General features: G+C 39.3%; 4 protein-coding genes across 4 annotated transcripts; 2 read left to right on the forward strand and 2 right to left on the reverse strand.

Annotated features, from left to right (window-relative positions):
* Positions 1–16,830: 16,830 nt before the first annotated feature.
* Positions 16,831–18,648, reverse strand: LOC121998518 (UPF0481 protein At3g47200-like). Its single transcript, XM_042553470.1, has 2 exons — positions 18,519–18,648; positions 16,831–18,404 (listed from the first exon to the last, which is right to left on the reverse strand). The coding sequence occupies exon 2, from the start codon at positions 18,380–18,382 to the stop codon at positions 16,961–16,963; it is 1,422 nt and encodes a 473-aa protein (XP_042409404.1). The 5' UTR covers positions 18,383–18,404; positions 18,519–18,648; the 3' UTR covers positions 16,831–16,960.
* Positions 18,649–19,260: 612 nt separating this feature from the next.
* LOC121998519 (protein transport protein SFT2-like) lies at positions 19,261–30,552 on the forward strand. Its single transcript, XM_042553471.1, has 4 exons — positions 19,261–19,603; positions 20,783–21,050; positions 30,058–30,162; positions 30,234–30,552. Exons 1-4 carry the CDS (start codon positions 19,398–19,400, stop codon positions 30,342–30,344), a joined length of 690 nt encoding a protein of 229 aa, XP_042409405.1. The 5' UTR covers positions 19,261–19,397; the 3' UTR covers positions 30,345–30,552.
* A 900-nt stretch (positions 30,553–31,452) lies between these two features.
* On the forward strand, positions 31,453–34,663 carry LOC121998520 (ras-related protein RABB1c-like). The gene is made up of 6 exons (XM_042553472.1): positions 31,453–31,695; positions 32,108–32,247; positions 33,367–33,449; positions 33,524–33,728; positions 33,833–33,901; positions 34,376–34,663. The coding sequence occupies exons 1-6, from the start codon at positions 31,650–31,652 to the stop codon at positions 34,466–34,468; spliced, it is 636 nt and encodes a 211-aa protein (XP_042409406.1). The 5' UTR covers positions 31,453–31,649; the 3' UTR covers positions 34,469–34,663.
* A 66-nt stretch (positions 34,664–34,729) lies between these two features.
* Positions 34,730–35,158, reverse strand: LOC121995447 (chaperone protein dnaJ 11, chloroplastic-like). Its single transcript, XM_042549184.1, has one exon. It carries the CDS (start codon positions 35,156–35,158, stop codon positions 34,730–34,732), a length of 429 nt encoding a protein of 142 aa, XP_042405118.1.
* Between the last annotated feature and the right edge of the window lie 36,931 nt (positions 35,159–72,089).

The raw sequence follows: 72,089 nt of genomic DNA on the forward strand, positions 1-72,089 counted from the left end.
GGTTGAGTGGTACTACTCTTGGACTTAGATATTAATTAAATGAGTTGTCAGTAACTCACTTAATTAGTGGACATTCGATATCTTAAACACAGGGAGACTAACACACTCATAATAAGAAGGAGCCCAAAATGTAATTTGGGATTGGTGCGTAGTTCAATGATAGTTCTCTAGTGGAATGAATTATCATTGATAAAATTAAGTTGTGTGTTCAAGGATGCTTAATTTTATCGGGAGACCAAAATCAATTCCTCCTCTCGGTCCCTATCGTAGCCTCTTATTTATAGAGTTCTATACCCACCTATACCCACCTTCTATACCCACCAATGGGGGTAGGCCAAGCTAGCTTGGGAACCAAGCTAGGGCCGACCTAGGTATAAGCTTGAACCCAAGCTAGTAGGGCCGCCAAATAAAATTAAAAAGAAATTTAATTTTAAATTTTATTATTATGTGGAAGATATATTTTAAAGAGAATTAAAATTAAAATATCTCTCTTGTAAAAGATCTACAAAGATTAAAGAAAGAGATTAGATCTCTTTCCTTATTTGTAGATTGGAGAGATGTTTTATTTTTTCTTTAAAAATTATTCACATGTTGATAAAATTAAAATTATAGAAATTTCCTTTTATCAACCATGAAGAGATTTTAAAGAGAAATTTTATTTTTTAAAATTTCCGGAAACAAATTAGGAAGTTTTAATTGTTGATTAAAACTTGTCCTCTTTTGTTTCCAATGATGTGGCCGGCCATCTCAAGTTAATTGGGAAATTTTGTTTTATTTTTCTCAATTAATTCATGTCAAGAAAAATTAAGAAAATTTTATTATAATTAAATTTCCTAATTTGCCTAGGCCAAGGAATATAAAAGAAGGGTAGAGGGTGCCTTCATGAGACACAACCTCTATTGTTTTCTCTCCTTTTTCCTTGGTGTGGCCGGCCATCCTCTCCCTCTCTTCCTCTTGTGGTGGCCGAACCTCTCTCCCTTCCTTGGAGCTCTTGTGGTGGCCGGATACTACTTGGAGAAGAAGAAGGAGAGAAAGCTAGTATCTCTTGGAGCTTGGTTAGTATTTTGGTTTTTCTCCTTGGTGAAGCTTTTCTTTTGTGGCCGAACCTTGCTTGGAGGAGAAGAAGGTGGTTGGTGGTTTCTCATCTCGGTAGATCGTTGCCCACACAACGTCCGAGGTTAGAAGAGGAATACGGTAGAAGATCAAGAGGTTTTTCTACAAGGTATAACTAGTAATTTCTATTTCCGCATCATGCTAGTTATTTATGGAAATAATACCAAATACAAGAGGCTTACGTTCTAGAATTTCGAATATGTTTTTTCGAAGTTGTGTTCTTTTGTTTTTTTTTCTTTTCCTTGTGATTTGATTGTTCTCTTTGGTTAACCTAAAGTTATTTTAGGAAATTAAATATTAGCTTTCTATTAAAGGTTTTGTCTAGTCGGTGGTGGTTGCTCCCATATCCAAGAAGGCCATGTGCCTCGCCACGTCAGTACTGGGAACCTTTTATGGAAATTAATATTTAATGAAATTAATAACTTAAGGAGACTTGGGTTGAACGTGTTAAGTTCCGCAGGAGATCCAAGTCAAAACCTAAAAGAACAAATAGATTAAGTTTTGGATCAAACGTGTTAAGTTCCGCAGGCGATCCAAAATTTAATTTAAAAGAACACATGGTAGCTAGGAAAAGGTTCAGACCTTTGTACAAAATTTTTGTACAGTGGAACCTATAGGTTTTCCGAGTAGCAACCAACAAGGGAAACTTGGGCATCGCATGTCTAGGAAGATATGGCTTCGACCTTGTGCATTTGGCCAAGTGGAACTGACCGAAGCTACCCATAAATGAATCCTAACTAGTTAGACCAAGGTTTAGTATTAAGCTCAATGGGTAGGACTATTTGGAAACTTCGAAGGCATGATTACTTTAATGAGCTCCTTGTGACTCACCACAGCCCAGAAGGTTATCCAAAGAATGCTTACTTGTTGTACCCAAAACTAAACCTGAATCTAACACAAAGTTAAATCAGATTCCTGAATTCAACAATAAATCATCTCACATCAATTATAGGATTCCCGGATTGAAAATTTAGATCTGGTGAGATGAATAAGTAATAAAATTATTTTCAAAATTATTTAAAAATCTTTTCAAAATTATTTTCAAAATTATTTAAAATTATTTTCAAAATTATTTTAAAAATCTTTTCAAAATTATTTAAAAATCTTTTCAAAATTATTTAAAAATCTTTTCAAAAATATTTTCAAAATTATTTAAAAATCTTTTCAAAATTATTTAAAAATCTTTTCAAAATTATTTAAAAATCTTTTCAAAACTATTCTCAAAATTATTTAAAAATCTTTTCAAAATTATTTAAAAATCTTTTCAAAATTATTTAAAAATCTTTTCAAAACTATTTTCAGAATTATTTAAAAATCTTTTCAAAATTATTTAAAAATCTTTTCAAAACTATTTTCAAAATTATTCAAAAATCTTTTCAAAATTATTTAAAAAACTTTTCAAAATTATCTTTTCAAAATTATTTAAAAATCTTTTCAAAACTATTTTCAAAATTATTCAAAAATCTTTTCAAAATTATTTAAAAATCTTTTCAAAATTATTTAAAATTATTTTCAAAATTATTTAAAAATCTTTTCAAAATTATTTAAAAATCTTTTCAAAACTATTTTCAAAATTATTCAAAAATCTTTTCAAAATTATTTAAAAATCTTTTCAAAATTATTTAAAATTATTTTCAAAATTATTTAAAAATCTTTTCAAAATTATTTAAAAATATTTTCAAAACTCAATTTCTAAATTAATTTTAAAACTCAATTTCAAAATTATTTAAAAATCTTTTCAAAACTATTTTCAAAATTATTCAAAAAACTTTTCAAAATTATTTAAAATTATTTTCAAAATTATTTAAAATTATTTTCAAAATTAGTTAAAAATCTTTTCAAAATTATTTAAAAAAAAATCTCAAAATTCTTTAATCTTTTAATTATTTAAAAAACCTTTTCAAAATTTCAAAATTACCTCTGTCAAACTATCTCTTTTCAATTAACAAAGAACCGACTCATTTACTTTATGTGTAGGAGTTGGATTAATGGGTGTTGGATAGTGGATGCTCCAGACATATGACTGGAGATAAATTGAAGTTTTCAAAGCTCAAACTAAAAAATTTAGGATCAGTTGCATTCGGCAACAATGGTTTACTTAAAGTAATCGGAAGAGGTAATATCGAACTCAGCTCCAATTTTGTTATCAAAAAGGCTCTGTTAGTTGAAAATTTCAATTTCAACTTACTAAGTATAAGTCAATTGTGTGATAGTGGATACTTAGTTACTTTTGACAATGCTAGGTGTTTAGTCAAAAATATTGAAAATCCTAAAATCACACTTAAGGGACTTAGGAAAAATAATATGTACTCAATTAATCTACCCACATCCTCAATAAAGTGTTTAATAACACAGGAAGAGGAAACTGACTTGTGGCACAGAAGATTGGGTCACACTCATACAAGACTCATTTCAAGAATGAGTCATAATGGTCTAGTTAGAGGTTTGCCCAAACTAAAATTCATTGAAAACTCAATCTGTAATGCTTGTCAACAAGGTAAACAAACTAAGTCTACACACAAATCAACAAATGTAGAAAGAACCAACTCGGTACTTGAGCTCCTTCACCTTGACCTATTTGATTCACATGGAGCCAAGTCACTAAGCAAGAACCAGTATTGCTTAGTAATAATTGATGACTACTCTAAGTTTACTTGGGTAAAATTTCTAAAAACAAAAGATGAAACCTATGAAATATTTAGGAATTTTTGCAACTTAATTGAAAATGAAAAAGATACTAAAATTAAAAGAATAAGAAGTGATCACGGTGGAGAATTTGATAATCAGAAGTTCACCCAATTTTGTAAAATAAATGGATATCAACATGAATATTCATGCCCTAGAACTCCCCAACAAAATGGACTAGTAGAACGTAAAAATAGAACACTACAAGAAGCCGCTAGGACAATGTTAAACGAATATAAGTTAAGTCACCAATTTTGGGCTGAAGCGATAAATACGGCAAATCATATTCAAAACAGAATCTTAATAAACAAATATCACAACAAAACACCGTATGAACTCTACTATCATAAAATTCCCAATCTAAACTATTTAAAAGTATTTGGTTGTAAAGTTCACATTTTAAATACTAAAGATTACTTAGGAAAATTTACACCAAAATCTAACCAAGGAATATTCTTAGGATACTCCTCTACCAGTAGAGCCTTTAGAGTATATAATCAAAATACATTAAAAGTTGAAGAAACAACTAATGTAATATTTGATGAAGAAAATAACCTACCTAATATAAATGAAAATATTAGTCCAAGAAATGTAGATGATGATGAAATCCAACCTAATGTTAATGAGTCTGAAGAACCAGGTTCTGACTCACAAATAAGACCAACTAGAATAAGCACCTCTCACCCACCTGACCAAATTTTGGGTGACCCAAACCTAGGAGTCAGAACTAGATCATCCTATAGAAACCTTAGTCAGATCGCTCTAATTTCTAAAATTGAACCTAAAACTATAGAAGAAGCCCTTCCTGATCCAGACTGGATCATTGCGATGCAGGAAGAATTAGCCCAATTTGAGAGAAACCAAGTCTGGGACCTTGTACCTAAACCCATAGATAAATCAATAATAGATACTAAATGGGTCTTTAAGAACAAGTTAGATGATCACGGTGATATTGTAAGAAACAAGGCAAGGTTAGTAGCCAAAGGGTTTAGTCAAGTCGAAGGCCTAGACTATGATGAAACCTATGCTCCAGTAGCTAGACTTGAGTCCATTAGGATGTTATTAGCCTATGCAGCCAATAAAGGATTCAAATTGTACCAAATGGACGTCAAGTCAACCTTTCTAAATGGTTTTATCAAGGAAGAAGTCTACGTAAGTCAACCTCCAGGGTTTGAAGACATAGACTACCCTAATCACGTTTTTAAATTAAAAAAGGCACTATATGGACTAAAACAAGCCCCTAGAGCATGGTATGAAAGATTATCTAATCACTTAATATCCAAAGAATTTAACCAAGGACAAATCGATCCTACTTTGTTCGTAAAAACTATAGGTAAAGACATTTTTATAGCCCAAATCTATGTTGATGACATAATTTTTGGCTCAACTAACTCAAAATTTCTAAAAGAATTTATTAAGTTAATGGAAAGTGAATTTGAAATGAGCATGGTTGGAGAACTCAATTTTTTCTTAGGTTTACAAATAAAACAAACCAAAGATGGAATCTACATATATCAAACTAAATATGCTAAAGAGTTAATTAAAAAATTCAGCATGGAAAATTCTAAAATTATAAATACACCAATGGCAACCAACATAAACATTGATTCTGACCCCGAAGGGAAACCTGTAGACCCAAAATACTATAGGAGTGCCATAGGTAGTCTATTGTATCTAACTGCAAGTCGACCTGACATACTGTTTGCAGTAGGTATGTGTGCTAGATACCAATCATGCGCAAAAGAGTCACACCTAACATATGTTAAAAGAGTACTTAGATATATTAAAGGAACTCTAAATGTAGGACTTTGGTACCCAAGAACTTGCACCTTTGACCTTTATGGCTATTCTGATTCAGACTATGCTGGGTGCAAGTTAGATAGGAAAAGTACAAGTGGAAGCTGCCAGATTCTAGGTCAAGTTGGTCAAGCGAGAAAGCAACATTGTGTTGCTCTATCCACTACAGAAGCTGAATATATAGCTCTAGGAGAATGTGCATCTCAATTGTTATGGATGATGCATACACTAAAAGACTATCAACTAGACTATAAAAATACTAAAATCTTTATTGATAACATTAGCTCAATTAATCTGACAAAAAATCCTATACATCACTCTAGGACCAAACACATAGAGGTAAAACACCACTTTGTAAGGGATCATGTAGCTAAAGGTGAAATTGCACTCAACCATGTTGAGTCCAAATCAAACTTAGCTGACATCTTCACAAAACCCTTACCTGAACTTGAGTTCAGTGGACTAAGAAGGCAAATAGGAATGTGCTGGGTAGAGTAGACATCTTACCATAATTATTTTTTTCTTTTCTCTTTTCAAATTTTAGGAAAAACAGATTTCAAAATTCCAATTTCTTAGAATTTTCAACATTTGGATTTAGCCTAAGTTTTCCCCTAGAAATCATGTTCCCCTAGAATTAAGCCAGAGCATCTCACAAACACCTAGGTTTATCTTGATTGTGATTGACACACATAGAACGGCGTGAGATGCATAGGGTATTGCCTGGACTCAAGAATGCTTAAATCTGTGCATCAATATGAGTCTGGGCGTTAAATATGCAATAAACATTAATCAAGTTAAGTTCTCCAGCTCTAGTTAAATCTACCTGGTTCAAGATAAATCAACTTGACTAACCAAGTGAAAGCTAGTGTCCTATAGACAATCAGCAAGTAACTCAAAGTTAGACAGTTGGTAAAGGATACTTAATCTTTTAGTTAAGAATATTCTGTTCCTTATGGCTCTGATACCTAATCAACACCAATTTACTTGACTCATGTTTGGACTTAAGGACCAACTGAATAAATTACCTAAATTAAGATTCTAGCTACTCTCTCTCTTCAACTTAAAAATTAACAAGGTTTTGTATTCAAAATTAAGCTAAGTCTCTTTCACTTAAGCTATATTCTTCAAAGTTCAATGTTTACAAAAGGCTTAGCTAAATGATTCTTATAGCAACTTTCAGTTTTTTTTCAAACTTAGCCACCTTTTTCAAATTTTTTTTAAGCTAAGTTACCTTTCAGATAGTTTTGCAAACCTTAACTCAGTGTCTTCAAAATTTTAGGTGAAGATTTAGTTTTTAACTTAGCACTAATCTTGTTTTTTGAAAAAAAAAATTGAAAACTGGCTTATCTTTTTTGATAAATGGCAAAGGGGGAGAGTAGGAAATTCAAAAGTAAAAATTTAAAAAGGGAACCCTGTATTAAGGGGGAGCATCACAAAAGTTTAAGTGTTAGCTTAAGTTAGGCGTTCATTTGAAAATATATACTTAAGCTTGCTCAATTACATTTTTTTTGCTACCTGTGCATCTGTTTTTACTTAACTTTGAATTTGGGTTGCCATAATCAAAAAGGGGGAGATTGTTGGTGCGGGAAGCATCTAACGATCGAACCTAAGTTTTGATAATGGCAAAGGATTCAAAGTTAAGGTGAGTTGTGATCTAACATGTTAAATGAGTGTCTCAGGAAAAGTCCTAACTGCGGTTAGGCAGAGGAAAAACCCTAGGGGGTGGTAACCCTAGGTCATAGGGGGTGGTAACCCTATGCGGAAAGTCTTGGCAGGTCGATGGCTTCAGGCAAAAGTCCTAGGGGGTGGTAACCCTAGGTGAAAAGTCCTGGTGTCCCGAACCAGGTGAAAGTCTGGACTAGCCGGGAAGCGGATGTCCAGAAAGTCCGGAGCGCCGAGTGCCGAGCAAAGTCCATCGATCCGAGGATCGTACTAGCAATGTAAATCTCCGAGTGGTGCGTTCCCCGTAGAGGGAACAGTAGGCGTCGGGTCGACCTAGGGTTTCCGGTTGGAAACCTGAAGTCAGACTCGGACAATCCGGAGACTGTTAATACTTCATTTATAATATCTGTTGTATTATGTGCTAACTTTGTGCTGCAGGGTAGTGTTTGGGACTAACGTATCTTGCAGGTGCAAAGGAGGAACTTAAAGCCTCGGATGCTGGCTGCGAGAAGCTGCTCAAGGCGCCTTGATGAACAGTGGAAGGCGCCCTGTGAACAATGGAAGGCGCCTTGAGTCTGTGATAAGATTCGACCAGTTCGCTCCTCATCTCCCCGGCTGACTCGGCTGTTCAAGGCGCCTTGGTGAACAGTAGAAGGCGCCTTGAACACCCTTTATAAGGGGTTTCGACCAGCAGCTCCTGACAAGAACTTCCAAGCAATCTTTCTGCTACAAGCTGCTCACGAGACGATCCCGAAGTGCTGCTACGAGACACCGACGACCCGGAGCTCCGAAATCTTCAGATTACGATATTGTCGTCGGTATAACTGTACTTTTTCATTATACTTAACTGTAATACTTGTACTCTTGTCGAACTTATAGTTGTTGCCCACGGAAAGCGATCAAGGATCGCGGGCCTTCGAGTAGAGTCGTCACAGGCTCCGAACGAAGTAAATTCTCTTGTCTTTCTGTGTGGTTGTTTACTTTCCGCTGCGTTACTTCTCCGATAGATTTTACGATTCCGATAATCGAACGATTTTAGCCATGAGCGCTATTCACCCCCCCTCTAGCGCGTCTCGATCCAACATATTGTCCCTATCTGATTGGAAATCTGAATCCGTGTAACCCACAGGGATCAAATCGTCTGCTTGGTAAAGTAGCATATAATCTCTAGTCCTTCTCAGGTACTTTAATATATGCTTTACTGCAGTCTAATGTCCTTGTCCAGGGTTACTCTGATATCTGCTGACCATGCCCACGGCAAAACAAATATCAGGTCTCGTACATAGCATTGCATACATAAGGCTTCCTACAGCCGAAGCATAAGGAACTACTTTCATGTCTTCTATCTCCTTTGATGTCTTCGGAGACATCTCTTTAGATAGAGTTATTCCATGTCTAAAAGGTAAGAAACCTTTCTTGGAATCCTGCATACTAAAACGAGCAAGGATTGTATCTATATATGAAGCTTGGGACAGACACAACATTCTTTTCTTGCGATCCCTTATCACTTTGATCCCAAGAATGTGTGCACACTCTCCTAAGTCCTTCATATCAAATTGTTTCGACAACCATACCCTTACGTCTGATAATACCTTGACATTGTTGTCAATTAACAAAATATCATCTACGTATAGTACAAGAAATACCACCACGTTTCCGTTACACTTCTTGTATACACAAGACTCATCCGGACACTGAATAAATCCATACGACTGGATTACTTCATTAAACTGGATGTTCCAAGACCTTGAAGCTTGCTTCAGTCCATAAATGGACCGATTGAGCTTGCACACTAGATGCTCTTTGCCTTTTTCAATGAACCCTTCTGGTTGCTTCATATGAATGTTCTCTTCAAGACTTCCATTAAGGAAAGCTGTCTTGACATCCATTTGCCAAATCTCATAATCCATATGAGCAGCAATGGATAAGAGTATCCGGATAGACTTAAGCATGGCTACCGGTGAAAAGGTCTCCTCATAATCGATTCCCTCTTTCTGAGTGTATCCTTTCGCAACAAGCCTAGCTTTGAAGGTCTCTACTTTCCCATCTGTCCTTCTTTTCCTTTTGTAGATCCACTTGCATCCAACGGCTTTTACACCATCAGGTGGTTCTACAAGCTCCCAGACTTTATTAGAGTACATAGACTCTATTTTAGAATTCATTGCCTTTTGCCAAGATGCTGCATCTATATCTTGGAGTGCTTCGTCATATGTTCAGGTTCATGTTTACCCGGATCAAGTCCAAGACTCTCCCAAAACATGAATCTTTCAGTCGCCTTACAACCCTCCCACTACGACGAGGCACCGGTGGTTGTGTATCATGTGTGACACGTGTTGCAGTCTCTTGTGGTACTTCATCTTGTCGGTACTGAAGTAGACATGTCCTCTAAGTTCTTCTAAAACAACTTTGCATCGGGCTTGTGATCCATTATATAGTCTTCTTCTAAAACTGGCATTGGTGCTAACAATGACCTTCCGTCTTTAGGACTATAAAATAAATCACCTTCGTTCCTTTGGGATATCCTACAAACACGCAAACTTCATACGGGATTCTAACTTATCAATATTTGGTTTCAGACATGTGCTGGACTACCCCAACCGAATATGTTTTGACTGGCTTTCGCCCATTCCACAATTCTATGGGAGTAGAAGAAACTGATTTAGAAGGTACTAAGTTCGGAACATATGTTTCCAGAGCATATCCCAAAACGAATTTGGTAATTCAATAACTCATCATTGATCTAACCATCTCCATAAGAGTCCTATTCCTTCGCTCTGCTAGACCATTCTGGGTGTTCAGTGCAATTGGGATTGAATCCTGCCTCGATAAGTAATTCCTAAACTCTCCTAAGAGGTATTCGCCACCACGATCTGATCAGTAGTGTCTTGATACTTTACCTAGTCGTTTCTCCACATCACCTTGTATTCTTTGAACTTATCAAAGCACTGACTGCGCATTAGGTAAATGTATCCATACTTGAATAATCGTCTATGAAAGAGACAAAATATTCAAACCTCCTCTTGCCTGGACATACACACAAATCCGAGTGAACCAATTCTAACACTTCTTTGGCTCTATACCCCTTGGCCTTGAACAGCCTCTTGGTCATTTTACCTTCCAGGCAAGATTCACAAGTTGGAAAATTTTCCAACTCAAATGAACTCAAAAGTCCATTGGCTATAAGCCTCTGAATCCTACTTAAGTTAATATGACCAAGCCTTAGATGCCAAAGATATGCTTGGTTCATTTCCGAAGGTTCTTTTCTCTTATTAGAGTTAGAAGATGAGTTATAAATTTCCATATTTTGCTTTGTGGAAGAAATTGGATTTAAAGTATACAAATTGCCAACTAATGCACCAGAACAGATAATCACTTTATTTCTTTTAATAACTACATCGTTACTGAAAGAAACTGAATATCCATCTAAAAACAGTTTAGAAACTGAAATTAAATTCTTTCTAAAACTGGGTACATAAAGACAATTTCTTAAAATCAAATTTCTATTTCTACTAAAAGATAAGTAGACGTCTCCCACTGCAACAGCTGCCACCTTAGTAGCATTGCCCATGTAGACGGTAATTTCTCCTTCAGATAGTTTCCTGGAACCCCTGCAAGGAATTGCAGACATGATCATGGCTCCCGTATCTACACACCAGGTCTGGTAGATAACACCGCTAAACATGTTTCAACAACTAGAGTATGAGATATACCTTTGTTTTGGTTCCTACGAGGACACATTCCAATGTCCCGCTCTACAGATGAAGTACTTGCCCTTCTTCTTCATTCCAATTTTAAATCTGTGACTGAGATTTATTCACTTTCTTCGAACCAAATTATTTCTTCTTCTTCTTTCCTTTCGGTTTAGAAGTAGAACCATTTTCAAGATAGTGAATTTGAGCATTGTGACAAATAATCCTTCTGCTACAAGTAGTTCCGCTAATGAATAAACCCTCTTATTCATATTATAGTTCAGCGAAACTGCTCAAAACTTCTAGGTAGCGTTTGGAGGATCATATCGATCCGGGTTTCCCATCAATTTCTCCTCCAAGGATCAGTATCTCGTTCGGATAAGCCATCATCTTTAGGATATGATCCTCACAGGAGTACCCTTGCATGGTGGTCGTCATTATCTTTCTCATGGCTTCTTGCCCAGAAGCCCTATCCCGATGACCAAAGAGTTCATTGAGATTGTTCATAATATCATAGGCAGTTGGTAAATCTTGATGCTTGATGTTGCAATACATTTGACATTGAAGCCAAAATGTAACACCGCCGCCATCTCATCCGCTTTACCCATTTCCTATGATATTCAATCTCCTCTTGGGTAGATTCACCAATAGGTGCATCACCTCTGACAGTATAAATTTATAGCTTTCAGCAGAAAGAACAATGTCCGTGTTTCTTTTCCAATCTATGTAGTTTGGTCCAGTAAGACTATTCTGAAGTATGATGGACAGAGGGTTGAAAGACATCCTAAGAATCACAAATAACTTTGGTCGAACTCTAAATTTAGAATAATATTGATTCCTCAAACAATACTATTTTAAATTAACCAATACCTCAAAACACCGTGAATTTTGTATGCCACGTTAGTGTGGACGTATACAAATTCAACATTTGTAAAAGGAGGGTTTTATCCCATTAATTTTATTATCTTGTCAACCTAACTTTTTGACAAATAAAATTAATAGTTGGTGTCTTTTGGTCACACAAATAATAGCAGTGAATCCGATGGGGAGGATACTATTAGATGTGTCTAAGTGTATACCATTACTTGACACTACGTTCATTAATAAGATTATGCCTCTTCCGGTAAGATCACACGCCCTTAATTAACTTCCTATAGTCATCCAAAATGGAAGCTTCGTTCTAGTGATCCACAAACAAGCTCATCCATATAGGAAGGCACTGAGCCAACGCACAAGCTTGTTTGCATCACTTATAAACCAATAATGGAGACCATGGGATTTATTTAAAATCCTCTCCCACTTAGTTATTTATAAATGAGGAATTTTAACTATGCTAGCCTACTAAAACTTGTAAACTAACATGCACACACAGCATAATATAAAAACAATAAATAGAAAATTTAATTTTCAACTATTATGGCTTTTATCACTAATTGTCCTCCGTGTGTTGTCATCCCAAGCTGCTGCCATATTTGGCCACCGCCACCGGATCTAGCTGTCGCATCCATCTTGCTCCTAGTTCCGCTGCGCCTCTGGTCCTTAAAAGGTTCCACGCTTTGCAAGATTCGATCCGCGACATAAATAGAATTTTACATTTTGATCTTATATTCCATAAAAGGAATGTACATGTATCTAGATCAAAAATAAAATCCTAATAAAACTAAATACAGCTCCTGCTGTATTTTAATACAATCATGCACACACAGATAAATGCCCTTGACATGTCCAAGGGTCCAATCACACACATAATAACTAAAAGCCATAATAGTTGGATCCTGCATCCACAAAGTTAGCACATCCTACTATTAACCTGCCTAAATTATGTATGACATGTGCATAATTAAACTAAATACCAAATACACAGAGGCAAAACCCTAGCTCTGATACCAATTGTTGGTTGCTACTCGGAAAACCTAGAGGTTCCACTGTATAAAAATTTTGTACAAAGGTCTGAACCTTTTCCTAGCTACCATGTGTTCTTTTAAATTAAATTTTGGATCGCCTGCGGAACTTAACACGTTTGATCCAAAACTTAATCTATTTGTTCTTTTAGGTTTTGACTTGGATCTCCTGCGGAACTTAACACGTTCGACCCAAGTCGCCTTAAGTTATTAATTCCATTAAATATTAATTTCCATAATTGGTTCCCAATACTGACGTGGCGAGGCACATGACCTTCTTGGATATGGGAGCAACCACCACCGACTAGACAAAACCTTTTATAGAAAGCTAATATTTAATTTCCTAAAATAACTTTAGGTTAACCAAAGAGAACAATCAAATCACAAGGAAAAGAAAAAACAAAAGAACACAACTTCGAAAAACATATTCGAAATTCTAGAACGTACGCCTCTTGTATTTGGTATTATTTCCATAAATAACTAGCATGATGCGGAAATAAAAATTACTAGTTATACCTTGTAGAAAAACCTCTTGATCTTCTACCGTATTTCTCTTCTAACCTCGGACGTTGTGTGGGCAACGATCTACCGAGATGAGAAACCACCAACCACCTTCTTCTCCTCCAAGCAAGGTTCGGCCACAAAGGAAAACTTCACCAAGGAGAAAACCAAAATACTAACCAAGCTCCAAGAGATGCTAGCTTTCTCCTTCTTCTTCTTCTTCTCCAAGTAGTATCCGCCACCACAAGAGCTCCAAGGGGAGAGAGAGGTTCGCCACCACAAGAGGAAGAGAGGGAGAGGATGGCCGACCACACCAAGGAACAAAAGAGGGAGAGAAATAATAGATGTTATGTCTCAAGAACTCACCCTTCTTTTATATTCCTTGGCCTAGGCAAATTAGGAAATTTAATTGCAATAAAATTTCCTCAATTTTCTTGACATGATTTAATTGAGAAAATAAAATAAAATTTCCCAATTAAATCTACATTGGCCACATCATTGGAGAACAAATTGGACAAGTTTCAATCAACAATTAAAACTTCCTAATTTGTTTCAGAAATTTTAAAATTAAAATTTCTCTTTAAAATCTCTACATGGTTAATAAAGAAATTTCTATAATTTTAATTTTACAACATGTGAATAATTTTAAAGAGAAAATAAAATATCTCACCAATCTATAAATAAGGAAAGAGATCTAATCTCTTTCTTTAATCTTTTGTAAATTTTACAAGAGAGATAATTTAATTTAAATTCTCTTTAATAAATTATTTCTTCCACATAATAAAAATTAAAATTAAAATTCTTTTAATTTATTTGGCCGGCCCTAGCTTGGGTTCAAGCTAGGCGGCCACCCAATCTTATACCTAGGCCGCCTAGCTTGTTCCCAAGCTAGCTTTCCCAGTGGGTATAGATGGGTATAGAACTCTATAAATAAGAGGCTACGATAGGACCGAGAAGAGGAATTGGTTTTGGTCTCCGATAAAATTAAGCATCCGTTCGCCCCGAACACAACTTATTTTTATCAATGATAATTCATTCCACTAGAGAACTATCATTGAACTACCGCACCAATCCCAAATTACATTTTTGGGCTCCTTCTTATTATAAGTGTGTTAGTCTCCCTGTGTTTAAGATATCGAATGTCCACTAATTAAGTGAGTTACTGACAACTCATTTAATTAATATCTTAGTCCAAGAGTAGTACCACTCAACCTTATCGTCATGTCGGACTAAGTCCACCTGCAGGGTTTAACATGACAATCCTTATGAGCTCCTCTTGGGGACATTATCAACCTAGTATCTCTAGGACACAGTTTCCTTTTATAATCAACAACACACACTATAAGTGATACCATTTCCCAACTTATCGGGCTTATTGATTCATCGAACTAAATCTCACCCATTGATAAATTAAAGAAATAAATATCAAATATATGTGCTTGTTATTATATTAGGATTAAGAGCACACACTTCCATAATAACCGAGGTCTTTGTTTCTTTATAAAATCAGTATAAAAGAAACGACCTCAAATGGTCCTACTCAATACACTCTAAGTGTACTAGTGTAATTATACAGTCAAGATAAACTGATACCTAATTACACTACGACCTTCTAATGGTTTGTTTCTTTCCATTTTGGTCGTGAGCTACTGTTTATAATTTATAAGGTACTGATAACATTATCTTCTGCATATGACACCACATGCTATGTTATCTACAATATAAATTAATTGAACAACTACAAACAAATGTAGATGATTTGACCAAATGTGATTCTTTATTCAAGACAAATGTTTACAAAAGCTTAGACTTTCAGTATACACTCCAACAGCATCGCCATGATATAGCTGTTCAACTTATGTTGGAATGAGTATGCGAAAGTCTCTAAAAGTAGCTATACTGATGATCGGGAAAGCGGGGAGTTATACTTGGAAAAATTTCATGAAACGCTAAGTGGAAGAGGTGCTCCTGACCCATCTTTTGGGTTCTCAAATCCATCTACAACACTAAACCAATTTTCAATATCATTCATTAAGTAATACTCCATCCTACCTTCTTGGCCATCTTTTTTGTCCAATTCTTGGTTGGAAGAGGTGCTCCTGACCCATCTTTTGGGTTCTCAAATCCATCTACAATACTAAACCAATTTTCAATTTCATTCATTAAGTAATACTCCATCCTACCTTTCCAATATGCGAAGTCGTTGCCATCAAAGAAAGGTGGTCGAGCGATTTTATATCTCTCTTGAAACACCATCTTGATACTTCGGTTGACGATGAGTTCTTCCGATGTGATCCGGGCTCTGATACCAATTGATAGGACCTTTGCATTCGGCTAGAGGGGGCTTAATAGCTTTTCTTCGATTTTCACCTACAACTTGTTAGCAAGCAAATAGAATAGAATTGAAATAGTGAAATACTAAAACAAATAATGCTAACTCCTTGATTTACTTGGTCTCCACCTCCTTGAGGTGACTAATCCAAGGTACATACCCACACGATCAAACTTCACTAAGATTTTCTCCTTTTCGAACCAAGAACGAAGGTGGAGAAATCTTTACATAATTATCTCTTCCTCTTACAAGATGAGAGCTAAGCTTAGGAGGAGGAGATTGAGATTTTATTAGCTTAACAATCACTTGGAGAGCATTTCGATTAGAACAGTAACTGCTTTCTCCAAGCTTCAAGTATTGCTTTTATAGTTTTTCCCGACATCAGTCGACTGATGTACCAATCAGTCGACTGATGAACTTCAACGATACTTAAGATTTGATGAAATTTTCTACCGTCATTCTATAACAGTCACTTACCAATCGACTGGTACCGATACTAGTCAACTGCTACTGGGTTGCACTCCTTCTGGCTACTCTTTGTTCATTTTGTTACTTGGTACTAGTCAACTGGTATAGATACCAATTGATTGATACCTTATAGCTTGAGATTTACAGCATTTTACAACCTGAGATTTATAACACTTTACATATTTCTTTTTTACACTTAGATCATTCCCTTAGTTTATACTTTATGCCTCCAAGCATCTTCCATCAACCTTGCGCTCTTAGGATGTTTCCGTTTCCACGGCTCCTCATTCTTGCGCTTGCCTTCAAGTGTTATCTTCGACTTTGTCATGCTAAGTCTCCTTTTACCAGGAGACCGTACCTCCGGGACTTCATCCGCCAAGACTATCTTCTTGAACTTTCTTTGCCAAGTTTTCATACTTTTCTTTGTACCTACTTACTCAACATTTATGTTAGATCACAAATAATGTATAACTTAAACTTATTTAACCAAACATCTATAGTGAACAATGTCTAGAGTAAGATTGGTCCAACACTCTTGACTATTGACTATCATGTTCTCTTGACTTTTAACTTCATGACATTATCAGACCCCTCCTTTACACACCGTATCACCCAAGCATAGATTATTCCGGTCAGATTTCTAATTTGGGGTTGAACCTTGAATCATCTTCATCTTTGAGTATAAGGAAGAATCTTCAAACTTAATTTACAAACTCATTAGTATTTGGACAATGTCGTTCTTGTAAAAATAAAATAAAAGAAATTTCGAAATTTAATTGTAGATGAATTCAAGTCTGATCGATAGCTAAATTCTACGGCGGCTGATGGTAACTGAGGACGGAGTAGACCGTCTGCACGATTGTGAGAACGAAGAGCAAAATGGCGGCGACCACCGAGATCGCCGCCCAGGGGTTGCCGAAGTAGGCGTGGTTCAGCGTCGCCCGCCACTTGTTGTACTTCTTCTCGCAGTGCTTGGGCACGTCCTCGAAGACGGCCCGGAGGTGCCCCTTCGTCGGCTGCACCACCACCTTCTTGCACATCCTGTTGAACAGATCCGCCACGTCCCTGTTGCTCCCCATTGCGCTCACCAGGATGCCCGCCTCCCGCAGCAGCGCTACGTCTTCCCGTGTGTCGATCAGGCAGTCCATCAGGTAGGCAAAGTCGGTGACGTGGGTGCCGCGCTCCGGGTACAGCTGCTCGAACGCGATCAGGTTCCGCAGGATGGTGTTCGACACGTTGTAGGCTCGGATCCGGGGGATCTCCAGCCGCCCGTTGGCGAAGGTGACGTCGAGGAAGCTGTCGGTGTCCATCTTCCTGACGATCTGCACGCCGGCGTTCTTGAGCTCGCGGGCACAGGGGACCGTCGCCGGGGTAAGCGGCGTGAAGACGAACTCGTCTGCGACCTTCTTCTCCGACTTGCGCCCGAAAGACGACGCCAGCAGAGAGTCACGCACCGGGCTCCTGCGGAAGCTTTCAGCTCCTCCCCTAATCACATTATCCTCGCAGTTGGAGCTTTTGTCTGGGTTAATGGCGTCAGGGACTTGCTGTATGCAGGCGTGCAAGAGATGAAGGATGTGATGCGATCTCCTGAGCGTCTCCGGCACTTCCAATTTCTCCGGCAGTTTCTTAGTTCTTCCCGGAAGGAAGTCACCGCCAAAGAAATTGAGCGCGAGTGGCTTCAGGGAGTTCGCCGCTTTCTCAGGGTCAACGAAACCGAGCAAATCCCTAAGCAGAAACAGGGGAAGCTGGTTCTCCAGCAGCAGCATGTCGAGCCTCAGATAGTACTCCGCCCAAGCCGAGCTAAAGATCGGGTCGTGTTCTTCGCCGTCGTCCATCTCCTGTCTCCTTCCCTCCTGCCTCTCGGTGAGACTGATGAACAACTCCACCACGAAGCAGCCGTCGTGCAGCATCATGTCGACGAACTCGTCGGAGCCCATGGTTAGGGTCTCCGAGTAGGCGCTGCGCGCGCGGCACTCCACCGTCCTGAAGTAGCTCCGGCACTCCTCCAAGGTCTTCCTCGGCGTCGTCCGGGCCAAAAACCTCTGGAGGTACTGCGGCTTGAGTTTGTCCATAGCGCGCAGGTGGGGCTCGCCGCGGTGGTAAGGGCCGAAGGAGATGATATTCGGCTCGTAGGCCTCGCGGTCGCCCCGGCGGATGACCTCCGGCACTCGGAAGATGGTCGGCTTCTCCGTCCGCCATGGCTTCAGCTCTTGCCCCTTCATGTCCTTCGCCATCGCCGGTTCCGATCGTCGGCGCCTGTGTTGGATCTCAGAAAACGTGAATTACAAGTTACAACAACAATGATTAAAAAAGGACAACTCCAACACGGGATCAGGAGTAATATGAATTGGTCCCGTAGAGAAGCCAAACCTCTCTCTTCCTTTGTCGCTACAGACTCGATCGAGGATTTGTAGTTTCCCGTCCCGGCTTAGTTGAGGCGGTATGGTTGATAGTTTATTATACGAGATATTAAGTTGTTGAATTTTGGAGTTGACAGGGTATAAATCCCTGCCCTCTAAAAAATATCCAACCTCATCCATGAGTCTTACAGGAAGTTAACTCGGAGTTGGCTTCACTTTTTTAACTCACATCAGGTGGATGGATGGTGGATGCCAGCTCATCACTCCAGCACTGTCTGAAAATGGCGGAGACCGGGCAGGTTTTATTGGTTGAACCGGGCATAAATTTAATCAAAATTATTGCAATATTATTTTCGAATTGTTTGATTAAGTCAAAAATATACATGGACGTTAATTAATATCCTCCATGTGTTTGTATAAATTTAGAAAGATCTCTTATTTTTCATTATCATTAAAAAAAGCACCTCATAAGAAAAAAAATTGCTTTAATATTGCTATAGTTAGAATAGTTCGTGCCAAAATTAAAATGGGGCCACAAAGTTACAGTAGTTCGTGCCAAAATAAAAAATGGGGGACCACAAATATTCATATTGCATTCATTTTATCTAAAATTTATTATTAGAATTAATAAATTTATTTATCCAGTCCATACGCATCCAATTTTGAGTGGTATACACGGTTCGAATCAAGCGTTTCAAAATAAAACCGGTTCGGACCACTGCTCCCACTTCACTTTGACTCTGCTAAGAAATGGTCAAGTAGCGTCTTGTTCCTCAGCGACTCGATCGAACCCAATTGACCTGCTCTGGTCACCCTTCCCTTCTCATCTCTCTCGATCGAGAAACCTTTGCGCACTTTCCGCGACTTGCGATCTGTCGGAGCCGGCTACATGTTGCAGTCGGCGCAGGCTTGGTTCCAGGGGGGACCGAGCGGGAGCGGCGGAGAGCTGCAGAACACCTCGCCGTCCCTCCTCGCGGATTGGAATTCTTACGCCGCGTCTAGGTCGGCCGAAGATGATGGCGCCTCTTCATTCGGGTTTGATATCGAGGCCGCCGTCCGTACCGCCAACGATAAGGTCACTGGAACCTTCAACGTGTGAGGATCACTCTATCCCTTTTAGTTGTACAATTATCGATCTTTTAGTTGCGGATCTAACTAGTTTTGGGTGGGAAATTTTGATGGAGCTATAATTTCATCTAGTTTGAAGGTTTTCTCCAGTTGGTGATGGCGGCCGAATATTGTTCTTTGATAAGCATGAGGATTGACATTCAGCGTTTCGATGGTCTGGCTTTCTTGCTAAAACAGAATAGAATTGGCATCTTGTTAAGAATGAAATATAAAAGAAACTAACGTTTAGTTGGATACTGTTGGTTGCTACTAAGGATTTCTGAAGAAATAAGGGATTAGAGGGGTTTTAAGGGCTTTTGTTTTCTGAAAGTTGATTACTTTTGTGTGCATCTAAGATTGTAGAAAGGCCAATGCATTGGATGCTCCCTTTCTTGGTCTACATTGTAGTGTTAATGTAGCTCAAGCTTTTTTTTTTCCCCACAACTTTAGGTTGCTCTTAATTATATCACTCCATGAGAATCTTCTTGAGCAATGCAAATCTTGTTCTATTTAGAGTTACCTTTGACAGCAAAAGGAGAAAGAGATATGCCATATGTGGGCGTGGTTTTGCAATAAAGATTATTATTATCTCTTGCTTCAAACCCAAATGTCATTCATATTCTCTAACTCAATGTTCTGCCTTCCCACATTCTAAGCTCTTTCCAGCTCTGAGATAATTTAAAAAAAGACAATCATCTTCCTAGTTTTTGTAGGTTTATTTTTATCAAATATTAAGATTTTTGGTGAGTCTGAATTCTTTACCTGTGCTTTTGATGCTAGGTTGATAGTGGTCAGATAAATTACTTCAGCTCTAAATTCATGTGATGGGAAAAGGCTTCCTAGAAATTATTATTTATTATATTGGCTAAGTTGTGCCTAATTGGATGCTCTAATATCTGAACTATAATAAAGAAAGTTAGAAGTTATTCTTGAATAATTATCACATATTAGACATGGTGATTTTGGCCGAAAGAATCTTTTGGTTTCCTATCTCAACTATTTGTTAGTTCAATTTCATGTTTTATTAGTTCCCATCATATTCATTTTTTCCTCTTAGCCTTAGTGTTTGTCCTCCTTGATTTTCTATTGAAAACTCACATAACATGTGTTGAAAAATATCTCGCTTGTATGAAATTAACTTTTGTAGTTTCTGTCTTTGTGCAACAGGGTTTCTAAAGGAGTCAGGGAGTTGCCTGGGAATTTCCAGAATGCTACTAGTAATGTGCCTTCTGGAAAATCCCTTGTGTACTTCGCCATGTTCCTTGCCAGTGGCCTGTTCTTTGTTTTCATTGCTTTTACCATGTTCCTTCCAGTGATGGTCCTGATGCCTCAAAAATTTGCTCTTTGTTTTACTTTCGGCTGTGCTTTGATCATTGGATCATTCTTTGCACTCAGGGGTCCTAAGAACCAGCTTTCTCACATGTGTTCCAAGGAGGTAATTTTTGTAGGATGCCATTTTTCTTAATTAGGTACCTCTACTCTTCAGAAGCCAATTTTTTGTAAGGATCTAGCACGCTAAACACGCAGAAAGCGTAGTGGAAAAATTATTAGATCCTTTCAGGAGATCCATGTGAAGGAGGAATAATAACATATACTAAGTTTTTAGGAGAAAAAGTTCTACATTTGAAGCGTGAACACGATCTCCCGACAGCAAGGATCTCAACACAATCACGTGTCCGTGCCTCTTTTGGTATCCACACGAATACAAGAAAATGGAGAAGACCAACACTTAAGGTTGTGCTAGCAACCCTCTAGTAAGTTTCGGCCAAAGAAAGAGGTGAGAAGAAGAAAAATGAATCCACACCCAAAAATGAGAGAAAAAAATACTTTTGTACTTCATCCAATGAAAATACTTAATGAGCATTAATTCACTTAATGAGACTTAATGAGCATTAACACCCCATTAAGGTCATTTTTCAAATTCTTCATTTTTGAATTTAATTTTCGAAATTGAATGAATAATCAATTTCGAAATTAACTCTTTTAATGTTTCATTAATCTCCATTAATCATCTTTAGTCAATGAATTCACTTGAGTCTAACTCAAGTCTAATTCGGATTAGATTGAATCCATATAGTTGGATTCATTTGAGTCTAACTCAATGAGTCTAATCCAGACGTGTTAATCATCTCATAATTGACTCTTAAAGCTAATACTAACAATCTTTCACTAGCTCAAGTGTCAATCACTAAAATAATCTCATCCAATGGTTCATCACATTTTAGTCAAACTAAAATGAACCTATCTCCAAATCAAAATGTTCTTTGTGTGTGACCCAATAGGTTCTAATAACGTTGGCAATGTCTTTAAAACTATTTTAGATACATAAGCAATGAGCGACATTTAATAAGATATCATTGCTACCCAAGTGACAAGAATGTCGAGATCCAACCTAACCTTTCCGTATCTATTATCTTGTATGACTCAATCCTTCTATCCTTGATATCTAGATTGATCAATGAGGCATAGACCGTGTCATCCTCTTATCAATTTTTGTGTTTCTTGATCTCTAAGTAGACACACTGAAACAAATAAGTTCAATATTCCATATTGACTCATTTGAGCATGGTCATGCATTCTTATGTCCTATTAATCAAGGGGCCCACAGATATTGCTTCTATCATATGGAAGGGATAGATATCATTTACATCACTCACATCCCTCCGCATAACTTATTACATACCCAGTGATCAACTTTATAGTTCACCTTGTTACAGGTAACGTTTGTCGATACCAAAGTACACAACTCCTTATGTAGGGAACCATAGTGCCTTTAGATCTAAGGACTATTTATACCAATAGTCACATGAGAATGTTTATGACACTCATATAACGATCTATGAAACATTCTTATGGCGGGTCAATCAGTACATATTCTCTAATATATACCCATATGTCAACTTGATATCTTATATCCATGACTTGTGAGTGAAGTTATCTATTGACCTACATGCTAGTCTCAACGCATTAATATTATCCTTGTATATTAATGCTTGACTAGGAATAGTTTAAAATAGTGTTTTATATATATATCTACATATCTCACTATCAATTCAACTAATTGATATGTTGTAGACTATAACCTACTACCCTAGAACATTATTATACTTATTCATTCGACATTGAACTGAAGTAAATATAATAACCAACTTTACCTTTTATTAATTAATGAAATATGATACAAAAATGTCATTGTCAATCATCTCATAATTGGTTTTTAGGGCTGATACTAACAATTTCCACTAGCACAAGTGTCAATCACTAAAACATCTAATACCCAGTGACCTAGTGTGACCATCATGCTTCCTCTGCGCCACAGCCTTGGTCAAAGGATCCGCAATGTTAGCATCAGTCGGTACTCTGCATATCCTCACATCTCCTCTATCGTTGATCTCTCGAATAAGATGAAATCGCCATAGTATGTGTTTGGAACGCTGATGAGAGTGAGGTTCCTTAGCCTGTGCAATAGCCCCATTGTTATCACAATAGAGGTCTATTGGATTTGTTATACTAGGAACAACACCAAGTTCTGAAATAAACTTCTTGATCCAAACCGTATCTTTAGCTGCAGCTGAAGCAGCAATATACTCGGCTTCTGTTGTAAAATCAGCGACTGTGTCTTGCTTCGAACTTTTCCAACTCATAGCGCCACCATTTAAGCAAAATACAAATCCTGACTGCTATCTGGAATCATTCTTGTCAATTTGGAAGCTAGCATCAGTGTAACCATTTACAATAAGCTCTTCATCACCTCCAAAGATCAAGAAATAATCTTGCGTTCTTTTTAAGTACTTAAGAATATTCTTGACTGCTGTACAATTCACCTGAGTCTAATTGATATTTGCTTGTCATGCTTAACGCATACGAGACATCAGAGTGAGTACAAAGCATAGCGTACATGATAAACCCTATAGCAGATGCATAAGGAACCTGATCCATGCGGTTCATTTTTTCCTTAGAAGAGGGAGATTTAGTCTTTGAAAGACTCACACTATATGACATTGGCAGAAAGTCCTTTTTAGAATTCTGCATGGCAAAACGTTTAAGCACCTTGTCAATATATGTACTCTGTCTTAGACCAAGCAATCTCTTAGATCTATCTCTATAGATCTTGATGCCTAAAATGTAGGTTGCTTCACCTAAGTCTTTCATTGAGAAACAATTCCTAAGCCAAGCCTTCATTGACTAAAGAATAGGGATATCATTTTCAATAAGAAGTGTGTCATCTACATACAATATGAGAAAGATGATTGTGCTCTTACTAACCCTCTTGTAGACACAAGGTTCATCTTCATTCTTGATGAAACCAAACGCTTTGATTGCATCATCGAATAAAAAATTCCAGCTTCTAGAAGCTTGTTTTCATCCATAAATGGATCGTTGCAACTTACATATCTTTTCAGCATGCTCTGGATCGACAAAACCCTCAAGTTGTGTCATGTACACATCCTCGAGTAAATTTCTTTTAAGAAATGCAGTTTTGACATCCATCTGCCAGATCTTATAATCATAGTAAGCTGCAATAGCAAGTAGAATCTGAATATACTTAACTGATCCGGCGGTAAGAACAGGGACCCCCCCTCTGAGGGAAGTCAACGCCACGTGGAGGTCAATGTACCCGACGTCCGACCGAAGAAGGGGAGACCGGTCGGCCGAACGGGGTCCCAGCTGAACCAAAGACGACCCGACGGAACTGGGGATTCCGACGCTCAGGTTGAACAGAGTCATATGGCCGAGCGGATGACCCGTTCGGCCGAAGGCATGAAGTAGCGTACTACAAACAGTCTCCACAGAGCACATTACCGGGAATCTCCTAAGTGGACCAGTACATATGACCGGCCGGACGTGAGGTGAGTGCCGACCGGCCGGAAGCCTGGCATCGAGTAAGAAGAGAAAAGGACAAGGAACATCTTCTGACAGCGGGCATGCTCTATGACCAGGCCATACTCCAAACCTTACGACAGAGGGTTCCGCTGTCCCATCAAAGACGTACTTGGACTGTAGCAGTATGGTGTCAGGTAAGCTTTCTGACAAGCCCTTACTGAGGTATGGGCTGAGGACACGTATTTGCCTCGGTATGGGTGCATGAGCTCCTTCCCAGCTCTATATAAGGAGCCTCACACTTCACCGGAGGTACGCATTCTACGATATTCGAAGCCACTTCTTTGTTGTCCACTTACCTGACTTGAGCGTCGGAGGGTCGTCGCCGGGAACCCCTTCCCGGCCCGACTTCCTTGCAGGTTCGCCGGAGGTCCGTACGACCGGTTGGGGATCTACGTCAGTAACGAGGAGAGCGCCACGTGCCCAGCGTCCGTTGATTCAGCGTTCGGACAGAATCATTAACCATCGCAACTGGTGAAAAGTGAAAATGTTTCATTATAGTCTATACCATGAATTTCTTTCAATCCTTTAGCTACCAATCACTCTTTTTAGGTATATAGATGACCATCATGTCAGTCTTTCTTTTAAAGACTCACTTACATCCAATGGGTTTGACCCTTTTAGGTGGATCAACCAAAGTCCATACTTGGTTAGTGTACATGGATTCCATTTCGAACCTCATGGCTTCTAGCCATTTCTCATAATCTGGGCCTATATAGCATCCTGATAAGATGTAGGCTCGTTGAGATCAACAAGCACTACATCACCTTGGTCAGACAAGAGAAAAGAATACCTCTCAGGTTGACGACGGGTCCTATCAGGTCTGCGTAAAGCTTGTGCTACTTGAACATGTCATTGCTCCACAACTTCTTGCGGTGTAACAAAATCATGATCCACAATATCTCGTGGTACCTGTTCAATTTCCATTAAGGCTTCGGTACTAGATTGTGTAACTTGAATTTCTTCCAGATGAACTTTACTCCCACTAGTTTTTCTAAAAATAAACTCCCTTTCTAGAAAGACATCATTTCTGGCAACAAACACTTTGTCTTGTGTGAAATTATAAAAGTAATATCCCTTTGTTTCCTTGGGATATTCTATAAAATAATACTTGTCCGATTTGGATCCTAATTTATATGAGATTTGTCATTGAACATAAGCCTCACAACCCTAAATTTTCATGAAAGACATCTTGGGACTCTTCCCAGTCCATATCGTATATGGTGTCTTTATGACGGCCTTAGATGGAACGCGGTTAAGTGTGAAAGTGGTCGTCTCTAGAGCATGTCTCCAAAAGGAAGTAGGAAGATCTGTTTGACTCATTATTGATCGTATCATATCTAACAAAGTACGATTTCTCTTTTCTGATACATCATTCTATTGTAGTGTTCCAGGTGGAGTGAGTTGAGATATGATCCCATACTCAACGAGATGGTCATGAAACTCTTGGCTAAAGTATTCTCCATCTCGATCTGATCAAAGTATCTTAATACGTTTTCCAAGTTGGTTTTGTACTTCATTCTTGAATTCTTTGAACTTTTCAAAGAATTCTGACTTGTGTCTCATCAGATACACATAGCTGTACCTACTGATATCATCAATAAAAGTAATGAGGTAATGATAGTCTTCTCTAGCTGCTACTCTGAAAGGGCCACATACATCAATATGTATGTATGAGTTCTAACAAGTCGTTAGCTCTTTCGCTGTGTCCACTAAAAGGAATCTTAGTCATCTTGCCATGAAGACAAGATTCACATGTCTCATATGATTCAAAATTAAATGAGTCCAATAGTCCATCCTTATGGAGTTAAGATATGCGACTCTTATTTATGTGACCCAAGCGACAATGTCAGAAATATGTTTGGTTCAAATCATTAGACTTGAACCGTTTGGTATTTATATTATAGATTGAATTTTCAAAATCTAGAACATAAAGTCCATTCACAAGAGGTGCACTACACTAAAACATGTCATTTAAATAAACAGAACAACTTTTGTCTTTTATTACAAATGAGAAACCCTTCTTGTCTAAACAACAAATAGAGATAATGTTCTTGGTTAAAGCATGCACATAACATCACTCTTCTAGTTCTAAGACAAAGATAAGAAATATGCTCCCATAACGACAGCAGCAACTCTTGCACTATTGCCTACTCGTAGGTCCACTTCGCCCTTTGTCAATAATCTAGTCTTTCGAAGGCCCTGCACATTGGTACAAATGTAAGATGCACAGCCGGTATCTAATACCTAAGAAGACGAGACAGATAAATTGACTTCTATAACATATATATACCTGAGGCAGAAGTCTCATTTCTCTTCCTTTTTAGTTCCTCTACGTACAACTTACATTTCCTCTTCCAGTGTCCGGTCTTACCACAGTGGAAGCAGGTTCCTTCCTTAGCCACCCTGTCTTTATGTTTCAATGCATGTGTTTTGGGCTTCCCTTTAGTTTGGGTCTTACCCTTACCTTTGGGTTGCCGTTTACCTTTGCCCTTTTGCACCATCAGTACATTACTAGGTTTTATCTTCTTAAGGTGGTAGTTCTCAACATGCTTAACATCTCAAGCAATGGTTTGTCAATTTCATTCATGTTATAGTTCATGACAAATTGACTGTAGCTCTCAGGCAATGACTGCAGAATAACGTCAGTGGTCAATTCTTGGTCCAATGGAAATCTCAATCTTTATAGGTTCTCTATATATCCAATCATTTGAGTACGTATGGTCCTACGGGACTTCCTTCTTGCATCTTGCATTGAAAAGAGCCTTAGAGATCTCAAATCTCTCATGTCGTGACTGTCCTTGATATAGTTGTCTAAGATGTTCAACCATATCATAAGCATCCATGTTCTCATGTTGCTTCTGAAGCTCAGAGTTCATGGTGGCAAGCATAAGGCATGATACATCTAATGCATAATCTTGATGCTTCTTATAAGCATCCTTATCAGCTCTAGTGGCAGTGATAGGGGTGTCTCAGGAATGGGCTGCTCTAGGACGTACAGTTTTCTTTCTTGCTTGAGAATTATTCTCAAGTTTATGTACCAGTCCAAGAAGTTAGTTTCATTGAGCTTATCCTTATTAAGGACAGATCGCAGAGAGAGAGTATTCGATGTATTGGACGATATGGTGATCTACAACAATAAAATACAGAAATAAGTATCATATTTAGATTATTTAGTTAGACCTTTAATTATATGACTCTCCCACTGAATTGTAAAGCTGGGTAGAAACAAGTTATGGATGTGATTTTCCCACACTACTAGCTGCAAATCCAATCGCAATGACATTCATGTGGAACAAGATTCATATTATACCTCATCTTGAGTTAGATTTGGCTAATCGCCCAAGACTTAGTATAACATAGGTGGGCAACGTTTGCCAATTACATCATATGTAACTCTTGTATCATTGGGTGAACAAGACTATTTGTTCATTTGCTCATCTTGTGAAATCCACATTATAACCCATCTTGAGTTAGCTTTAGCTAATCGCTCAAGACTAGTATAATTTGAATTACATCATATGGGATATGCTTCTAAGTTCTCAATCTAATTGAGGTAATCTAGTTAAGTCACACCCAAAGTTTAATAGTCAGACATCACAATTGTCTTGTCGCACTTTACCATGATAAATTGAGTTATTTTGCTTTGACAAATATGTCTACAATTGATCTAGGTAAAAGTGAGTATCAAACTTTGGTAGACATATTTAAAAGAAACCTAGTTATGATTAAACTATACATGCATTGCATACAATCATAGCACACATCAACATATATGCTAAATTAAAATGTGGCATGATTATGACCCCATTATCTATGATCTTCTCAAGCCAATGAGAAGATAAAAAAGTCAACCTAGGTCAAAACATCTTCTTCACGTGCTTCCTTGGTCGTCGTGTGTTGTTATCCTTCTCCCATTTCACCATCGTCTAATAGACTGATTCTTTCTCTAATTTGTATATTATAAAATCTAAAGAAACCTCGAGTTACATTTGAGGGTAGTCTAAAGTTATAACAAGAGTGATAAAAGATGAAGACATGACACGACACGCAGGCTGTATTATGAATTACAATATCACACACACACATCTAATCACATTGGGGTAGAGGGTCATAACCATGCACCATGTCATATATATTCACAATGTCCTTATGACATAAAATCTACTATGATTTCAACAAAGAGTTATGAGCCGCAACGCCACGACGGTTAATATTGTGCATACTCATTGTATGAATTGCTGCTATACCCGAGACCCTACAACCCACAAAACCCGAGAGACCATGTTGTTCACAACACTTTGGCCTAGACCACGTTGCTGTTCACAATCTCTCTTGGCCGAAACCTTAGAAGTATATATCTATCATACGAAATAGGTTATAGCACTCGTTCATAACATGTATGAAAATGCTATATCCTTTAGTTTGTTCATATACTCACTGTTTCGTTCCCAGAACAAGGACTCATAATCATATAAATCATAGTAAACCTATCATATAATTTTTATATCACATATAAAATCTAACTACAACTTAATATATGTCTTCGTAAGTGGCTCTGATACCACTGTAAGGATCTAGCGTGCTAAACCGCATAAAGTGCAGTGGAAAAATTATTAGATCCTTTCAAGAGATCCATGCGAAGGAGGAATAATAACATATACTAAGTTTTTAGGAGAAAAAGTTCTACCTTTGAAGCGTGTACACGATCTCCCGACAATAAGGATCTTAACACGATCACGTGTCCGTGCCTCTTCTAGTATCTACACGAAAACAAGAAAATGGAGAAGACCAACACTTAAGGTTGTGCTAGTAACTCTCTAGTAAGTTTCGACCAAAGAAAGAGGAGAGAAGAAGAAGAATGAATCCACACTCAAAAATGAGAGAAAAAAATATTTTTGTACTTCATCCAATGAAAATACTTAATGAGCATTAATTCACTTAATGAGCATTAACACCTCATTATGGTCATTTTTCAAATTCTTCATTTTTGAATTCAATTTTTAAAATTGAATGAATAATCAATTTCGAAATTAACTCTTTTTGTATTTCATTAATCTCTATTAATCATTTTAGTGAATGAATTCATTTGAGTTTAATTCAAGTCTAATTCTGATTAGATTGAATCCATATGGTTTGATTCACTTGAGTCTAACTCAATGAGTCTAATTCAGACATGTTAATCATCTCATAATTGACTCGTAGAGCTAATACTAACATTTTTTCATGAGAGAAACTGAGTTAAAATGCATAGCAGAATGCCCTTTTTCAGAGTTGCAAAAGCATCATACTGTAGAGAGCCATTGTTGGGAAATAGATAAACCTGTTTTGTTTTTTTTTTAATTGTGTTTTTCAAGTGACTGCCATCAGCTGACGAGCATAATGGGTTTCCAAAAACTCCATCAATGAGAAATGACAGTAAATTGGAGTCAGCAACCCTATTAGTGATTGGCATTGTCATTTGTGATTTTCATGCCCATTTTTTTATATTTCAACTGCTCTCTGTCTAGATACAAAGTGATTGGCTTGTCTGAATCAATTTTTCTATATTCACGATGCAGAGGTTGCCCTTCACAGCGCTATTCATTGGTAGCATGGTGGGTACAATCTATGTTTCCATGGTGCTTCATAGCTACATTCTCTCAGTCCTGTTCTCTGTGATTCAGGTATGTAATTTCGTTGTTGGAAACTGCTAATTCTGTCGTTCCCTTCTGATCTGTGCTTTCATCATTATCAGGTTCTTGCACTCACTTATTACTCAATATCCTATTTCCCTGGAGGATCTACTGGTTTGAAGTTTTTGTCTTCAACTTTAACATCCTCCCTTCTTAAATGCTTTGGAAGATGACGTCGATATGTAAACTCAGTCCTGTTTCTAAGCTTGTTACATCTAGCCGTGTTTTTCGTACTTTAGTCACTTTGAGAAGGGTTCCAGTAACTAAGCCGATATTTGTAGAATATCCATATTTTGTGGGTGCCTCTGTGTTTACTTCTCCAAACAAAATAATGAAACCTCATTATCAGAATGGAAAAATATGATTTCGGTTTTGGACTCAGTACTGACTTACGTCTGTAATCTTGAAACGGACATTTTGATGGTCGATGGATTAATACATGAGAAATTTAAATGTAATGTGGATATTAGATTGATGACAGAGATCAGTAATGTAATTTCTTTAGAAAAGAATGTGTCTCAATTTGTAGTGTATTTTTCCCTTATTTTGAAAAAAAAAGATAAAAATTAAAAGAGCTCTCTATACTTAATGAATCGTCAAATGGGCTTTTCATGTCTTATTATGAGAATGTATTTATTATGTAGTTGCTCAAAATATAATAAAATATAATGTTTGTTTTATTAAAATTATTATATATAAATATTATTGTAATAAAATATTTTTATTAATTTATTTAAATTATTTTAATTTAATTAAAATCATCTTAATTTTTTTGTAATAGATACAGTGTATTAGTTATTACAATAATGCAAATAGCTAGTATTAATTATTACAATAATGTAATAGCTATTTAGGTAGTTTTATATAATTGTACCAAACTTAGATAGTTGTTATAGTGGTATGACAATATTTTAGTGATTTTAATAGAATTTAAGAATTTTTGAATCGATAAAAAAATATTTTATTTATAATAATTTTGTTTAAAATGAAATATTTTATTTTACCGTATAGAATAATTATTATAATAATATTAAAATAAATATATCTTCCACATAAAATATATAATGAAGCATTCTTTTCACGATTTATTAAACGTGGAGAGTTCTGTTTAATTTTGCTATAAAAAAAACTTTAAAGCAGTTTTTATATTTCTAGGGTCGGCGCCGACGACAGGCAGGTTGGGTAGGAAATGACCCCACATTGTAAACCGACACACGCGTCGACAGCCTGCGGGTCCCGCTCGTGCGGGTTGGCCAATGGCAAACAAGGTGGGTTTTAAGTTAAAAGTTCCAACGGGATAAGAATTGCTCCGAGCTGGGGTGGGTGTCTACGACTCCTTTTCTTCTCTTCCGAGTTCTCCCTCTTTCCAGCTTCGATCTCGTCGTCTCTGCTCCTTGATTCTTAGCAATCGGTTGAGTTTATCTTTTAGGATTTGATCGAGGAGGAGGTGGGATTGGCCGGTGCTAGATTCGAGGAGGATGTCGTACGCCTACCTGTTCAAGTACATCATCATCGGCGACACGGGTATGTTTCTTCGTCTTCCTATATGCTTTTGCGATCGCATGATTTATACTCAGGGTTTTGAAGGGACTTGGTGAACCTATTGTTGAAGTTAGAGTCTGCTTGGGTATGTATGATCTTATATGTTTATTTATTGCTAGGATTCGATCATTTATTTGAGTTTTCGTGGGGTTAGCGATAAGAGGAAGAACTTGTGATTGTGCTCATGGCTTTTCAGTTTCCTATTTGCTCGACTTGTTTTGTCGTACGATTTGGTGTGGCATTTATGAAAGAGGATGAGAATGCGTTTAGGATATTTTTTTTGCAGATTTGCCAAGATCTCTTGTTATATATACTTTGAAATTTTGTAGCCACATTATATTGGATGGTGCTGACTGGAAAAATGTGGCATTTGTCTATGTCTTTCTGTTTGCAGGAGTGGGGAAATCATGTCTTCTTCTGCAATTCACCGACAAACGTTTCCAACCTGTTCATGACTTGACAATTGGTGTTGAGTTTGGGGCTAGAATGGTTACTATTGACAACAAGCCCATAAAATTGCAGATATGGGACACGGTTAGTGTGTTTAACTCCTTTTTCTATACTCAATCAACACTAGTAGGGCTATAAACGAGCCGAGCCGAGCCGAGCCGAGCCGAGCTTTGGGCAAGCTTGTTTGATAAGGTAGCCGAGCCAAGCTGAGCTTAAAATGAACTAAGCTTTTGAAATGATTGTTCAAGCTTGGCTTGGTTTATTTTTTATGAGCTTGAGCTTGTTTAAAGTTTGACTTAAGTTTGGTTCGTTTAGATGTTATCGAATTCGCAATTTAAGTTTGTTTAATTGTTTGAAACTTTTAGTTGTTTGATTGATTATTGAGTTTGATAATTCAAACTTATTTATTTATTTTATTTTATTTTATTATTTATTTAGCATATTAAAAAGAGTTTTATTAATGAATATGGTTGTGAATATTGTTCACAAATGTTATTCACAAATATTGTTCATGAACATTGTTCACGAATATTGTTCACGAACGTTAATAAGTTAAACACATATGTGTTCAAGCTTGTTTGTTTAGTTTAAGGAGCTGTTCAAGGTTGTTTGTTTAATTAATATTGTGTATATTGAACGAACATAAACAAGCTCTTGCTAAGTCGACCACTAAGCTTGTTCACGAACACTTGGTTCATTTACAGCCCTAAACACTAGCAATGAAATTTGAGATTAATGTTTTTGGAGTTTGAGAATGATTATCCAAATCATTTGACTTGTGAAAGAGAGTTTGGTGAGATTTTAATACAGTAGTTATATTTATTAGTAACAAGGATATGTGTTGGTTCCTATCTATTTGAAGAGACTTAATATTTGAGTCTAATATGATACCTTTGAGAATAAAATGAATCTTTATAAGTGATGAAATGGATGCTTAGTGAGGCATAGTGAACTTGTGCTCCGGGCTATAATTTAGTTATCATTTCAATCAGTATGAGCCATATGCCCTACTATTCGGGGTAGTTATAACATGATAATAATGAACATATTGCAAAACGTAATGTACAATAAGTAAACACAAAATCAAAAGTAGATTAATACATCGAATGTTATAAAGTCTATTTAGAAAATTTAATCAGTTTATATGGATTTTGTCTCATCTACTAGTTGATTCATCTGAATAATTCTCTGGAAATTTTGCAGGCTGGCCAGGAATCTTTTCGATCAATTACAAGATCCTACTACAGAGGTGCTGCTGGAGCACTGCTGGTATATGACATAACCAGGTATATGTTCATAGAGTTTTTTAAATAGATAGTTATAACTGGCTCATTACGTCTATTCTTTAACTTATCCTCAGGAGGGAGACATTCAATCATCTTGCTAGCTGGCTGGAAGATGCCAGGCAACATGCCAATGCTAATATGACAATTATGCTGATTGGTAACAAAAGTGACTTATCTCACAGAAGAGCCGTGAGCACTGAAGAGGGGGAACAGTTTGCGAAAGAGCATGGATTAATCTTCATGGAGGCCTCTGCTAAAACAGCACAGAATGTTGAGGAGGTGAGCAGGATCCAAAGATTTTTTTTTCCTTTTTGTATTATGTTTTCCTTGTTAACGTTGAGGTTTCAAATTTGATTTGTTTTACATATCGATTATGTATCCAGGCTTTTATTAAAACTGCAGCAACTATATATAAGAAAATTCAAGATGGTGTCTTCGACGTGTCAAATGAGGTACGATTATAGCATTATCTTCTCAGGATGCAAATCAAAATATTGATGAAGGGAATATTCTGAAATTACTAATCTCCGCCATGTTTGTACTTGGCCTATAGAAAAATGGAATTCTAATTTGTTTTTTTTTTTGGTTTTCTAGACTTGAGATTTGTTATAAAGACCTTACTTGCTCGAGCAAGAAAGGTTCCTATAACAACTGTTTGTTCTTATTCTTTTCTTTTATTTCTACTGGTCGCCATATGCCATAGTCATGGTAAAGCATATTGCTCTAAATTCAGCAGATAAACTAAAACATTGATGTTTCAATGTTGAAACAAGGTATCGAAAGCGAACTATACCAGCGAAGAGCTCGATAGAGGGATAAAAATATCTATGTAACTGAACTCACATGGAATGACAATGTTTATTTTGTGGAGTCTTTCTGTTCCAACTTCTATACAAATAGATCCTGAATTCTTCCCACTTTTGCAGTCGTATGGAATCAAAGTTGGATATGGAGGAATTCCTAGGCAATCAGGTGGAAGGGATGGCTCATCATCTCAAGCGAATGGCTGTTGTAGTTGATCTTTTCTGATCTGATGTCCCCCTGTTTTTTATTTGTTTAATCCAAGTAAAATGCGTGATATTGTGTAATCCTAATGTACATGAATAAGTATATCGTGTCGCCATTGTTGGATAATGGATAGATTTGTATGAAACAGACGCAAATGCTTTTTATTAATCAAAATTTTGTTTCTTTTGACAAAAGAAACAAACAAATTTGACGTCGATGTCCATATTATTATATTTATGACACAAATTTGACGTTTCCGGTCTAACTTATTCCTACCAGCACTGATCCGTCTCCCACCTTCCGAACCGGGCACTGAGTCGGTCGGAGTCCGACCGACCGAGTCTGCCGGACGGCAATTTCCACCGCTTCTGGGACAGGGACCAGTCGTAGCGCGCCCGGGCCGCCGGGTCCGCCAGCATCTCGTACGCGCGGCGGATCTCGATGAAGTCCGCCGCCCCGCTGCCGCCTCCCTGCGGCAACGCGTCCGGGTGGAGCCGCTTGGCCATGGACCGATACGCCACCTTGATCTCCCGCGTCGTCGCCGTCTCCGCCACCTGCAGCACCTGGTACAGGCTCTTCGGCGCCGCTCTGCCACTCCCGACCGCCATAGCCACCGCCACCATCGCCCGCGGTCGTGTGGAAACCGCAGGCTGTGCAGAAAGGGAAGATGCCCCGGCGAAAGTCGGCATTGCAGACGACATGGACGTCAGAGAATACTGCGAGTGGAATCGGCTCTTCTGTTACAATTTTTTTTTCTTAAAGAAATAAACAGAATCTCTTATATATACTTGTAAGGTCGTCTGATGAGTGCGACGGACGGCAGAGACTCCACGGAGGAAGGCTTTGTCTTTCTTGGATAAAACCAAGTGCGGCCCATCTCAAAGATCCGGTGCTACGTCACATTTCTTTTTTTGAAAAAAAAAAACAGAAGAAAAAACTGAAGGAGCGCACATCGATTGGGACTAAATTCCGCCGGGCAGCTGTTTCACGCGAATTAGATGCCATTTCCGTACAATCAGGATTAGATTGCGTGTCACCAGACACTCATTTAAATTATTATCACCGTTTAATTATTTTTTAAAAATTGTATTAATGAGTTATCCATAGTAGATTATCATATATGGAAGTAGAGATTAAATTCTCCATAATTTCTTAGAGAATAAAATCTTTTATTATCACGATTTATTAAAAAATATTTGGGATGAACAAATCAATTTTTTACCACTGGATTATCGTTAATAAAAATTTATCAAAATGAGTATTCATACTATCTGAAAAGTAAGGAAGATACTTAGCTGACTCGATTTTGTTGTTGACAAAATAAAGACTTCAAGATATCCTTGAATGAAGATCCTCATTTATGATATCACAGTTTATGTTTATACAGGAAGTACGAAGCACTTTTTAAAAAAGAGATGGCCATGACATCTTTTCTAAATGAGTTCGTAAATCTTTGTAATTTACTTACAGAAATTTTTTTATCATCAATGGCACAAAAGGCCAATAAAGTATGATAATTTATTGGGCTATGAGACACACACTATACTTTTTGACCAAACGATCGTGATGCGGCGATAAGAAGAGTTTACTTGGCGCAAGTTAATTACCACGTTAAAGAAAATTCAAAGAGGTCAACGTGTAAGGGTAAGCAAGGTACAATCAGTGTGGGTGCCTCGACCGATCGGAGGGATTACTTTACGGTCGGCCAGACAGTCGACAACCGAAACTCTAATTAATCGACCCACCAAATGGACCTGGAGCCTGTGCCGATCAGGCTTGTAATACGGGCAGATCGAGGCGTCCGATCAGCTTCGAGTATTGTACTTATAAATGGACCATCTGATCGGCACAAGGAATAACACTACGCAGGAGGGAAAGACAATTAATAAGGGGAAGAAAAAGTAAAGGGAAACACGACATCCGTTAATAAATGTGTAGAAGATAAGATAAAGATGCCTTCAGTTTGTCATTAAACCACACCATTAAATAAGGAAAGACGAAAAGTCATCCAGAAAGGTATAAAAAAGGATCTACATGTATGAGGAACAGGGCAAGAAAAAGATTTCTGAGTTCTATGATTCTCTACTTTCTTACTCTCTTCCCCTGTTCTAACTTGAGCATCGGAGAGTCAATGTCAGGGATCTCTTCCTTGGTCTTGGTTTTGTTTTGCAGGATCATCGAAGTCTTCTTCCTGTTAGTGGTCACCCCATTTTCGACTTTCCAGCTTCCTTCATTCGGACAGGATCAATTTGGCGTCGTCTGTGGGAGCATTGCTTGTATCCGAATAAGAAGATGGAAGATGCTAGACGACTCACAACAGTGACACTGACACAAGAGGAACTCGATGCACCAATACAAGCTCGAGCTACGAAAATATTGGAGTAACAGTAACAAGTGATGGTCGATCGGCCAACGCATGAGCCTACCGCCTCTGTAGCAGGTCGACAAACTGAAAGAGAAAGAGAAGATCAAGCGGATCAATTTTCCGCTCGGGAGCGGAATAGAAGACCGATCAGCTCCTATGAGGATGTCTGCAATGCGCCAATTCCCTTCAACTGAGCGCTGTCATGGGCTCCCCCAGTAGAAAGAGGCCCAACGGATAGAGACCAGAGATCCTCCTTGGATGAGGCACCCATGCGGGATGAACGAAAGGGAAAAGTGACTAGGGAAGATGACTCGTCCGAGCCGGTCAATCAATAATTTTCGGAGGGAATCCTAAGTGACCCCTTGCCGAAGCACTATACCCCGTTAACGATCGGAGACTATAACGGAACAACCGACCCTGATGACCACTTGGCCAAGTTTGACAACGCGGCCACCCTTCATCAATACACGGACGGGGTGAAATGCAGAGTCTTCCTTGCTACTCTGTCTGGATCGGCGCAATGGTGGTTCAAACTGTAACGCCCCTAGTTTTTTTTCCACATACTCATACTTCCATAGCGATTCTTGGTTCAAATAATTTTACATAAACGACTTGAAGAAAAATCAACATAACTAAATGTGGAATTAATCTAGAAGGTATTCAGGTTGTACTGCCCTTGTTCTGAGCTGGCTCACTGGTCAATGCCTCCTATCTCATTCGTCTCATTGTCGGAAAAAAAAGATATAAACTGTGAGTCGAGAGACTCAACATGTTCAAAACAATGTTATGTATTAGTTAGCGTTTATAATCTAGTGTACTAAGGGAAACCACATCAAAGGTAACTTATGACCTCTCTACTTACATACTATGAACATAAGCATAAGCAGTGACATAAGCATGACAACATAAAGGTAAGTATAGTAGATGAACTAAGCATAATGATAGACTAGATCATGAGCATGTCCATAGGCATATGCATAAGCATAACATGAACATAATAATAAACATTATCATAAACGTAGACCAAAATATAAACATAAACATAAATATAAATATAACATAAACATAAACGTAAGTATAGACATAAACATGAATATGACTTGAACATACTTGCATGCGTACTTATAAACATACTGTTGTGGTGGCCTAGTTGCACTTACCAATACCATGACATAAGTTGTTGATCAGACAACTACCCTAGAGCTAGGTTGGTAGGGGTCCGAACTTAGGATCGGAGTCCCCCTTTATTCTGGCGCGCTCACGGGGCTTAGGTCCCCGGATCATACCACCCTCCTAGTGTTGGAACCCCAAAGTTATTTTGATGTGATCAACCAAGTTAGGTTAGGTTTTGTGGTGTTTTAACTTTGTGTCTAAGTGTGCAGAAACTTAGGAACACAAGAAGTCGAGTAAAAGACGCAGTTAGTGAGAATGACGGCATGGGAGAGAGCCAACGAGCTCGATGCGTCCAAGGGACAAGGTGCTATGGAAGAGTACGCGGGCGGACGAGAAGGAAGCGTGCAGCGTTTCCGAGGGATGAGAAGCCGGAGCGGAAGGTTGCTCGAGAAGGTCGAAATTGAGTTCGGGTGAGCCTTCTTTCGGTTGGCCGAAATCACCCAAGCGAGCAGAGCAAGAGCGAAAAACCCAGACCGAGACGAGCAACACCGGAGTAGAGGGTCTAGACCAAAAAAAGTCAACTATATTGACTTTAGTTGTTCGGACGTCTGGAGCGATTCCGAGTGCTCGAAACCCGACTTTTGACCAGATCATGTTTGACCATGATTCGTTGCAAAGGGGATAAAGTCTTATCCCCTTCCAAGCACCTGGAACCCTCCAGGCGCCCCAACCAAGGCTATAAATACAGCCTTGGTCCAGAAGCTTTTCAATTCAACAAACAATTTGATATTCAACACTTGTGCGCTTCTATTGTTTAGTTTAACTTCCTTCTTTCTGGTCTTCGCAACCAGCTGACCAACCTACAGCTTGAAGAAGACGAAACAATTGTGCATCTTTACTCAAGGATTAAGGAGCTCATCACCGGACTATTGAATCTCGGAGAAAAGGTAAGTAACCGAGATTCGCTAAGGTACACGTTAAATGCATTCCCTAGGAATACGAAATGGAATTCACTAGTAGATGCTTTTTATATCTCTAAGGACTTAGAAACTATTATCTTAGAAGAATTATTTTCTACGTTTGAAGTACATGAATTGAGATGTACAGGTACAAAGGAGCCAAAGCATAACATCGCCCTCAAGGTAACGAGAGATGAACATGAGTCAGAATCTTCTCTCGACAACGAGGAAATGGTAATGATGGTAAGACACTTTAAACAGTTGTTTAATTCAAGTAAAACGAACCATCCGCGGGGTAGAAAGAAAAGGGCGATCAGGTGATACCACTGTAACGAAAAAGGGCACGTCAAAGACAACTGCCCCAAGCTAAGGAACAAGGACAAGGACAAAGGAAAGAAGCATGTCCAAACAAAAAGGCTCAAGACACTAAAAGCGATGTGGAACGATACATCGTCCGAATCAGAAGTCGAGGCCTTCTCCGGACTTGCATTAATGTCAAGTCATCAAGACGAGGACTACGATTCAAGCTCGTCTGAAATGAGCATCAAGAGCATCGATGAAGGGGGAGCTACGTCGAAAGAAAGCATCAGTTCAGGGGAAGGCACGGATAACGAGATCGATAAGGTAAGTCAAGTGTGATCTCTTCCTCCCGATAAACTATTTAAATTTGTTAAACTATTAACTAAAGATTGCTGTAAATTAGAAAAAGAGATTAAAAATTTAAAATTAATTCTAGCTAAATTCTGTCCGTTAGAAGAGTTTGACAAAGTAAAATTAGAAAATGATAATTTGTAAAAGGAAATAAATAACTTAAAAAATCTTGCATGCTCATCTAATACAAGTTATAGAAAATTTAACAGTCTAAATTGGTACTTTAGATATCACAAAGGATAAATTTGGAAAATCTTTGAGAAATACATTCCAAAGAAATTACTAGTTAACCTAGTCAGAAGGAATCTTTACTGAGTTCCAAAGTCTTGCCTCAATTAAAAATTTTAGGACTTTCAGAGAGTTCATTAAATGTTTAATTTCTTTATGAGGTTTTGTCTAGAAGTGGTTGATGATCCAATAACCAAGAAAGTCTAGTGCCTCGCCACAGCCTGGAAGTCAAAATATTGAAATAAGATGTTTAATTAACTAACTGATAAAACATTAAACTGGGATTAGTTAATGCTTAAAAAAAATTTCTTACTTGGAAATGTCTCAAAAATATTTTGTAAAATGTCTAACTTAGATATTGTTTTTACTTAGAAATTTTTTTTCTCAACTTGATTTTTTTTTAATTTCTCAAAAATATTTTTTGCAAAAACTTAGCAAAATTTTCTCAAAATTTTTTTTTGATTTAAATAGTTAGTCAAAAATATTATTTTTCTACTTGAAATCTTTTACTTAGAAATTTTTACAAAATTTTCAGTATTATCAAAATTTTCAAAGCTTTCAAAATTTGATAGAGCTACCCTTAGATTTTTCTTGGTACCCCATTTTTATGTGATCAAAGGAGGAGAAGGAAAAGTTTAAGTCTAGGGGGAGGTAGATTCATTTTTTTTTTTTTTTGCACTTTATTGCAAGATATGTTATTTTAACTTTATGTCTCTTTACCCTATCTTAACTTGGTTTGCTCACATCAAAAAAGGGAGATTGTTGGAACCCCAAGGTTATTTTGATGTGATCAACCAAGTTAGGTTAGGTCCTGTGGTATTTTAACCTTGTTTCTAAGTGTGCAGGAGCTTATGAACACAAGAAGTCGAGCAAAAGACGCAGCTAGTGAGAAGGACGACACAAGAGAGAGCCGACGGGCTCGGTGTGTCCGAGGGATAATGTGCTGTGGAAGAGTATGTGGGCGGACGAGAAGGAAGCACGCAGCGTTTCCGATGGGCGAGAAGCCGGAGCGGAAGGTTGCTCGAGAAGGTCGAAATTGGGTTCGGGCGAGCCTTACTTCGGTTGGCAGAAATCACCCAAGCGAGCGAAGCCGGAGCGGAAGACTCGGACTGAGACGAGCAGCACCGGAGTAGAGGGTCCGGATCGAAAAAAGTCAACTATGTTGACTTTAGTAGTCCGAGCGCCCGAAGTGATTCCGGGCGTCCAGAACCCGACTTTTGACCAGATCACATTTGACCATGATCTGTTGTGAAGGGGATAAAATTTTATCCCCTTCTAGGCGCCTGGAACCCTCCAGGCGCCCCGACCAAGGCTATAAATACAGCCTTGGTCTAAAGCTTTTCAATTCAACAAGAAATTTGATATTCAATACTTGTGCGCTTCTATTATTTAGATTAGTTTCCTTCTTTCTGTGCTTACACTGCTGTAAAAGAGGTTTCTCCGCTTGAAAGAAAATTTATTGCGATCATCTTCCTTCGATTAACAACCTCCCCGGTTGTAACCAAATATACTCCAATGTCTCTTTTCTTTTAAGTTCAGTCTTTAATTATTTATGCAAGTGTTATTTTAAAAGTCCGAGAAGGGTATCTCTTTTATATTTATGTAGGGTCATTCAACCCCTCCGACAGCCGGCCACCAACGGTCTCCAACACCCAGAACATATCTAGTTTGATTTTGGCGCGCTCACCGGGCTTAGGTCCCCGGATCATACCACCATCCCAGGACATGATTTGGCAAGCTCTCCAGGCTTAGGTCCCCGGTTCATGACTTAACCCATAACAAGATTTGGAACGCGTTCCCGGGCTTAGGTCTCTGGGCACAACTAACCACATATATCTCATAAGCATAGACATAAGTGTTGGGACCAAAATGTAGCTAGAGGGGGGGGGGGGAATAGCTCATCGCGCGCTTCGTGTTTTTCGTTGCTTGTTTCTTTGATGGTGTGCAGCGAAAATACAAGAAACAAACACATACAATGCTAACAAATGGATTTTACTTGGTATCCACCTCACAAGAGGTGACTAATCCAAGGATCCACACACTCACGCACCCTCCACTATGAAAACCCTCCTTTATGGTAACTATCAAAGGAGGAGAAGCCCTACAAGTTCACACTACAAGAAGAAAGGAAAGGGAAATAAAATACAGCACAAGCTTACAAGACAACCCTAACCCTAGCTTTCTTCTTCAATTGTAGATCCGCCTCTTGACTTGGAAAACCTCCAAGAACCTTCAAGAACTGGCGATCTGAACTTTGTGGAGAAGCTGTATGAGCACTATGGTGATCTGAGACGAATCGGTGAAGTTCTCTCGAAAGAATCGAACGCCTGCAGCTATAAACGACGCCAACGGTCGGATCCCGATCGATTGTATTGCTTCCAATCGATCGGGGAGGCTTTGGATCGATCAACTGATTAATCTAGAGCGCCTCTATGTTCTGGGAATTTCCTGGATCGATCGGCTGATCGATCCAAGGCTTGTCGCGACAAATCACAGCTTCCCAATCGATCCACTGATCGATTGGGACCTCTGGATCGATCCACTGATCGATCCAGAGGCATTCTGTGCGCTCGCGACTTCCTCCCAATCGATCCACTGATCGATTGGGACGAAGGCTTCTCGCGGGGACACCCCAATCGATAGGCCGATCGATTGGGCTCCAGCCAATCGATCGGCTGATCGATCCAGCTGCTGGTTTTTGCCCAAAACCAAGTCCCAAAGCCCCAAACCAACATCCGGTCAATCTATGACCTGTTGGTTCTTCATGCCTAGTATCCGGTCACCCTTGACCTGCTAGGACTCCCTCACCAAGTGTCCGGCCAATCCCTTTGATCCACTTGGACTTTTCTTTATCATGCCAAGTATCCGGTCAATCCTTTGACCTACTTGGACTTTCACCAGATGTCTAGTCAACCTTGACCCATCTGGATTTCCCCCGTGCCTGGCTTCACTCACCAGGACTTCCATTCTGCCTAGCTTCACTCACTAGGACTTCTCTTCTGCCTGACTTCACTCACCAGGACTTTCACCTAGCTTCACTCACTAGGATTTCTCTTCTGTCTGGCTTTACTCACCAGGACTTTCACCTAACTTCACTCACTAGGATTTTCACCTGGCTTCACTCACCAAGATTTTCCTCTGCCTGGTTTCACTCACCAGGACTTCCCTTTTGCCTAACATCCTAGTTAGGACTTCCCAATCAAGTATCTGTTCAACCTTGACCTACTTGACTCTTTTCCAACCAAACTGATCAGACCCTGATCAGAGGGGAATTGCACCAAGCAATCTCCCTAAATGAACAACTTGTTGGTGCAACCTTAGGTCAAGGTTGACCTGGTTGACCTGACTCGAGTTGTATTTTGATGTTTGACGAGAATAGAAAAGTTTTATTCTGATGTTTGACGAGAATAGAAAAGTTCTATTCTGATGTTTGACGAGAATAGAAAAGTTGTATTCTGATGTTTGACAGAATACAAACTTGGGAGATTGTGGGTGTAATCTTTAGTCAAGGTTGACCTGGTTGACCCGAGATGAGTCGACCTGATTCGGGAAATCCTGGTAAGTGAAGCCAGGTGAAAATCCTAGTGAGTGAAGCTAGGCAGTTTGGAAGTCCTGCTGAGTGAAGCCAGGCAGATGGAAAGTCCTGGTGAGTGAAGCCAGACAGTTGGAAAGTCCTGGTGAGTGAAGCCAGGCAAGGGAAATTCAGATAGGTCAAGGTTGACCAGACATCTGGTGAAAAGTCCATGTATGGAGACTTGGCACGGGAAAAGTCCAAGTATGGAGACTTGGCACGGAAAAGTCCAAGCAGGGAGCTTGGCACGGGAAAAGTCCAAGTATGGAGACTTGGCGTGGAAAAGTCCAAGCAGGGAGCTTGGCACGGGAAAAGTCCAAGTATGGAGACTTGGCACGGAGAAGTCCAAGCAGGGAGCTTGGCATGGGAAAAGTCCAAGTATGGAAACTTGGCACGGAAAAGTCCAAGTATGGAGACTTGGCACGGGAAAAGTCCAAGTATGGAAGCTTGGCATACGAAGTCGGGGAGGGCTCGGTAGCTCGTTCTCCAGACTAGGTCAGAGAGGGCTCGGTAGCTCGTTCTCTGGACCGGACGAAGTCGGAGAGGGCTCGGCAGCTCGTTCTCCGGACTAGGTCAGAGAGGGCTCGGTAGCTCGTTCTCTGGACCGGACGAAGTCGGAGAGGGCTCGGTAGCTCGTCTCCGGACTAGGTCGAGAGGGCTCAGCTCGCTCGGACCGGACAAGTCGGAGAGGGTTCGGCACTGTTCTCCTGACTAGGTCGAGAGGGCCTGAGCTCGCTCGACCGACGCCGGAGAGGCCTGAGCTCGTTCTCGACTAGGTCGAGAGGGCTCGGTAGCTCGTTCTCGACCGGACGAAGTCGGAGAGGGCTCGGTAGCTCGCTCCGGACTAGGTCGAGAGGGCCGGTAGCTCGCTCGGACCGTAGGGTTTAGGGCCGAGTCTAAACTGGATCGGCCCGTGACCGATCACGATACGCTGATCGGCCTCGCCCGATCGAACCGTGGTATCAGGAGTTATCGATCGGTCCGAGACCGATCGAAGCAACATGCAGGAAAAGGAGAGAAAGGACTGATCGGTCCAGGGACCGATCAGATCTCTCCTGGACTGATCAGGATATGGTCTGATCGGTCTAGGCTTAGCCTGATCGGTCTGTGGACCGATCAGGGATCTCCTGGACCGATCAGGTGATCGGTCCAGGCATAGCCGTTGAGTCACAACGGCTATCTCCGTCTTCTTCGCAGAACTCTGTCGCCAGGTGAGCAGGTGCAGGTTATAAAGAGGTCGAGGGCTTCTACAGTGCTTCTTCTTCTTCCTCTTACTGAGCTTTGCTGAGCTCATACTTCTTGAAGCTTCGAGTGAGCTTCCTTCGGCTGGTTCAGCTGCTGTTGGGCATCCGTGAAGTTGTTGCTTCATCAACGGACTCCCGTCGACGAGAAGGCAAAGTGTTTTTACATTCGTATTGCTTTTTGTTTCTTGCTTTCTTTCTTGTACTCCTATCTTGCTGTTGCAAGTGATTGTGACGAGGTTTCTCCACCCAGAAGGAGTTCATATTAGCCGGTTATCCGGGGTCTCATCCACCGACGGATTGATAAACTTCGTTCACCTTATGGACACGCCGAGGAGTAGGAGTATCATCTCCGAACCTCGTTACATCTCTGTGCTTGAGGTTTGATTTCTCCATTTACGTTTCTGTTGTTATTTTTCCGCTGCGCTAACTTGATTTGTAGAAAGAAACGCAAATTTGAGGTCGGCTATTCACACCCCCCCTCTCTAGCCGCTATCCGAAGATCCTAACAAGTGGTATCAGAGCAAGGTTGCTCTTCGTCGGATTAACACCCGGGGGAGCACAAGCTAGAGAATGGATCGACTCGGAGAAGACATCACGATTCCACCCTTCTACGAGTGCTACGACTTCGCGTATTGGAAGGTAAGAATGAAGTATTTTCTTATGACTAACCTAGCAAATTGGAATTGTGTACAAGTAGGTTTTATTCCTCCGGTGGATAGAAAGGGAGAACTTCTCAAGAAAAAGAAGTGGACGAAAGAACAAATCCACCAATCCACAATCAACGACGAGGTAACGAAAATCCTTGAATTTTCATTACCTAGTGATATCTTGTGTAAGATAGGTGGATACAACAATGCCAAGGAGTTGTGGAACAACTTGGCTAAGTTCCATGAGGAGAGCTCCAATTCAAGTCATGAAGAGGAGTCAAGTGAGCCAAGTAGCTCACATCATGGAGGTAAGGAATTAGAAGTTGAGGGCTACTCAACATCTATGGAAGAAGAGGAGGAGAGTTCTTCTTCAAGATTGGTGCAAGAAGAAGCTTCTACCTCCGGAAGGGATGAAGAAGAGAGCTTACATCCATCCTCAACCCTAGGTAACTCAAGCGATTTAATTTCAAGTAAATTACATATAATGTGCTTTGAGTGTAGGGAATATGGGCATTACAAGAGTAAATGTCCAAAGAGGATTAGGAAGACTCCACCGGCACCAAAGGTCAAGGAAGCCAGAGTCCCGAAACGCAAGAGCAAGGAGCACGTAGTGTGCTTCCAATGCAAGCGAAGGGGACATTATAGAAGTTAATGTCCGAGGGGGAGGCAACCTCACAAGGACAAGAGACCAAGCACATCTATAGGGGGAGCTAAGGCAAACCCTAAGGTATCCTTTAAGGCACATTCTTGCAATCCTTATAAGACACATGCTAGTAATTTTATTGCAATTGTCAATAATGATAAACATGATAATCTTATAAACCGATACATGTGCTTAGGTGCAAAACATGTTAGCCTAGACAAGAACAATACTAGAAATGCCAACCCTAGGACTAACTCATCTAAGGTTAAGGAAAACCTAGGTAGGAATCCCAAAACAACTAGACATATGCCTAGGAATACCTCAAAGAAAAATGACTAATTAAAACTTGAGGTATTAGAAAAGGAAAATCAAGTCTTGAGGTCAAGACTTGACACTTTAGAAAAGACCCTTAAGAATTTGGAGAAATCATCTGTAGGGCCTGAGGGTCAAACGCAAAAGCCCAAGGACATGAGAGGTTTGAGTCATAAACCTAAGTCTCAAGTGGTCAAACCCACTTATCATAATGTTCCATTCGATTATGGAACAAGACCTAGGGCTAGGAAGACCATCACCAAGGTCATAAGGGGAGTCACCCCTAGAGTTGATCTTGATGAGTCCCAAATGGCCAAGGCTTTAAAGCCTAAGAGGGTCATTAGGAGGGTTGCTAGGGAAGTCATCCCTAGTGAATATTTAGTGAACCCAATGAGCTCAAATAGGTATTGGGTTCCTAAGAGCATGATTCCATCACGCTAGATGGATTAGAGTGTGCCAACCTTAATTGAATAGGTAGTTAATCTATTCATGACAAAAGGTGGCACTTTAGGAATTTTCAAGGTGTAATCAAGCCTTGAAAATGAAATTAAAAATTATTCCTAAGGTGATTAGGATGTGCCAATGAGGAGTTTTCTAGGGTCAATCTAATTGGCACATAGTGATCTAAAAATCTTGAGTATATGTTTTTAGGTCTATTACACTTAGGAATATAGAATTTATGGCAAAATGATCAAAATTATCAAAAATGACAACTAAGGCTAGAATTAGGTATTTTCTATACCTTTATATATTATTTGCCATATGCCATGTCATGACATCATATTTAATTTATTATCATTTGAAATGTCATGATAATACTTAGGTTAGCTATATGTCATGTCTTATTTAAGTTTCATACTTTATGACATGACATCATGACATTGGCACATATTTTTACTTATGATACTATTTTATGCCATGTCATCATCTCTTGCATTTATCAATTAATTTGATTTAAGGATAAAAACATAATTTGATATGGAGATCAAATTGTTGTTTAGAAAATGCATGAGAACTTAGATTAAGATGACCTAAACTATATCTCACATCAAAATTGACTTGGATATGTTTGATATACCTTAGATGTGTGTGAGATATTAGGATCATGAGTTAGGATCAAGGTGCATAGTTCTTGTACCTAGATGAGCCTAAGTCAAAATGGAGGATCATAGGGAAAGCTTGTGTACAAGTCATGTACATTTAGCCCTAAGATTGTGGTCCTAAATTGAATGGTTTAAAATCATTTCAAAATTGATTTGAAAAACCTTGATGAAGCTTTTCTAGTGATAGCATTCATCATTGAGCAAGTTGATACTGTAGGATCGAAAAGAATTTAGATATCTCCACAATAGCATGATATTGTCCACTTTGGGCCTAGACCCTCATGGCTTTGCTCTTTGACTCTCCCCAAAAGGCCTCATGCCAATGGAGATATCTTTTCTCTTATAAACTCATGATCTTTCCCATGTGTTTCCAATATGGGACTATGTTTGCAACCTTGCAACCCCAACAATCCCCCCCTTAAACAAAGGACCATAGGCTTCCCACGTCTGATCCTCGACCCACCAGATCTTCCTGCCCCTCGGTCCACCCGACCTACTAGGACTTCCTTGCCTAGCCGCAACTAGGACTTCCTGCCTGGTGCACCCACCAGGTCTTCCTACCCCTCGGTCCACCCGACCTACTAGGACTTCCTTGCCTAGCCGCAACTAGGACTTCCTGCCTGGTGTCTGGTCCTCTTGATCCGAACATAGGAGCCCCCACTTTCTTTGTTTGAGGTCAATATTGTACCCACATGGTTCAATCAGACCATAGCTCTTGTGCACAGTCGGCGGTTAAACCTTCTGGCAGTCAGGGCTCTGATACCAATTGTAGGATCGAAAAGAATTTAGATATCTCCACAATGACATGATATTGTCCACTTTGGGCCTAAGCCCTCATGGTTTTGCTCTTGGGCTCTCCCCAAAAGGCCTCATGCCAATGGAGATATCTTTTCTCTTATAAATCCATGATCTTTCCCATGTGTTTCCAATATGGGACTATATTTGCAACCTTGCAACCCCAACAGATACAAAGTTGAGGTAAACTTGAACTATTTCAAAGTTTTTAAACTTTGTATCAAGATTTGAAAATGGAAGTTATTTTCATAGAAAACTATTTTTTCATGATAATATATGTTATGAGGAATGTATCCTCAAAATTTTACAATTTTTGGAATTTTCTGTGATTTTTTAAGGGTTTCTGAATTTCGGGAGAAAAATCAGAAATTCCTATCAGAGCTTTGTGGACCGATCAGAGGGGATGCTGATCGGTCCAGGGGAGTCTGGATCGGTCACTGGACTGATCCAGAGAAGTGTGGATCGGTCTGGTGACCGATCCAGTGAGGTCTGATCGGTCTGGTGACCGATCGGGCGTGCCAAATTCTGTCTGAAATTTCTGAAATATGCTGTCTGAAATTTCTGAAACTTCAGCTGAAAGTTAAAACACAGTTTGTGTTTTGGATTTCTAAAGGTTTGAAACTCTCCGAGACATTGTTGGTGCAATGGTCAAGGGGGAGTTGACCTTTAGGGGGAGTTTTACCTATTGTTCAGGCCGGAGTTGACTTTTAGGGGGAGTTTTTACTCTAAAGACTTGAGTGATATGGGATTATCACTAAGTTGATTGTTGACTTTAGTATCAAGGGGGAAATTAAGGGTTTCAATGAAAGGTATGAGACTTTCATTAGGAAGAAACTCTTGACCTTGAATCACTCTTTTTGATGTGTGTCAAAAAGGGGGAGAATGGGAGAATGTCCAAAGAATATTCAAGGAAGAACATTAGAGTTTGGGGAGAATGTTCAAGGAAGAACATTGGAAAACCTAAGTTAGGTTATCGGGTTAACCTAACTTGAGTATGGTTTTTGTCAAACATCAAAAAGGGGGAGATTGTTGGTGCAACCTTAGGTCAAGGTTGACCTGGTTGACCTGACTCGAGTTGACCTGACTCGAGTTGTATTTTGATGTTTGACGAGAATAGAAAAGTTCTATTCTGATGTTTGACGAGAATAGAAAAGTTGTATTCTGATGTTTGACAGAATACAAACTTGGGAAATTGTGGGTGCAATCTTTGGTCAAGGTTGACCTGGTTGACCCGAGGTGAGTCGACCTGATTCGGGAAATCCTGGTAAGTGAAGCCAGGTGAAAATCCTAGTGAGTGAAGCTAGGCAGTTTGGAAGTCCTGGTGAGTGAAGCCAGGCAGATGGAAAGTCCTGGTGAGTGAAGCCAGACAGTTGGAAAGTCCTGGTGAGTGAAGCCAGGCAAGGGAAATCCAGATAGGTCAAGGTTGACAAGACATCTGGTGAAAAGTCCAAGTATGGAGACTTGGCACGGGAAAAGTCCAAGTATGGAGACTTGGCGTGGAAAAGTCCAAGCAGGGAGCTTGGCACGGGAAAAGTCCAAGTATGGAGACTTGGCGTGGAAAAGTCCAAGCAGGGAGCTTGGCACGGGAAAAGTCCAAGTATGGAGACTTGGCACGGAGAAGTCCAAGCAGGGAGCTTGGCACGGGAAAAGTCCAAGTATGGAGACTTGGCACGGAGAAGTCCAAGCAGGGAGCTTGGCACGGGAAAAGTCCAAGTATGGAGACTTGGCACGGAAAAGTCCAAGTATGGAGACTTGGCACGGGAAAAGTCCAAGTATGGAAGCTTGGCATACGAAGTCGGAGAGGGCTCGGTAGCTCGTTCTCCGGACTAGGTCAGAGAGGGCTCGGTAGCTCGTTCTCTGGACCGGACGAAGTCGGAGAGGGCTCGGCAGCTCGTTCTCTGGACCGGACGAAGTCGGAGAGGGCTCGGCAGCTCGTTCTCCGGACTAGGTCAGAGAGGGCTTGGTAGCTCGTTATCCCGGCGGGGTCGGAGAGGGCTCGGTAGCTCGTTCTTGAGACTAGGTCGAGAGGGCTCGGTAGCTCGTTCTCCGGACCCAAGTCGGAGAGGGCTCGACAGCTCGTTCTCCGAACTAGGTCGAGAAGGCTAGGGCCGGTTCCGACCGGACGGTCGGAGAGGGCCCGGTAGCTCGTTCTCCGGACTAGGTCAAAGAGGGCTCGGTAGCTCGTTCGGACCGGACGAAGTCGGAGAGGGCTCGGTAGCTCGTTCTCCGGACTAGGTCGAGAGGCTCGTGAGCTCGCTCGGGACCGTGTAGGGTTTAGGGGAGCTCTAAACGGATCGGCCCGTGACCGATCCATGATACGGCTGATCGCCCGCACCGATCAAGAACCGGTGGTATCAGGAGTTATCTGATCGGTCCGAGACCGATCGAAGAAGCTCTTGGAAAGGAGAGGGACGATCGGTTCGAGGACCGATCAGATCCCTCTGGACCGATCGGATATGGTCCGATCGGTCAGTTAGCTCGACGGTGCGGACCGATCGAGGATCTCTGGACCGATCAAGTGATCGGTCCGGGCATAGTCGTTGAGTCACAACGGCTATCTCCGTCTTCTTCGTAGAACTCGCCGCCGGTGAGCGGTGCAGGTTATAAAGAGGTCGAGGGCTTCTACAGTGTAATTGCTGCTTCTTCCTGGTTCCTTCTGCTCTTACTGAGCTTTGCTGAGCTCATACTTCTTGAAGCTTCGAGTGAGCTTCCTTTGGCTGGTTCAGCTGCTGTTGGGCATCCGTGAAGTTGTTGCTTCATCAACGGACTCCCGTCGACGAGAAGACAAAGTGTTTTTACATTCGTATTGCTTTTTGTTTCTTGCTTTCTTTCTTGTACTCCTATCTTGCTGTTGCAAGTGATTGTGGCGAGGTTTCTCCACCCAGAAGGAGTTCATATTAGCCAGTTATCCGGGGTCTCATCCACCGACGGATTGATAGGCTTCGTCCACCTTACGGACACGCCGAGGAGTAGGAGTATCATCTCCGAACCTCGTTACATCGCTGTGCTTGAGGTTTGATTTCTCCATTTACGTTTCTGTTGTTATTTTTCCGCTGCGCTAACTTGATTTGTAGAAAGAAACGCAAATTTGAGGTCGGCTATTCACACCCCCCCTCTCTAGCCGCTATCCGAAGGTCCTAACACAACTGCACCTGCACTTGTCCATATCATCGAAGTCTTGTTTTGTCAAACATCGAAACTCAAACCAAGACTCAAGCTTGGTCAACCAGGCCAGCCTTGACCTGAGGGATATTGCACCAACAATAAATGTAAATATAAACATAAGGATGATCACTGTATAGGCATGAATATAAACATGTACATGTGAATAAATGTAAGAAGGTTCATTTCAGGAGCAATTAAAGTTATCATGATGAGAAGAGGAAACATTAACCTAACTATACTAAATTCAACTTTTTTTCTAAACTAGAATCTGAAAGTCACATGTAGCATATAAAATTGATGACAAGCAAGAAGAAACATAAGCTTTCCTATATTAGAAATCCAAAAATACATGTAACATGTAAAATTACCATGATATCAATAAGAAGAAAACATAAGATTTCCTAATTTAGAATTTCCAAAAATACATGTAGCATGAAAATTTATCATGATATCAAATAAGAAGAAAACATAATATTTCCTAATTTAGAATTTCCAAAAATACATGTAGCATGTAAAATTACCATGATATCAAGCAAGAAGAAAACATAAGCTTTCCTAAATTGGAAATCCGAACATGTAGCATATAAAGTTACCATGATGACAAGCAAGAAGAAAACATAAACTTTCCTAATTTAGAATTTTCAAAAAATACATGTAGCATGAAAAATTACCATGATATCAAGCATGTAGGAAACATAAGCTTTCCTAAATTCGAATTTCTAAAAATACATGTAGCATGTAAAGTTACCATGATATCAAGCAAGACGAAAACATAAGCTTTCCTAAATTGGAAATCCGAAAATACATGTAGCATATAAAGTTACCATGATGACAAGCAAGAAGAAAACATAAGCTTTCCTAAATTAGAATTTCCAAAAATAAAGGTAGCATGTAAAATTACCATGATATCAAGCAAAAAGAAAACATAAGCTTTTCTAAATTAGAATTTCTAAAAATACATGTAGCATTTAAAATTATCATGATATCAAGCAAGAAGAAAATATAAGCTTTCTAAAAAATTTCCAAAAAATGCATGTAGCATGAAAAATTACCATGATATCAAGCAAGAAGGAAACATAAGCTTTCCTAAATTAGAATTTCTAAAAATACATGTAGCATGTAAAGTTATCATGATATCAAGCAAGACAAAAACATAAGCTTTCCTAAATTGGAAATCCGAAAATACCCAAGACATAGGAGCTAAACTAAGGCACCAACATAATTGAAACCATGCAGAATTTGTGTGGCCGAAACATGACATCCTTAGCAAGAAAACGACCCAAAACTCTTCAAGTTTCCAACAATCTGAAACCACACAAGGTATATAAACTAAATTAAGGCACTAACATAATTAAAACATGCTAGACTTGCATGGCCGAATATGACATCCTTAGCAAGAAAACAAATCATCACCTTAAAAGCTTAAAAAAAACACCCCGAAACATGCAAAACATAGAAACTAAACTAAAACAATAACATGGTTGAAAACATACCTTAAGTACTTAGCTATTACTCATTGTCTTCCCTTGAAACTCTAGTACCGGTGGAGAAACAAAGGGTGGAGGAAATCTTCTTAGGGCCGAAGGCAATGAATATTCACGTTGGGTTCTAGGTGAGAGTTTTTATATAAAGTTGAAGCGTTAATTTTGTCTAAATTCTATCAACTATACCATATAAATCTTACTATATGTATACCAAGCCATCAATTTGATATTTGATAAAATTTCCTATATATATCCATATCTATATATATATATAGTAATATTTAATTCACATATTAAAATTTATTATACATACATTTCTTATATAATTTATATTACATATTACATATACATATTTATAAAATATATTTATGATACTATAGTTTACACGTTTCCAACTATATAATTCCTATTAGGTATTTTATATCATATAAAATATTTTATTTCCATATTAATTAGATATCTATCTATCATATATACATAGTAATATTTAATTCACATATTATAATTTATTAGACATACATTTATATTACATATTACATATTACATATTACACATTATATATTTTATATCATACCAAATATTTTATTTCTATATTCATCTTTAAAATTTCTACATATTAAGTTTTATCCCTAAATGTTAAGTCCTTTAATTCCTATATATATTTTTTATAAAACCTCATATTAAGTTTTTATCTCTATCCTTTATCCACTCATAATTATATAAATTTCCATATATGCATATATAATTTGTATGTGATGAAATCTTGAGATTCTTAGTTATTATCAACAACATATTTCATTGGTTAGGTGTTTACACGTGAGGCATGTAAGTTGGTATATAAATTCATATATTTTTATTTACTTACTAGTTAGATTTCCTAAATGATAAGTCTTATATATTATAAATTTTATATATTTTATATTTCCTATATTATTTATATGGATCAAATTTTTCTATATATATTTCCTATATTATTTATATGGATCAAATTTTTCTATATGTATATTCATATATACATATAGTAATATAATTTTCATATTAAATGTTTTAGTTATTATCTACGCATTTCTTATATACATATTATATTACATACTACATTAAACGTTTATAATTCCTATATACAATATTATAATTTCTTATATACACGTTTTACATCATATATTTTATATCATACATAATATATCATTTATATTTTATTTTTACTACACGTTATATATATATATATATATATATATATATATATATATATATATATATATATATATATATATATATATATATATATATATATATATATATATATTCCTGATTCCTTATTCTTATTTATATTATATATAATTGATTAATCCATAATTTTATGTTAACTTAATTAATTTAAATCTATCTATATTAATAAATTAATTCTTAATTCAATTGAACGAACCCTCTTAATTAATCGTTGATTTGCGGATATTACACAAACGGTTGTCGAACAGCTCTATCTACATATACAACTTCAAGAATTTCCGAGCAGCATTTCTACACCACTTTGCTAGTAGTCGTCGCCGCCAGAAGATTGCGTAAATCTATTTTCACTAAAGCAAGGGCTCCGAGAGACCCTAAGGGTCTATATCCAGCGCTTTAACCAGATGACGATGGATATTTCGATAATCTCCTCAGATGTACTGGTGAACACCTTCACTCAAGGGCTCACCGAGGAAGAGTTCTTTCGATCACTTATTCAGCAACCGCCTAAGGACTTTGGGCACCTCCAAAAAAAGGTTAATGAGTACATTAATGTGAAAGAAGCCCAGGCGACAAGGAAGAAAGAGACGATCGTCGATCCCACAACAGCATCTGAGCGGCATCAATCAAGCAATCATCAACCACCAAAAGAGCCTCGGACGGGAGTCCCTTCACACCAGGAGCCTAAGCCACATGTCGTACAGCAGGTAGCGGTCACTCGTCCAGGAGGCAAGAGGTGGGCGACGATGTTTTACACCTTCCATCAGTCAACGACGTATAACACCAGGGACTATTACGACCTGGCAGATGGCAGGTCGGTTCCGCGCGGATACCCTAAACGATCGCCACCTCCCGATTGGCATCACCGAAGTCGATCTGCAGAACGAAGGAATTCGGGGAGGGTGACCGGATCACGTCATCACCAACACCAAAGGAGTCGAATACCTACCCGAGTTTTCTCTGAGTGAACCAGACCATCCACAAGGGAAGAAGAGAATTGAAGTAATGCCGCTCGGGGGGAGATAGGAATGATCGTTGGCGGACCAATCGGCTGAAATTCTAACCGAGAAAGGAAGTTGCATGCACGCCGGCTCAAGATGCACGCTGTGAGCTACAGCAAGAAAACAGCTGAGGGACCCGAGATTAGCTTCGACCCTAAGGATTTGGAGGAAGTGGAGGTCCCCCATGATGATGCATTAATCATCCGGGCAGTAATTTCTAATTATGCAATCCATTGTACTTTTATTGATACAGGGAGATCGATAAATATCATATACCGGAAGGCATTCGATCAATTGCAAATTGACCAGAGTGAACTACTGCTAATGATGACTCCACTCTACGGCTTCACGGGCAACGAAGTGTTGTCGATCGGCCAGATCAAGTTAGCCATCTCACTCGGAGAAGAGCCCCTGAAGCGGAGAAAGACCATAAATTTTATAGTGGTAAATGTGCCCTCGGCCTATAACGTCATTTTGGGCCATCCGGCACCCAATAAGTTCCAAGCAGTGGTATCCACCTTCTGCCAAAAGATCAAATTCCCAGTGGATGGTAAGGTAGGGGAAGTCAAAGGAGATCAGTTGGCCGCTTGACATTGTTACGTCGAGATGGTCAAAATGGAAGCACGAGCCACTTAGAAGACCCCATGCTTGGAAGTGAATGTCATTGCCGAAAAACCCCCCACACTGGTGTACAAAGAAAAAGAAGAAGTTCAGATCCACCCTGACAGCTTGGAAGCAACCACCTTCATTGTTGCCGATCTGGAGGCCGAGAAAAAGACGGAACTGTTTCTTGCCTCAGACATAACCATGATATGTTCGTTTGGTCGACATATGAGCTTTCCAGTATCTCACCGAGTGTGGCCCAGCATGAACTACACGCCCGACCTGATGCTCGGCCTGTCAAACAAAAGAAAAGGGACTTTAGCGCGGAGCAGAACTTGGTCATCCGAGCGGAGATAGAGAAATTGTTAGAGGTCGGCTACATACGAGAGGTACAATTTCCGAGCTGGCTTTCTAATATTGGACTAGTCTCCAAGATGGACAACAAATGGAGGGTCTGTATAGACTTCTGCAATCTGAATAAAGAATGCCTGAAGGATTTCTATCCGCTGCCCTAGATAGACCAGATGGTGGATTCTACGACCAGCTGCGAGTTGATCTACATGCTCAATGCATATCAAGGTTATCACCAAGTGCTGCTCACCCGAGAAGATCAAGAAAAGGTCAGCTTTATCATGACCAATGGAACATTCTGCTACAATGTCATGCCATTCAGACTAAAGAATGCGGGTGTCACCTACCAAAGGCTCATGAATAAGGTGTTCCGACGGCAGCTCGGTCGAAACATAGAAGTATATGTCGATGATATACTAATAAAATCTCCAAGGGCTATTGATCTTTGTGCAGACATCAAGGAGACCTGTCAAACTCTGAAGGCTTATAAGGCTGAACCCGAATAAATGCCTGTTCGGGGCCAAGGGTGGCCGATTTCTGGGATATATCGCCACCGAGCGGGGAATCGAGGCGAATCCAGGTAAGGTCAAAGCTCTGCAAGATATGCCACCACCACGCAACTTGAAGGAAACCCAACGGCTGACCGGACATATTACTACCTTGTCAAGATTCATATCTGGCGTGTGTAAATTATATACACTTTTATACATGTCTTGACGCATATCTACTTGTATTTCATTAGCATAATCTATGTTTCTTGCATCCTATCTCATTGTAATGTCATACTTCCATTATATTCTGTTTGAAGATCTGCTCTTTGCTTGTTTTGATTGATAGGACGTGATTTGGAGCAAAAATGGAGCTTAAATGAAGTCTAGAGCTTCCAGAGTATCACGGGCATGCAAAAACTAAGTCCTTGCAGGTTTTCACCGTGTGGAGACTACATGGCCGTGTGGAGACCATGTGGGGGGCGTGTTAAGGCTGTGTGGAATTTTCAGCACTGCAGACCAAAAGTAAAATGATCATAACTTTGTGCTCGGTTGAAATTTTGGGTTGTTCTTTATACTGATTTGTAGATAACTTCAAGATCTACAACTTTGATGAAGACTTCAACCAGAGAAAACCCCATATTGATGGTGTAAAAGATGCTGCAATGAAACATAGCCATTTAGAGCTATGACAAGGGTCGTGCAAGGGGTGTGCAAGGGCCATGCAAGGGGTGTGTGAGAACCACATGCCCATGACATGGCCATGTCACATTTACATAGCCAAAGCAGTACATGACCGTGCAAGCCTACCAAAGCCAAAGTAATATATGGTCGTGTAGATTTACACGACCGTGCAATTTTCCCAGAAGATAAACAAGGCATGGTCGTGTCCCAGACACGGCTGTGCATGAGTTCCAGAACCAGATGCAGCATAGGTCGTGTAGATATACACGGTCGTGCAAGGAGGGTAGTGGTAGAGCATGTCACGGCCGTGTGCACTACACGGCCGTGTGAGAGGGGCGGTAAAGAGAATAGCTTGGGCTGTGTCTCACACACGGCCTAGTCTCGGGGTCGTGTGGCGCCTAAAGTTTTTGCCCTATATAATGGTTTCTTGCATCATTTGAAGGGGGAGTTCTCCCTCTTGGGAGAGGACGAGATTTGGGTGATTTCTCACCTTCTTGGAGGGATTTTCCGAGGATCTAAGGACAGAGCTTCAACGAATCGACTTCGGGAACGAGGATTGGATCCGAAGACCGTTCTTCATTGTAGATAAGCTTTTCTTCCCTTTCTCTTCTTGGATTTTGGGATCAAGATGCTTGTAATCTTCTTGTCTTTGGGTTTCTTTTCCTGTTTTATGGATTAGATCTCTTTGTTTTAGGATGGAGGGAGTATTTGTAATGTGACTTGATGTAAACTCTTGTGAATTTGCCAATTTCCTATTTCTATGATATTGTCTTGTTTGTATCTATTTGATCTTGTGTGGATTGTTGTGACTGAACTAAATTACCATACTTGATTGAATGTTTGAGTGTCTTGTGGATCTTGTAGAGGTAATTCCTCATTCGATTATCCGAGGGACGTACGTGACAGACAAGCCGTGTAAGGACGATTGAGGGAAAATCTTGAAGGGGAAATAAGGACATTCAAGGGGGTAGGATAGATTGTATGCATTAATCTTTTATATCTTAATATGGGTTGAGAAGTAATGCATTTCTATGTTGATTATCCGAGAGACGCACGTGACAGGCAAGCCTGTGTAAGGACATCATAGGAATCATTCCTAATTGATCATATTTAGATATAGATTTCAGTCCTAAGCTGATTGTCTATTGCAAGAGTGAATCGACAACCTTCTACAAATGATGGACAATTGAGGAATAAGATTTGGTAGATCATTTACATTGAATAACATTATAAAGAAACCAAAACTCCTAGAACATCCTTTATCATAGCCCTTATCCCTGTTTTTATGCTTTTACTTCTTAGTTTTATTTTCTATAGTTGCACCTAGCTTTTATAAATCAATTGATTAGTTGTTTAGCTAATTCGTGTTGAGATATCTTTAGTGGTTAGTATCAGTCCATGTGGATACGATATCTTTCTTTGTTACTGACGACGTATCCGTACACTTGCGGATCGTTAACAATATCCAAATCATCCGATCGGAGCTTACCATTCTTCAAAGTGCTACATCGGGTAACAAAATTCCAGTGGGATGCCGAGTGCGACCGGGCATTTGAAGAACTCAAAGACTATCTCAACTCCTTGCCTATACTAGCTAAGCCGAGCGCAAGAGAGCCATTCTGGATTTATCTGTCATCCATCAAAAATGCGGATGGCTCGACATTAGTTAAGAAGAATGGGCAAGAGCAACAGTCCGTACATTTTTTAAGCTATATATTAAAAGACGTTGAATCCCGCTACACTAGTCTAAAAAAATTAGGTTACACATTGGTAGTAACCACTCAGAGACTCCGCCCCTATTTCCTCTCCCATCCAATCGTGGTGATGACCAACAGTAGCTTGGGAAGAGTCCTCCTCAACCTAGAAGCATCCGGTCGGCTGATCAAGTGAATCACTGAGCTAAGTGAGTTTGACATCCAATACCAACCCCGAACGACGATAAAAGCTCAGTCCTTGACTGATTTCATCACAGAAGTCCAGAGCAACGAGATAAAGGCAACCTGGAGAATATATGTTGATGGCTCTTCCACCCAGCAAGATAGCAGGATCGGCATCCTGCTCATTTTTCTAAGTGAAGACCGGATGCAATTGTCTGTTCGGCTAGATTATCGTGCCACCAACAACGAAATCGAGTATGAAGCCTTGATAGTCAGCTTGCAAGTAGCGTGGCATGTTGGAGCCACAAGAGTCTTCATCCAATCGGACTCCAGTTGGTCGCTCGGCAGTTGTCGGGAACGTTCGAGATTAGCAATACTCAACTCAAGTTATATGCAAGAGCCTTCGAGAGATTGAAGACAAATTTTCAAGAAGTTACTGTACAGAAGTGTTGGTGCGGGTAGCACTAACGATTTAACCCAGGTTTTGATGAATGACAAATCAGGCTAAGTTAGTCTGTTGTTGTCTAACACTCTGATCGAGTGTGCAGGAGAAGTCCAGACAGGTCGACGGGCAGACCGGATGTCTGGCACAAAGCCCAGCTAGGTCGACGGGCTGACCGGATAGCTGGCGAGAAGTCCAAGCGGGTCGACGGGCTGACCGGACGCTTGGCGAGAAGTCCAGCTAGGTCGACGGGCTGACCGGATAGCTGGCGAGAAGTCCAAACGGGTCGAAGGGCTGACCGGACGTCTGGCAGATAAGTGAGGTAAGTCACTGGAGGGGAGTGACTGCGAGGACGCGTTCCCGGGAAGGGAACAGTAGGCGTTGATCCGGCTTAGATCCATTTCGGATATCTAAGTCGAGATCGTGACTAGATTCCGGAATCGGAAAGACGGAATCTAAGTCATACTTCTTATACTAAACTCATAAAACTGTGCTAACACTTTATTTTGCAGGATCTACTTGTCTCGGACTAACCTTGTTTTGCAGGAAAGCTGTTCGCTGGAAAAAGGTGGTCCGGGCGCCCGGAAGGGATCCGGGCGCCCTGGAGGTAAAAATTATCCTGATCGCGCGTCGCCACTTGGAGCTCACTGGTTGGACTTGCCACGTCTCACCAGGGCGCCCGGAAGGCATCCAGGGCGCCCCGAGCATCATATAAAAGAAGGGTCAGAGGGGAGCTTCAAAAAAACAACGAAAAAGAAAAGTCTTCTACTGCTCTGCACTTTTGCGACGCTAACAAAGCTCCGACAATACGCTCCGTTCTTTTTCTTTATTGTCGATATTTGTTTTAACTTTCATTAGCATTCATTGTACTGTTTTTGTAATCATTATTTCGAATTGCTAGTGAATTGCCCAACGAAAGTACTCACGGAGTACGGGCCTTCGAGTAGGAGTCGTCACAGGCTCCGAACGAAGTAAAAAAAACACCGTGTTTAGTTTGTCTCAGTTTTTATTATTCCGCTGCACTTAACTCTTATTAACGCTGGTTTTTCAAATCGATATTCACCCCCCCCTCTATCGACGTTTCACGATCCAACAAGTGGTATCAGAGCAGGTACCGCTCTGATTTGGTGCAACCACCAATCAAGCAAAAGGGGGGTCGTTTTAAAGAAAAAAAATTAGATATTGTTTGTCTTTTAAATAAAATATTACATTTTCAAAATTTTGGAATAATATTTTTTTATTAATATTTTATTTTATTATTTTTCGAAATTAGTGCAATATTATATTCTTTCTCCAGCACTGCTAATCCAAGACTAAGTCTTGGGATTTTTTGTTTGTTTCTCTTGTCGGAAAATTATGACTCTTCTAGAAGGACGGAACCCCTGCGAACCACCACCATACGATCATGAAGACTTCAACTACTGGAAGCGATTAATGGAATGCTTCTTAGGAAGCGTAGACATCGATTATATGCTAATTTTGAGGAAACCTTCTCAAAACTCGGAACTGAACAAAAAGGTAAGTAACATTATTTGTAATGTTTTACCTAACAATATTTTATGCAGATTAGAGAAGTACAAGAATGCATATGAGCTGCGGACCCAGTTGATCAAGCTTCACGAGACGCTGATGGAGCTAGAAGATCAAGTTAAAGTCAAATATGGACTCGAGTCAAATCCAACGGAGAAGCCTACTGAATTAGGGGTTGCCCTCAAGGTTAGTAATATTTACCAAAATACCCCTGCTAATAGTAGTTTAAATAATCAGCATGATGAAAAGTATGAAATTAGTTCAAGTATGGTGCATGATAATCTAGATTTAAATTCAAAATCACAAAATAATCTAGACTCTGATCAAGTCAATCAAGACTCTGATCAATTTGGCATCAACCTTGACTTGGTCAAACAGAACAATGACCAAATCAATTCAAATAATTTAATTAATTCAGAAAATTTAAAATTAGGTGAGCATTTAGACATAAATAAGTCAAACATTAAAATAAATTTGAATTAAAATGATAAAAATGAGAAACTGGATAAATACCTTGATAAAATATTTAATAATCAAGATAAAATCAGTCTAGAAAATGCTATCCAAAACCAAGATAATTTAATTAACAAAAAATTAAACTTTAAAGATAAAACTAATCTAATAAATTCAATTAACCATATCAATTTAAAAGGCAAAGAAAATATAAGGATAAAATCAAACACTTTGATAAAATCAAAACGAAATTTAACAAACTTAAAATTAAATGTTAAAGATAACATATTAAACAAAAATAATCTAAAAATTTCAAAATTAACAATTAATAAAAAAGCTAAAAGATAAACCGTTAAGAAAATATAATTCAAACAGTTTAGTTAATTCAAATTTAAAAATAAATAAAAACTTAAACTTTAAAAATAAGCTATTAAAGAAAGATAATTCAATTAACCCAATAAAATTGAAAGAAAATTCAAATATTAAATACACTCTCTTAAAGAAAGATAATTTGACCAATTTAATTAATTCAAAATTAAAAATTTAAATTTAAATTACAAATTAAACATTAAAACTTAACTAAAACCAACTCTAATTATACAAAAATCTTAAATTAAAGATCAATGATTCAGGGGGAGGCTCCAGAATAGCTGGCACCTCCAAAACTAACTTACCCAACAGGGTAACCCAAACAAACTAACCCGGCAAGGTGATTAGGATTAGTTAAAAAGAGACCACGTCTAACTTGAATCCTGGTACTGGTGAAGTTTTTGGATGATAGTACGTTAGGGAAGCTTGGGCATCACATGTCTAGAAAGATATGACTTCGATCTGGTGCATTTGGCCAAGTGGAACTGATCGAAGCTACCCTTAAATGGATCCTAACTAGTTAGACCAAGGTTTAGTACTAAACTCCGTGGATAGGGCTATTCGGAAAACCTCGAAAGGTTGGTTACTTCTAATGACGTTCAAGTGACTCATCAAGCTTAGAAGTTTATCCGAAGAATGTCTATTTGTTGAGACCAAAGCTAAATCTGAATCTAACACAAGTTAAACCAAACTCTATAATTAAATCTAATTCATCTCACAAAATTATAGGATTCCCTGATTGAAAACTTAGATCGGGTGAGATGACTAAGGATCAAAACTAAATTTTGAATTAAATTAATTAAATTAAATTTCGAATTAAGTTAATTAAATTTTGAATCAAATTAATTAAATTAAATTTTGAATTAAATTAATTAAATTTCGAATTAAGTTAATTAAATTAAATTTTGAATTAAATTAATTAAATTTAGAATTAAGTTAATTAAATTAAATTTTGAACTAAATTAATTTAATTAAATTTTGAATTAAATTAATAAAATTAAACTTCGAATTAAAAAGAACTACGATTAATTTATGTTAAATTTAAATTTAAATTTAAAAATTATTTTAATTAAATTAACTTTAAAAATTATTTTAAAATTAAATTAACTTTAAAAATTATTTTAATTAAATTAACTTTAAAAATTATTTTAAAATTAAATTAACTTTAAAAATTATTTTAAAAATTAAGTTTACTTTAAAAATTATTTTAAAAATAAATTAATTTAAAATATATATATTTTTTTAAAAAAATTAAATTAACTTTAAAAAAAATTATCTTAAAATTAAATTAAATTTAAAAATTACTTTAAAAACTAAATTAACTTTAAAAATTTGTTTTAAAATTAAATTAACTTTTAAAATTATTTTAAAAATTAAATTAACTTTAAAAATTATTTTAAACTTAAAAATTATTTTAAAAATTTTATATTTAACTTAAAAAATTTAACTTTAAAAATCTTATTCTAAACTTAAAAATTATTTTCAAAATTCTTTCAAAACTATTTTAAAAATCCTTTAAAAACTATTTTTTTAAACTATTTTAATTTTTTTAAAAAAAATTATTTATAAATTATTAAAAAAAAATCTAGTTAAAAATTATTTTAATACTAAGGCACTTAAATTACTTAAAACTTAAATTTAAGACTTAATATAACTTAGAATTAAAACTTTAAATTCATACCTAAGATAAAACTTAAAACTAAAAATTTTGACTTTAAACTTAATGAAGTAATTAATAAGTAAATAACTAATTCTTTAAATTTAACCTTATCAAAAATATTAAAATTACTCTAAGTCATTTTTTTTAATCAACCTTTAAAATATTAATTATTTTTATTAAAACATAATTAAAGTTTGACTTAAATTGAACCTTACTTAACCTTGTTTAATAACGAGTTTAACTTCAAATTACCATCAACTTTAAACTAAGTTAATCCAACTTAAAAGGAAGTAAATGAAAAGTTAAATTATAACTAACACCTTCATCAATTAATACAAAATTTAGATTATAGCAAAATTTAATCAATAAATTATTAATATTGATCAATTATTGAATTAATAACAACTTATCTTACTTAACATTACACTAAAGGTTAATTTATTTCAACTGAATCTAACATTAATTACGGTTAGTCAAATTTAAATGAACAATTTTATAAAGATAATATACAATCGCCTAAAACACTTAGGTACGAAAATATGTTACGGTTGTAAAATTTTATATTAAGGGAGAGTAATAAATAAGGAGGATTAATAAATTAAAAGAGTATCAAATTCAGGGGGAGGTTTATTTTTTAATTATCTCCTTAAGTGTTATTTTTTAATCTTCTCTTTAAAATCTCTCTAGAAAATTCTACCTCATTTAAAAAAAAAATTTCTAGTTTGAATATTTTTAGCAAATATTTTCAACATTTTATGTTAGGTTCAGGGGGAGGAATTAATTAAAATTTTCCCTTTATTTTAAAATTTGTGTTTAAAAAATGTTTTCTTAAAAAATTTTTAAACCTATTTTTGAAAACTAACTCTTATAAAACTAAGTTGTTTTAAAAATTGGGTTTTACTTTTTATTGAAAATTGATTTTGAAAATTAGATTTAACTTAGTTTTGAAAATTAAATTCAAAAATCTAGTTCTCAAAATTTGATTTTACTTAATTTTGACAATTTGATTTGAAAGTTAAATTTTAGTTTTAAAACTTGCTTTGTTATTGAAAATTGTGGAAATTAGAGTTTTTCAAAACTTAAGTTTACAAACTAAGCTTCTCAAAATCATTTTCCTTAATTGAATCTTTTACAAACTTAGTGTTGAAAAATAAATTTCAATCAGTTTTAAAAAATATATTTTTTAAACTCAGTTTTGGAATTTTGATTTTGAAAACTTGTTTGAAAAGCATTTCAAAATTAAAACTTGTTTTGAAAAATTTAAAATTTGATCTTGAAATTTAGAACTTATACACTTGTGTTTGAGATTTTGTCTATCTAAACTTAGCTATTTTTCTAAAAGCTAATGCTTTAAACAAGTTTTCAAAAGTTTAAACTCCCCCAGATTATCTTGGCATTTTTTTCTTTGTCTGTAGTCTATGCTTACTTAATCCATGCTTATTTTTGATGAATGCCAAAGGGGGAGGGTTAGGTGATTAAGTTAGCTAAACCAAAGTGAAAATACAAACTAACTTTAAAACCACATAAATGCATATGTTTTCACTAACTTAACCAGGTTGTCATTCCATCAAAAAGGGGGAGATTGTTGGTGCGGTTAGCACTAACGATTTAACCCAGGTTTTGATGAATGACAAATCAGGTTAAGTTAGTATGTTGTTGTCTAACACTCTGATCGAGTGTGCAGGAGAAGTCCAGACAGGTCGACGGGCTAACCGGATGTCTGGCACGAAGCCCAGCTAGGTCGACGGGCTGACCGGATAGCTGGCGAGAAGTCCAAGCAGGTCGAAGGGCTGACCGGACGCTTGGCGAGAAGTCCAGCTAGGTCGACGGGCTGACCGGATAGCTGGCGAGAAGTCCAGACGGGTCGTAGGGCTGATCGGACGTTTGGCAGGTAAGTGAGGTAAGTCACTGGAGGGGAGTGACTGTGAGGACGCGTTCCCGGGAAGGGAACATTAGGCGTCGATCCGGCTTAGATCCATTTCAGATATCTAAGTCGAGATCGTGACTAGATTCCGGTCTCGGAAAGACGGAATCTAAGTCATACTTCTTATACTAAACTCATAAAACTGTGCTAACACTTTATTTTGCAGGATCTACTTGTCTCGGACTAACCTTGTTTTGCAGGAAAGCTGTTCGCTGGAAAAAGGTGGTCCGGGCGCCCGGAGGTCCAGGCGCCCGGAAGGGATCCGAGCGCCCTGGAGGTAAAAATTATCCTGATCGCGCGTCGCTACTTGGAGCTCGCTGGTTGGACTTGTCACGTCTCACCAGGGCGCCCGGAAGGCACCCAGGGCGCCCCGAGCATCATATAAAAGAAGGGTCAGAGGGGAGCTTCAAAAAAACAACGAAAAAGAAAAGTCTTCTACTGCTCTGCGCTTCTGCGACGCTAACAAAGCTCCGACAATACGCTCCGTTCTTTTTCTTTCTTGTCGGTATTTGTTTTAACTTTCATTAGCATTCATTGTATTGTTTTTGTAATCATTATTTAGAATTGCTAGTGAATTGTCCAACGAAAGTACTCACGAAGTACGGGCCTTCGAGTAGGAGTCGTCACAGGCTCCGAACGAAGTAAAAAAAATACCGTGTTCAGTTTGTCTCAGTTTTTATTATTCCGCTGCACTTAACTCTTATTAACGCTGGTTTTTCGAATCGATATTCACCCCCCCTCTATTGACGTTTCACGATCCAACAAGAAGATCCCTCGATCGGACAATCAAGCAGAAGATGAACTGGCTAAATTAGCTAGTTCATTATCACTGGTCGTGATAAGTCAGTCGATCGAACATGTTTCCTTGGTAGCGCATATTGACCGGATGGAGGGAGTTATCTTTCCGAGAGACTGGAGAACCCCGTTCATCGAATTTCATTGTTCGAGAAGTACGCTGGCTAACCAGGAAGTAGCGCATCTATTAAAGAAGATGGTCGGATGGTTCACCTTAGTCGGAGATCAGCTGTATAAAGAGCCTTCTCTAGGCCCTTGCTCAAGTATGTGGGACCAGAGGTCGCAGCGTACATCTTGCAAGAAGTTCACCAAGGTTCCTGCAGAAGCCATCCGGGCTGCCGATTTCTAGCTCGGAAGATTCTCCTGGTCGGGTACTTCTGGCCAACTCTCCAAGAGGATGCCACTCAGACGACAACCACCTGTCGGCCCTGCCAAAAGAATCATAATCTTTCACACCAACCAATCGAAGAGATGAAGTCATCCATGATAGCTTGCCCGTTCAACCAATGGAGTATGGACATAGTGTGACCGTTTCCCATGGCAACGGGTCAGCAAAGGTTCTTGCTCGTTGTTGTGGACTATTTTTCAAAATGGGTCGAGGTTGAGTCCTTGGCCAAGATAAGTGAGTAGATGGTCATCAGGTTCATCTGGCAGAACATCCTTTGTCGATTCGGCATTCCTCGTTGGCTCGTCTTAGATAACAGGAGTCAGTTCGCAGGTCAAAAACTCAGGGAATGGTACGAGGGCTATGACATCCAGCAGGCCTTCACCTTAGTCACCTACCCCCAGAGCAATGGTCAGGCAGAGGTTGTAAACCGGGAGATCCTCAGAGATTTACGAACTCGGCTCGACCACGCAGGGGGTAGCTGAGTCGATCAGCTCTCAAGTGTCTTGTGGGCACTCCGCACGACTCCAAAGGAGGTGACCGACGTAACACCATTCCAACTGGTGTATGGAGGAGAAGCTATGATTCCTGTAGAGGTAGGAGTGGAATCCGACCGGGTGCGACTCTACGATGAGGAAAACGGTGAGTGAAGATTAATAGAGCTCGACTTGGTGGATGAGGCGCGGGATAAAGCAACCTTTCGACTAATGGCCTATCAACAGCGGATGAGGCAGAATTACAATAGGAGGGTGATCCCAAGGTCTTTCCAGGTCGGTGATCTAGTGTGGAAGAAAATCAAGCCGGTCAGCGACGTCACCAAGCTCGAAGTACCATGGGCAAGGCCATACAAGGTCGTGCAGAAACTCCGCTCGGGGCATACTACTTGGAGGACGAAAATAAAAAATGGCTCGATCGTCCATGGAGCGCAACTCATCTCCAATCCTACCAGCCCGTATGAGAGGTGCGCAAGCAAACATGAATGTATTTTTTGCATATATGTGCTAGTTGCAGGATAAACATGAAATAAAAAATTAAGTTCTTCGAATAATTTAGCCGATCGACAAAGATAAAAGTCGAGCGGTGACTATAAACCCCTACTTATGTTAGTGGTCAAGAGGCGACCTTAAACCCTTGTCGACATCAACAGTCGAGCGACTACCTTGAACCCTTGTCGTCATCAACGATCGAGCAGCGACCTTAAACTCTTGTCATCATCAGCGGTCGAGCGGCGACCTTAAACCCTTATCGTCATCAGCGGTCGAGCAGCGACCTTAAACCCTTGTCACCATCAGCGGTCGATCGGAGACCTTAAACCCTTGTCGTCATCAACGGACGAGCGGTGACCTTAAACCTTGTCGTCATCAGTGGTCGAGCGACGAACTTAAATCCCAGTCTTCATCAATGGTCAAGTGACGACCTTAAACCCCTATCTACGCCAAAGGTTGAGCGGCGACCTTAAATCTCTATCTACGTCAACGGTTGAGCGGTGACCTTAAACCCCTATCTACGTCAATGGTCGAGCGACAACCTTAAACCCTCGTCTACGCGAAGTCTTTTAACCCTATATACGTCAATGGTCGAAAGACGACCTAAAACCCTCGCCTATGCAAAGTCTTTTAACCTTGAAAACAGAATGGCCAAGTAGATAAATCATTGCCGATCGAATCGAAAGAAACAAAAGGTCGAGTGAAATTAAAATACGAAAAAAAATAAAGGCTAGATGGACAAGCATTCATTGACACTTTACAAGAGGTAAAACATGATCAAGTGAGCCCTCTAGATAATCTAATACATCATCAGGCAGTGACGCAGTCAGCTGATCCTGACTGATGACCTTGCTTGATAGAGTGGCAGGGAGATAACCGCCTTCCTGGAGTTAGTCGAACGTCCCTTCGATCGCTAGGTCAAACAGATGAAGAGCCCGATCGGCGACCTTGTCATTAAAAGCATCCGAGCGAATGTAGGCTTGTTGCATAAGATCAAACCTACACGACTCAGCTCCCTGATAAGTCTCAAGGGCCGCCCGAGGGTGTTGGTGTGGATAACACTAACGGTCTAACTCAAGTTTTGATGAATGACAAAATAGGTTGAGTTAGTTTTCTTGTTATTTAACACTCTGATCGAGTGTGCAGGCAAACCCCAGATAGGTCGACGGTCTGACCGGATGTCTAGCACGAAGCTCAGCTAGGTTAACGTGCCGACCGGATAGCTGGCACGAAGTCCAAACGAGTCGACAGGCTGACCGGACATTTGGCAGGAAGTCCAGCTAGGTCGACGGGCTGACCAGATTGCTGGCATGAAGTCCAGACGGCTCCAAGGGCTAACCGGACGTCTAGCAGGTAAGTTAAGGTAAGTCACTGGAGGGGAGTGACTGTGAGGACGTGTTCCCGGGAAGGGAACATTAGGCGTCGATCTGACTTAGATCCATTTCAAATATCTAAGTCGAGATCGTAACTAGATTCCGGTCTCGAGGAGACGAAATCTAATTACTATTACGTTTTATTATAAACTGTACTAACACTCTATTTTGTAGGATATATAATTTACATTGTCTCGGACTAACGTTTTCTTACAGGAAGGAGATTGTTGGAAAACAAGGGTCCAGACGATCGGAAGGGATCTGGGCGCCCAGAGGTAAGTTTTATCCCCAAACGAGCTTCGCCACATGAAGCACCCTGGTTGGCTTAGCTACATCACATTCAAGGTGCCCTGAAGATATCTAGGCACCCTGAAGGAGGGTGAAGGCTGGAGCAAAGGAACAACTCACGATCTGCTCTCCTGTGCTCCTGCGACGCTGTGAAGACTCTCCGACAAGTTCTATTTCTTTTTCTGTCTTTCTTTTCTTATTGTCGGTTTTGTCTTCTCTAAATAATTCATATACTTAATTTGTAATAACTGTTCGAATTATTAGTGATTGCCCAATGAAAGCACTCAACAAGTGTGGACCTTGGAGTAGGAGTCGCCGAAGGCTCCGAACCAAGTAAATCGACCCTTGTTAGCGTTGTAGTTGTTTTCACTTTTTCGCTGCTTACTCGTTTAAAGTTTTAAATCGCTATCCCCCCCCCCCCCCCCCCCCCCACCTTTAGCAAAACTCATCGATCCAACAGGGAGACCATCAGTTCTTCCTTCAATTTGGCCAGCTCCTCATCCTTGACGTCGAGCTGGGCCTTTGATGCAGTCTGCTCGGCCAGTTGTCCATCCTGCTCGCCATACAATGTAGTCTTAGCCTCTTTTAGGTTTTCGGCTAACACCTTGAACTCCTTGTTTTTAATCTCCAAATCCTCGATGGCCCGGAGCTTCCTGGTGTTAGCCAAACTCAGCTTCATCTCAGAAGAGCTAACTTGCTTCTCTAGTCGAGCTAGTTGGGTAGCTTGCTCAGAGATTTTCTTTTTCTCGGCCTTCAGCTACTCGGAGCTTGTACCCAGATCGGCTCTTAATTGAGCCAGTTCGGTGTTCAATTGTTCCAACTGCGTCTGGGAAGCCGTTGCCTGGCTGCTCGAAGTGCGTAGCTTTTTTAACTTCCTCCTCCAAAAAGACGAGCCATTGGCACATGGCTAAACTCTTCACCCAATACTACAAGAAAGCAAAGGCATTTATTAAGAGTTGAGCGGTGACAATAATAAATACAAAGTACTTACCCCAGTAGATATCTGGGTATGGCTATTAGCGAGCGCCCTCAGGGGCATGATCGCTGCACGGGCATGAGCGTCAGCCCAGATTTGTGCAAGTGGCCCCCGGATGATTATTTGATGCTCCAAAACTTGGGACTCAGTGCTTGCAGTGTCACGCCACTCATCCGTGGGCAGGTGGATGGCTGCAGTTATGTGGCGCTGACCACTTGGAACAACTGGGGATGAGGTTGCTCTACCAGTTGACTGGGATGTTTGCGCCGACCGAATGAAAGATTTTTGAAACTTCAGTGGTATAAAGGACACAGCGGCACAACGATTGTCCCTTGGGGCAGCCCGGATAAGGATGGCGTGCGATCGGACGAAGGCGAAGTATGTGTGGCGGTTATCGCTTGCTCGGGCATTGGCATGGAGGTTGCGCCCTGCTCAGATGTAGGACGCAGACTGGTCCTGGATGGAGTCTGTGAAGCTGACGCAGTAGAGCAGGCGGTCATCTTCGCTTGGCATCTCTTTCAGCTTATTAATGGCTCCCCAGAAGAGGTTGATTCCGAGCCCTCGCCTACGACAATTACCGGATGATGCTCGGGTGGAGGACTCACTACAACAGTTGCCACACCGTCAATCGTATGGCTGGCCGCTCCGCTTCCTTGGGTTGCAGCCTCCATTCTCTCCCCGAGCAGGTCTTCTTGTGAGTCGATCAGCGGTAGACCACGTCTCTCCAACTCGGCTACGGTCACCGCGTTAGTCTCAGTGTCCGCAAGTTTGGCTTTGCCGACCAGACGAGCATGTAACATGACTTCGACTGCGAAAGAAAGAAAGAAATCAGTTAGACTCAAAAATTAAGCCAAGAAATTGTGTACCTAGGCTGCACGGTAGCCTTGTGTGGATCGGACTCAGACCGAACACGTATAGGACACCCTCCAGCAAAAACTTGTGTATATGATACTTCTGACCGGCCAAATAGGAAGTTACATAAAGGTAGTCCGAGCGGCTCTTGTATTTCTTGAGGTTTGGAGGATTCGACGCCTCTATTTGCCATCTGGTCGGGAAGTCCGGCCGCTCGGGAAAGTGAACAAAAAAGTAATATTCCTTCCGATGTTTATTGGAGGATGACATCTTATTATAGAAAATAAGGGCTCACTCAAGCTTGGAAGAGAAAAGTCCCCGGCTCGGACAACTTGGGATAGTAGAAATAATGGAAGAGCCGAGGAGTAAGGGAAATACGGTGTAGGCAGAATAGAACAACGACCCCACACAGCAGCCGAAAGGAATTCAACACCAATTGATGTAACGAAATATGAAAATATTTACAAACTGCAAAGAAAAAGGGTGGATCGGGAAACACAGACCGGCGATAAATTGGTCCTGGAAGAAACAAACAAAGCCCGGAGGTGGCTCATTCAGGTGATCAAAGGCTAAAGGAAGGCCAATTTGATAGCTAGAGGGAATTTCAAAAATATCTCTTAAACTCTCAGCATTGCCTCCATCAAACCTGGACTCAATGGATGCATACCAGAGTTCGGGGATGGAGGCGATTAGCTTGCCATCAGAGTAGTGGCGAGAAATCAAGGAGTTCGATTGAAAAAAACAAAAAACGTCATGAACACTGGACAGATTCGATGGAGGGAAGGTAAAGACTTACTAGGAAGGTCGTTAGGATCGTCGAAGAAGACACAGGAAGGGTGGCATTGATGCTCCTTCGCGAAGACGAAACCGCAACGAAGAAGAAAACATTAAGTGCGGAAAACGGCAAAGCAAGCGTGCTTATAAGCCCTATGGCCGATATACCTCAGCCATCCGATCTAGCTTCATGAAAACCTAGATAAAGATCCGATCATTGATTTTGAAATGGCGCACGTCTCAGGATAGGTGAATATACGCCTGTCACATCAAGCGTGCGGTGGTAGTAGTTGACACGTGGCATTCGATCATCGGAC

Source organism: Zingiber officinale, chromosome 6A (assembly GCF_018446385.1).
Source record: "Zingiber officinale cultivar Zhangliang chromosome 6A, Zo_v1.1, whole genome shotgun sequence".
Classification (NCBI taxonomy): Eukaryota; Viridiplantae; Streptophyta; class Magnoliopsida; order Zingiberales; family Zingiberaceae; genus Zingiber; species Zingiber officinale.

Excerpts from the sequence above, each read along its gene's own strand:
- LOC121998520 (XM_042553472.1), top strand. The coding sequence starts at position 31,650 with ATGTCGTACGCCTACCTGTTCAAGTACATCATCATCGGCGACACGG. Across the intron at positions 31,696-32,107 it reads CATCATCATCGGCGACACGG|GAGTGGGGAAATCATGTCTT; the intron begins GTATGTTTCTTC and ends TTCTGTTTGCAG. Across the intron at positions 33,450-33,523 it reads CTGGTATATGACATAACCAG|GAGGGAGACATTCAATCATC; the intron begins GTATATGTTCAT and ends ACTTATCCTCAG.
- LOC121995447 (XM_042549184.1), bottom strand. The coding sequence starts at position 35,158 with ATGTCGTCTGCAATGCCGACTTTCGCCGGGGCATCTTCCCTTTCTGCA.
- LOC121998518 (XM_042553470.1), bottom strand. The coding sequence starts at position 18,382 with ATGGCGAAGGACATGAAGGGGCAAGAGCTGAAGCCATGGCGGACGGAG.
- LOC121998519 (XM_042553471.1), top strand. The coding sequence starts at position 19,398 with ATGTTGCAGTCGGCGCAGGCTTGGTTCCAGGGGGGACCGAGCGGGAGC. Across the intron at positions 19,604-20,782 it reads GTCACTGGAACCTTCAACGT|GGTTTCTAAAGGAGTCAGGG; the intron begins GTGAGGATCACT and ends TTTGTGCAACAG. Across the intron at positions 21,051-30,057 it reads CTCACATGTGTTCCAAGGAG|AGGTTGCCCTTCACAGCGCT; the intron begins GTAATTTTTGTA and ends TTCACGATGCAG.